The following is a 72089-nucleotide window of genomic DNA, read 5'->3' on the forward strand; positions in this document are numbered from 1 at the left end:
ATTAAACCTGTTGTTCAGTATTTGGGATCTAATACTGTGAAAGGAAACTGTTGGGATTTGCTGTAAGATTATGTCAGGGTTGCCTCAGGAAGATACCCCAATTGGCAGTGCAGTGAGCACCAATCCAGACAATAGCAATCACATGAAGCAACTGCTTCTGCAATGTTTGGCTTATTTTGGGAGGTGAGATAATGTTGAATTAGCATAAAGCTTTCAAAGCTTTTCGATGGTAGACTGAATTTTGCTTGTCTTTCAGTGTCAAGTTCTTGCACAGCACAGAAACGGCTTTCAACAAGGGTGAAATACTGAAGAAATGGTTTTCTCTCCTTATTGCCCTGCTCTGTCTCTTCCAACCCACACCCCAGCACTGCCTCAGTATGAAGGCCTGTGGGCATCCTGTGGAAGTCAAAAGAACCCCTCTCTCAAGACTGTGATTTTTTGTTGTTGAATTGGGTTGGATTTAATTCTGGACGAGTTTGCCTGTTCTAAATGTCTTAATTTGTCCTCTTTGATCAATTGCAGTTCTGGAAATGTTGACAGTGCAAATGGTGAGGAAAATGGAAGTTGTGCTTCTTCAGGATCCAGCGAAATAATTGCTGAGTAAGTTTAATTGCATGCATGACAAAGTGAATCATTATTCAGAATATGACAAAGCGGTAGGAAATAGCTGGGGAACTAGCAGTTTGTGCAATGTTGTACAGCCATCAAATGGTAATGGCCCAGGGACAATGATTTGATAATGTTCGTACCAGCTCTCAAAGAGGGACTTGCCCACGTTCACTCCTAAGTCCTTTTACTGTGTAATACTGCGAAACCTCTCCTTTCGAAAATTGTAGTTCACTTTTGAAGACCTCATTTGAAGCTGCGTCCACCACACTATTAGGCAGAGCTTCCAGTTTCTAATGATGCTACTTTAAAAAAAAATTCCTTTCACCATTGGTTCTTTTTGCTGATCATCTTAAATCAGTGTCCTTTTCTTCTTAAGCCTTCTGTCACACGGAACAGATTGTTCTTATCCATTCTAACCAAATCCCTCATGATTTTGAACACTTTTAAAATCACTTCTTAGTCTTCTCCAAGAGCAGCCCGAGCTTCTTCAACCTCTCCACAGGGCTGTCTAGTTTGTCATCTCTGGCACTATTTTTGTGAATGTTTTGTGCACCCTCTCAAATCCCTTCCTGAACTGTGGTTGGTAAATACCAGAGTTGAGGGCAAATCAAGAGTTTTTTTTAATCATGATTTGTCTGAATGTACTTGTTTTTCATACAATGCTCCAATTTTTAAAGTTCAGAATCCTGATGATATCTTCAACCTGCACTACCACTTCTATAATTATTGTGCACACACATACACACACACGATCGATCAAATATCAGACATGGATCATTTCAGGAAGCACCATATCATAAGATATTTATTTTGGCTACAGAAAAGAGGAAGGAACAATCCAGAATAGTTTTGATTTGGAGGAGGTCCAACTTCAAAAGGAGCAAGAAGGCGTTTGCAGCAAGTAAGTTTGAACACAAGTTTAGGCAAAACTGCAATGAAACAATAGTCTGTCTTACAGCAGGAGGTTGTTTAGTGACAGTGTCAGAATGTTTCCACAAGCAGGAAAGAGTGGCAAATGGTACAAATGATGAGGATTATTGATGACCCCAATGTGTACCGAGTTAATTATAAGTAGTTCAGAAAGGAAGCGTTGAACTAAATGATACTGGCAGCTCATGTTAAAAGGGAATCCGAATGTCGTCCTCCATTGTGAGCAGTGGAAGGGTAGCAAAAGTGGGGCTAATGATCATAAATCCACTGTTTAATCTTCACAGAGGTAAGGGCCTGGCTGAGATACTATTCAGAAGAAGTTGATGTCCAATTCACGACGAAAAGTAAATAGTTGAGACAAGGATGAGCTGAGGTTAGACAGCATTTTAGAAGTGTGAAAATTAAACAACTGCAGATGCTGGAAATCTGAAACGAAAATGGAAATTGCTGGAAAAGCTAAGCAGGTCTGGCAGCATCTGTGGCGAGAAAGCAGAGTTAACATTTTTGAGTAATTTGAACCACTGAGCTTTTACAGCAATTTCTGCTTTGATTACAATGGCTGATTGTCCTTGGTGTTGGTAACTCAGAAGGAAGTGAATTGTAGACAACGGAGGATTCTGAGAAAGAAAAAAATAGCTTGAGGCTGCAGTGGCACTTTGCACAACAACCTAATGCTGTTTGAATACAGGGGTGGTATCAGAGGACTGGAGGATTACAACATGTACTATGTTTATGTTTAAAAGTGTGTGGATAAATCCAGCAACTAGATTCATCTTATTGGTGGGACAGCATCACAGGAACTGTAATCCCAGTCTCAAGCAAGAATACTTGGGGAGCATGTGGGCTAACATTTTATGCTGACTCAGAAATCTTCACCATCTGGTGTGTAACCTGTTTAATAAAACCATCTGATGGAGGCTTGTAATTCTGAATCTTCAATTTTCATGGGTATTTTAATGGATTTAACTGAAGATGAAAGGGTTTGCTTGAGGTGTTTTAAATTGTTCTTCATGTTCAATTGCAGCTGTGAAAGCGTTGAGTCCGAACACTGTCCGAATTCTGATGAAATTCAGAATTTAAGTTCACTGGAGAAGGGAGCGACAGTCAAGAAGTGAGTTTGATCCAAAATGTGACCATGTTATGCTTCATTTGCAATACAGTAATGTGTAAAGGGAATGGCTGGAGAGCTGGTGGCCATAGGTTGGATAATCAGAAATCTCTTCATGAAGGCAGAGATGTTTCCATGCTGTATGACTCTGTAAGACATACCACAGAAACAAAAACACGGATATCATTCCAGATCATGGCACATCGATGAAGAAACAGCTTCTGAGTTCTTTGCCTATTCTCTCCCTAATTCTGAGGAACAAGTAATACAAAGCACAAGCAGCAGTTGCGTGTGAAGGTGTTGAGTTTATCTCAGACTGAAATTTCTGGACTAATAGCAAATGTAAGCTATTGAAGAAGTGGCTTCACTCCTTGCACCTGCTCCTTTCCCCTGTTACCACCAGCCGCCATCACTGCTGGCGAGCTGCTTTGGCCCTCAAGGGCATTTCTGGTAAAATTCCTGAGGAAATTTAAAGAACGTATTCACTATTTTATGCAGTTTTACATTTAGAGTGTGACCTTGTTTCGTAAAGTTGGCTGATCACGGCTTAGGATGCTGAATTTTGAGACTTCATTTTTTATTTTACGGCTGGCAACCAATTGTAGACCTGAACACCATTTTAATTTGCTTTTTCTTTTGTGGTTTATGATCAATTGCAGAAGCATAGACTTCAACAGATCAAGCTTTCTAGAAGAATATAATTTCAGTCCTGCAGAAAAGGAAACACTAATGAAAATGTAAGTTTGATTTGACATGTAGTGAAATTGTATTTTCAATGTGAAATTTAAGAATGTGAGAAGAATTGCTGGAGAGCCAGAAAGACCTGTAAAATAATGTAGAGCCTTTGTCGTGAAGATATAAGGCACCCAGAACAGGATGGCAAACAGCACTCCAACCCATAACAATCACATTCAAGAAGCTAAATAATAACCGAAAGAACCGTGGACACTGCAACTCAGGGACAAAAACAAAGTTGTTGGAAAAGCTCAGCATTTCTGGCAACATCTGTGAAGGTAAGAATTGAGTTAATGTTTCAGGTCTGGGTGACCCTTCCAGTTCTGAGGGAGGGTCACTGGACCCAAAATGTTAACTCCGTTATTGCATTAAAGAAGCTGTTTGCCTTGCATGTCCAATGATTGCATTATTCCTAGAGATTGGCTTGTTAATATCTTTCAGTGTAAATCATCCAAAATTCTTTGTCTTTTGGAATTGTTTGTCCTACATTATCACGCTTTGGGGTTGTTTATCTCAGATTGTCATTAGTCTAGTTTATGATAATGATGCATTATTGCAGGAATGGTTTTCCTCTTCACACCAGTTTATTAGTAGTTATCCTGCAAACTTCCTGTGAATAGTTGAAACCGAATGATACCGCTATCTAGAACAGTCATATACTTGGCAAGTGGTTTGTTTGTGGTGTCCTGACTTTGGTAGCCCTCCCTCTCCGTTCTGCTGTTGTACGTTTTGCACATAATCGATCTTGAATTAATACTTCCTGAATCTGTGAAATCCAAGTGATCTTGTGAAATGATTTTTCATGTTTGAAGTTTGTTAACTAAGTGCTTTCAAAGATATTTGACTGTAGAAAGCATTGCACAAATGCATCTCTAGCAAGACTTCTAGTTATTTTTGAGCTGTACCAGATTGCTGAGGTTGTTTTACTGCTCTGAATAAGATTAGATTAGCTACAGTGTGTAAACAGGCCCTTCGGCCTAACAAGTCCACACTGTCCCTTGAAGCAGCCCACTCAGTCCCATTCCCAGAACACAAAGGGCAATTTAGCACACGGCTGATCCACCCAGCCTGCACATCTTTGGACTGTGGGAGGAAACTGGATCACTTGGAGGAAACTCACTCAGACATGGGGAGAATGTGCAAACTCCTCACAGACAGTCACCCAAGGCTGGAATCAAACCTGGGACCCTGGACCTGTGAGGTGGCAGTGCTAAGCACTGAGCCACCATGCTGCCCTGCATGACACTTTGGCAGCATGGGGTTAAAGATGGGATTATTCTGGTTTGTCTGGCCGTTTGATTAAACTCTGTGCTTTTTATGAAGATGAAAGAACATTTATCCAATGGATTTGAGCGCTGGACTGGACTTGGGGACTTCAAAGTTTGAGATTCTTACCTTTATATATACAGTGATTTACTTTCTTTTGTACATGGTTTGCTTACTCATTTATTTTGTTTTCTTGAGTTGATATTGTTTGTCGTTTTTATAATCAAGAAAGCCAATGCCTGAAGGGCCAAGCGCAGATAAATTACTTGTGAGCAAATACAAAGGCAAATTTTTGCAGTATTGCATTGAGAAAAATGGTCAATTTGAGGGAGTGAGGATTTTCAGGGAATATTTTTACTTCAGATGCAATAGCAAGCGTTCACAACTGTGCTGCACTGAAGTTTGAAAGAAAGCTCAAACAATTTATGAAAAATGCAGCAAAGGAAAAATCCCTCTCGTTAATCAAACAAATAGGACACAATTGGCCAGGCAGCATCAGAGGAGCAGGAAAACTGATGTTTCGGGTCTGGGCCCTCCTCCAGAAATTTTCTGAAGAACGGTCCAGACATGAAATGCCAGCTTTCCTGAGCCCCTAGTCTGCTAGCCTGCTGTGTTCATCCAGCTCCACACCTTGTTATCTCAGACTCCAGCATCAGCAGTACCTACTAACTCAGAACACAGTTGGGACGTCTTGTGCATTGCTATTCACTCTAACCCACCCAGTTGTCTTTTTGGGTAAATGAAACAAAGTTTTAGAAATCTAAGCCACAGGGATCAGTGGTTATCTGGACATTTTTCTCCAACACCTAGCTATTCGTGTTTGAACGAACACAGCTAATTGTGGATACCAAATTGGTCCTGATTAATTTCACAATATTCCTGTACCAATGTCTCAGGAGACATATAGGGATGAAGTGTATGAAGGAACCTAAATTTTCCTGATCCCCGATTGAGGACAGTGTAATCCTCATGAAAGTAATGTGCTGGTTTGGCATGTTATTTGGTATGTTAATCTCCTTTTGAATTCAAGATTTTTGGGTTGAGTAAAGTAGAAAATTATCATTTTTGTTTTCTACAGAATAGTAGTTTCCAACCTGTCAGTTTGACATTGAAGAAAACACAGATATTTAGGGGTTGAGTAAAAGCATGGTCAAAACATGGGTTTAAAGGAACATCTTGAGTGAGGGCAGAAGAGACAGGAATATATCCAGTGAAGTTGTCATCGATGAAACAATTAATCTCAGATGCGCAAGTGGCCAGAATTGAAAAGAAAGACAAAAGTGCACCCGTACATGAGTATTTCAATTCTGGAATACTCCAATCATCTAAGAATACACTTCTCTCCAGTGCCATTGCAATCTAAGATTATGTTGCGCTCGCTTTAGGAAATGATCCTTTTAGATGGTGGAAGGATGATAATGAGTAATTAAATGAAATGATGTTGTACACTGCAGCTGATTAGAGGTTTCAGATTACTCGGTAGGGATGTAGTAACTTGTGAATGAATCTATTGGAAACAGAGACTTTAATTCTAGTGTGACGACAGAAAAGTGTTTTGGGTCAAATTTTGGACTCTGCGCAGTACTAATTAAGTTCTACCATATTGTCAGCAGGGTAGAGGCTCTTTAGCTCAGCAACTTATTTCCCAGCCACGAAGGCTTTCAGTAGGATATGGAATTTTTTGGTTTTGTGATCTTTTGAATTGATTTTTCTTTATATATATTTTTGGAGGGTTACTGTTTGAGTGTTTGTAATGTGATCGAAGCATTTCTGAATGATTCAGGACCAAATGAGCCCAGGCAACTTCCTTAGGTCATGTTTCCCGTGTGTTTCAGTTAGTCACTGTTTCCGAGAGGTAACATAACAAATAACATTTCCACAGCCTTGTCCCTCCATCTCTGCAATTTCCTTGTGTCCACGTTAGACGTTTCTCTTTTTTCCTGTCCACTTTCACTTTTTTGCCTATCCCAGATTCTGTTTGTCCTGTTGTTACCAGCCATGGCTTTAGCTGTTTAGACTCTAAAATCTGAAATGCACGGTATGCTTTTCTCCATTTTTTAAAAAGCTGATTAAAAACTTCACCTTTTATCAAGCTTTTCATAATTCTGCTGACCTCACTGAAAAACAATCCCTTGACATTTCCAAAAATGAGTCACTTCATTTCATAATTTGCCATGTTCACTAGTTAATATCATTCAGCACCTTACCAGTGTGGGCCAGCTGTGTTTTTGAATCATTGCAGAAGAGTACGACCTATGCCAACTGACCTGAAAGCAGATGAAGTCAAAATAGTCCCTCCAGTGTAAACTATTTCTAAGTCGTATATCTTTCTCAAACAACAAGAGGCTATTGCTGCATATGGCACTGTGGCTGCCTAGCACTTCCTACACCAACCACTGTTTAACAGGAATGGAGCTGGTAAAGTCTGAGTCAAGCCCCAATGTCTGTGTGTAATGTTTCACATCATATAATTTCTGTGCTGTAATGATCTATTATGAACGGACTCAAATACGTGATCATCTGTTTCAGTGTAGGGCTGCAGATAAGGAAATTCCAAATTAAAAACTAGAACAGCACTTTCAGCATAAAATATTCCATGTAAATTGGGGATGCTAATCAAACAAATGTTTACTTTTTTGAGTCTTTGGAAAATCAAAGGTTTCTCCTGCCTATTGCATCATAGGCCATAGCTGCAACTCACTCCATCTCCTAATTCACAACCAGACTCATCATTCTGATAATAAAATGTGAGGCTGGATGAACACAGCAGGCCAAGCAGCATCTCAGCAGCACAAAAGCTGATGTTTCGGGTGTTCATCATCCAGCCTCACATTTTATTATCTTGGATTCTCCAGCATCTGCAGTTCCATTATCTCATCATTCTGATGTTTGCTGGCCTTCGTTGTCTCTCGGTTGACCAATGTCTGAACTTTAGATTTTTTTTCAAAAAAACTTTCAATTCTTGTGTTCACATCCTTTCATGTTCTTATTTTGCTTTTGTCTGGAATTATTTTAGGTCCCAAACTTTGCCTGGTACTTTTCTGTTCTGCCAAGTCCAGTGTGCTGTGTACTTATTTTTTTTTTGATCAGCCCACCACCGTTAGTGCTACTTCCTGCAGATGTATAGTTCCTTCCTCGAGACATCACCATCTCTCGCCTTTATGAAACTCATGAAAAGTCAGTATGACCAAATGTTTGGTCACCTGTTTGAATATCTCCTCCTTTGTCGGTTTTTGTCTGGTTAATCTGCTGTGAAGTGCCCTGGGGAGTTTTTCTGTGCAATGGGTTTGATTTCAGTGGTGTGATGACTTCTCTGTGCAGCTGATGTCTTGTTGCAAAAAAGTAACCATTGATTTACCTGTGAAATAATGCTACGTGGCCTCTCGGTATTAGCCAGGCAGTTAAAATAAGTGAATTGAAAGCTGACTATGTTGGAGTATTTGATTATTCATCCGCAACTAGACCCAATTTATCCATGTTACCGAGATATCCAAGTCCTGGCAATGCAACTCCCAGAACAAAGACAAACAAATCATCATTATCCTTGTGTTTTTCTTTGTTCATCTGATTTGTCCCATTTGACTTTTATAAAGAAGATTTTTTGTTAAAGCTCACTTTCTCTTTACTAGCAAACTCTAAACACCAAGAGGACCTGCTGGTGTAATAAGTAAGCTCAGACACATGTGAAATCACTTTATACGTGAGCCTTAAGCTTATCTGTGCAATCGACAAAGAAGAAAACTTGGAAACATGGCCAACTTGCAGTTTCCATCCATGGCCAGCGTAATTCTAACTTGGACAGTCATTTCTTCATCATTGGGTCAAAGTGCCACACAGCCCCCCTCTGATGGCATAGCAGGATTACCACTGCCATGTGCACTGCAGCAGTTCAAGATGGCAGCTCATCTCCTGTGTGAGCACGATGACCCCATATTCCAACTTTAATCTATTGCATTTACATTTGTAGAATTAGAAGCTTTTTTTCCACACGTCTTGCTTCCCCGATGAACAGATATTACCTCTGACTTTATTTCCAGTGCTATACCTGAAATTCTCGAAATCTGGCTGGCGGAGTCTGCCGAAGACTTTCGTCAAGTTCCAACTTACTCTTGTCTCTGGAAGGTACTTTCCTACTTGAACCAGACAGTGCCGGGGTCAGATGCTGAACATCGGGCCCAGAAACTCCTGAGTCGGTTTTTGGCGGAGGAAACAGCGGAGAAAGAGATGTTCAGTAAGATTTATAATTATGTTGCAAAAATGTCGTTTTAATTCAGAGTGCCTCCCGACAAGTTTGTGTGCGGCTTGCCCCTCTGTCTCAGGATTTAGTTCATTTTGGTTTCCTTTGACAAGCTTCAAAATTACTTCCAAATTTTTGGGTAAATGAAGTTCATTAAAATTATTGCTGAGTGATTACCCATGGACTAATTGCATGATGTACAAGACCAAATTCTGCATAGAATTGATACTCTAATATGGTCCAATAAGACCCAGCAGCATGTAATGCGACTTTCTGGACAATTTCCTTTTGAACTGTTGCCGTCAATGACAATTTATTTTATAATCTGATGTAATAATTTTGCAAGTTATTGTGAAACAATAGATTGTGATTCGGAAGATTTCCTAAAGCCAGAAATTGGGATGGGAATCTGTCATTAAATACAATTTCTTTTGCAATTGAGTTGCTCCCAACAAGAGGATGTCAGTGCAATATCATATTAATTTCACCAAATCTCGATTTAGAAGTATGAATATTAGATAACTATTGTGAACCAATGCATGATTTCTAGTCACAAGTTTGTGAGATATTTTAGAGCAGTGTGAACTTTGGGCACAAAATAAATGTCTGTCTTCACTTGCACAGAAGGCTACCGTAGAAGAGCCAGATTCTATGTGGGAGAAGAACACGACCAAACCATCGAACAAGTTGATGAAAAGCTCCTGTCCTACCCATCACGCTTCATTGCGGAGCAGCTGACTTTTATGGATGCTGTGAGTAAACAGGAATCTGGGGCCCAGTCATTCTGAATAAGATGTTTCAGTCAGCAGCAGGCATCTGAATGTCTCTGTGTTGTTTAATGCTATTACTGCTGCACCAGTCGTTATAACTGAATTCCCTTCAAAATGCAGTCTTCCAAGATGTTAAAATGTGTTGTTTGACATGTAACTTCAGTATCTCGCTTGAAATACCTGCAAACTAAAACTTCAGCACTTGTCGTTTGTTTTGAATGAACATCATGTGAAATAAGTGACCCGAGAGAGCACTGAAAATCCTTTGTAACTTAGTGTTGAAACTTTACAAAATGAATAGTATTTCAGGGTAAAAGTTTAATTGTTTCATCATAACAGTCACTGTTTCTTCAGGAGTCCACTGATTTTGTTTGAAGTATCCAGGATGGCAATTTTGTTGTTTTCCCAGAATCTTCTGGAGTGGAATCAGCCACGGGGTATCCCAGTCTCGTCTCCAAGGTGGCTTGATGTCTACCTCTACAAAATGAGACTCGTAGTTGCTGAATCAAAATTTGAGTTATGTCAAAGTCTGGTCATTGGCTTAGGCTTGAAGTGGAAGTTCAGTGGTCTGTATGACAGCATTGGGTGTGACTCTAGAATGTAAGTAAGTCCTCTAGGTCTCAAAAATCCCAAGCATATGTTAGTGTTCAGAACAGGGGTGCAGCGATCTCGTCTGGAAGTGACCACTTTGTCAAAAGTAGGTTTTGGTTATGGGATAAGAGGTAATGGGAACGGCAGATGCTGAAGAACAAAGTGCAGAGCTGGATGAGCACAGCAGGCCAAGCAGCATCTTAGGAGCAACTGTGCTCCGCAGATGCTGCTTGGCCTGCTGTGTTCATCCAGCTCCACTCTTTGTTATCTCAGTTTGTTATGGGATGGCTGCTTTTCTGCACAGAGTTCCAAAGGTAACTGTGTGCTTTCACTGCAGTCTCTGTTGCATATGTGTATGTATATACTGACTGGCACTTAGAGTCTAATCATGTGACATAATGATGACAACAGCCATTTTTGGTGGGAAGCAACCTAGCTGGGTGTCTGTTGAGGAATGTAGCTGCTTTTCTTTTGTTGAACCATCGAGATCTGCAGTGAGGGCTGTGAGTCTTTTTCAAATCAGTGGTTTGACCTGGTGAATATTAAAGCGGTTTTTTTGATCCTCATTGCCAGTTCTTTTTTTACCTTTACTGCGCAGGTCCAGGGGGCTGAAGCGTTAAACAGCAGGAGTTTTATTATGTAGTTTACTGTCGAGGCAGCAGGGTTAGCCGAAGCTGTTCCTTGCCGGAAATGATCGCTGACATCATTGTGACGTGATCAGACTGTTAAAAGTGAGAGCCCACCATGCTTGTATAAACATGCAACAGTTTCCCACTCGATGGTTTCTGAGCATTCCTTTCTACTCCAACCTGTCACAGCCAACTCTGGCTTTGAAAGTGACAAGACTGACAAATTTCTCCATTCTGAATGAGTTTACGGGGATCTGAAGGAGCTATTTGCCGGTTGTGTTAACTTTCACTGTCAGAGCATAATTGTTGATGGGAGTTGCTCATCTTGAAGAGGGAGACAGAAGGACATTATGCAATCTGAATGACCAGTTGACAAGCTTGGACGTTTGGCAATATTCGTGTTCAGCATGAAACCAACAGTGGGGAAGTGTTGACATTGAGGTCTGTTGAACCAACAGAGGGCCGGGCTGCGATTGTGTTCTGTCAACCTGCCTTGGTGCGAGAAGTAGACATGATGCAGGGCCGCTATACTGATGCCCAGCCTGTCTAGCCTGTGGGCCACCAGGGCTGAGCATCTGTAGCAGTGACTATTGCCAGCAGAGCCGTGCATTGATGGTGTGCGTGGAGCCAACAGTCGGAGTTGGGTGGAGATAACCAGTGATTTTAAATCTAACCTACAAATAGGAAGCAGATGACTGAAAATTCGAGGGTTTTGATCTGTCTGAATAGCCTATGTGCCCTTGTGCATCAGTGTGAGTATTATGTAGCCAGTCGTTGACAATATAGCATGCAGTTTTAATGTACAATTGCAAACTAGCAGGACGAATGTACCTATGGATGGACAAATCTTGTTTGTCGTTCATTGCTTAAAACATGGCACGACTGACACCTTTAACCTTTGTTTCCTTTTTATTTTTGATCAGGATCTTTTTCGGAAACTTGTGCCCAGCCAATGTTTAGGGTCCATCTGGTCTCAACGAGGGAAGGAAGAAAAACAGCATCTGGTATCAACCGTCCAGGCCACCATTACACAGTTCAATAATGTTACAAAATGTGTCACCAGCACCATATTAAGACCTCAACAGCTGAAACCACGGCAGACGGCTAAAATCATTGAGAAATGGATTGATGTTGCCCAGGTACACTATTCTTTATTGGTTTTTAGCCTTTGTGACATGTTAAAGTCCACAGTGCATGAAACAACCATGGTGGAAGAGAGCAAGCCATTAACGCTATGTGTTGATATGTCCAAGGTTTGAAAGCCTCTTGAATTGGCGAGCAGAATACTTTTCTGAATAAGAGTTGAATGCTTCATGGAAAATCCTAGCATTCATAATTTCTGTAGTGCTGGCTGCTAATAGTTCTTGCCTCAGTTTACAGTTGAATTGAAATATTAATGTATTTTTTCTAATCAAAAATATTTATGTGGATAAAAAAGGCAAACTGATTTCAGATTTTTACTGGCCCTTCAAAAATGAAGTTACTATTGGGCATTACATAGTGTTGTTTGCCTCCCTTCCAAGCTGCAGTCAGTTTATGAAACAGTGTACATTTTATTCCCAATGTTCTGCATTCTGTGTGCCTACATGATGGCCCTTCAGTAACTTGCCTGGTTGTCTGTTTCTTACGTGTTTGCCAAAGGAATTTGCCTCACATGTTAGTCAGCAATCGGGAAAAGAGTGAGGAAGGGCTGTCAGATCTGATGCCAGGTTTGTACTTGTCGCCAACATGTGGCATTCCCACTCGTACATTTGGAAAGGATCAGGACAGGAACCGAGTAATTAACTAATTAAGTAAACGAAGTAATTTATTCTTATTGATGTTATAATCCAAAATTGCACTGGATTGTGCAACAAAACTGTACTTTCAATGTAGCTTCCCATATACACATGACAACAAAATATTCATTCATTAGGAAGGTTGGGAATGCAGGTTCACAATAATATTGTTACCAGATATTTTAGAGAAGTCTGGTTTGGGTCTTGGCAACACTGCCTGCATCAGTTTTGACTCATTAAAAGTCTTGAGGCATTAATGGGACCTTGATGGGGATTTGAAAGTCTGTCCCCAGTTTCACAATATGGAGCAGTTCAACCGAATGTAGGCTGACACCCAGTAATAGACATGGATGAAAGAGTTCCTGACATAGATACTGGTGCTATCAAAGGCCATTCTGAAGAGGAATCGCCACCTTACAGTGATCACTTGGCTGACTTTTCTAGTTCTGATTTTGAGTTTTTACAATAGTTGACAAGGAGTGGCTTCCATGTTGAAGTTCCCTGCATTACTTCCATTTTACTGCAGCAGCTTTATTTCCCTGAAGCCAGAAGACTCTGTGCTTGAGAACCTACCTGCTGGCCTTAATCAGATAAGGCACTTATGATTATGCCAATTGACGCACCTCCAAAGAAATCCCAAATGGTGTGATCACCCTGCCCCTCCCTGGCCTTATTCGCCAAGCAGAAGTGGCTTTGAGACCTGATAACAAACACTTGCAGGCTTCCTCCTCGTCTCCACCACACCCCAAAGTACTCATTTGGGAGGTTTAATTTGATCCAGTTTTCTCCTACCTCCAACAGGTTGGGGGTGTGGTGGCAAACAGATGAAGGACATTCAGCTGCTAATCTAGGTAAGATTAGTTAACTCAGTATCAATAACGTAGTGATTCATAAAAGTAGACCCAATTTCCTGATTTGTCTGTTTTCCCTCGAATGAGTATCTCACGTGACTGGTCCTGCCCTCCTATTCTGTCAGATAATATAACCTATCATTCATTTATGAGCTAAATGTGATGGATATAACAAAGATGATTACCCCGCCTCGACCCCCCTACCTTCGCCACTTCTACCACTCAGATGTCCATGTCTCAATCCTACTCATTTTAAGCTCTCCTTTGGTGTCAGTAACCATATCTAATCAGTCACAGGCTGGCAGCAAGTGAACTGAAGAGGTTGTCTCAGAGGGATACAAAACGAATATCAAGGTTTGAGTTGCCAAGTATCATGGAATTCTTTCCCTCAAAAAGTTTGTTTGTTAATGCTGTTATTTTATCAGCTAACATTTTTCTGATAGCACCTTTTTAGAAAGTCTGAGGTGTTGGGTAATGGGGAGTCACTGCTTTTTCCACAGAACTCACGCCTTTTTTTCTCTGACAGGAATGTAGGATCTTGCAGAATTTCTCGTCAGTGCATGCAATTACCACTGCATTGCAATCGAATAGTGTGTTCAATTTGAAGAAGACTTGGGCAGCCGTGTCAAAGTAAGTCATTGTTCTAAAAGAGCCATGTAATATTTATTTAATAAATATGAGGGAGGAAATTGCAGGTTTGACCTCCAGGTTTACTTGCACAAGTGATCTTCACATGCTCGGTGCAATAACAGGATTACCAGAGGCACGACAGTGCAATCCTAACAATTGGCTAATTGGCAGAATCTTTCATTCTTTCACGAAGGAGTGAAGAGTTAATTTGTTTAAGTGGAAAAAGAAAACTGTTTGGCAACTTGAAATATTTAACTATCGTGTTCCAAAACTGATCTGCTGTTGGATGTAACGTAACACAGTTTCCTGTGGATATGCTGTGATGGGGTGATATAAGCCAGAGGTTTGTGTGGGATACTAAAATACAAAGACAACAATTATTTTAATCTCCCAAGAAAGCACTCTATAACACTTTGAAGTGCACACCTGTAGTTTATGTTCGTGTGCCTCAGACCATTTGATCATGGTTTTTTTTTGTAGGCAGCTTGGGAATGAAATCTCTCTTGCTGCAATGAGATTCACCAAAACGACTGCACTCAAGAGCTTTTGCGGCACAATGGCAGTATCCCCGTCCCTGGGTTTAAACAATCAGGGTTCAAGTTCTACCTGCCCCAGGGATTGCCAAAACATTTCTGAACAATTTGGTTAAAATAACTATACTTATTGTAAAAATGCTTCATTGCCGTTCACTGTCTGTATTACTTGCTTATTTGTCAGATTCTATGTCGGCTGTTTGTTATCTTGACTCTATTCTGTCAAGAGTAATTTGTCTCATTCTCTTGACTAGGAGCAGTAAGATAACATTTGAAGACCTTTCAAACAATGAAGAAGATAACTTTATAGCAAGTAGAGAGCTGTTAATGGAGGTAAGGTGTTGCACTTGGCCCAGTGTGACTATATTCAGGGCATGATCAATATTTTCAAGTAAAATATCTGCAATGAACTCAGTTGGTGACTGAATGCGTACAGATGCTGTCAATAAACAATGCAACAGGAATATGTGTATTGCAGTCCAGGTGGTCTAGCTTGGCTCAAGTCTTCCAAGATTGTTTTGCTATGATTCTTATAATTGCTGATGATATTGCAGTTAACATTTTCATCAACATCTAATTTGGTTATGCTGCAGTGATGCAGCCTTCATAGATTATCTTTCTCAGTGTTCATTATCTTGGAAATTTGAACTAAAGCAATGTCTATGATGCAGTGATGCAGCCTTCATAGATTATCTTTCTCAGTGTTCATTATCTTGGAAATTTGAGCTGAAGCAATGTCTAAAGTGCGATATGTGCCAATTTCTTTTTCTTTTGCTTTGTACACTTCAAGGGCCTTGTAATTAATAAAGGCCAAGGCAAAACATTAAGAGATTTAACTGGTTCTCATAAGTGTTTTTACTCAATTACCATGTCTTCCTTTTCTTGTTCTCTGCAGTAAGAACTATTTGCTGCGTAGGAATGGAGAGATATTCATATCTCTTTGTTTGTTCAGTATTTCAGACATCAACTATCTAGTTTCAACTAGCTTGGACGAAAACTGACAAGTTTCTAGCCATTCCTCCTCAGTCCTTTTATCATGCTCTTTGTCCACTCATTTTGCTCCTGAATTTGACAAAATAACAAAATAATTGGTTAGATATAAATATTCTGGTGCCACTTTACCAAACTAGTTGTCCAGCTCAGAAAATAGTCAAAGTTTTCTTATTCTCTAAATCATTCTTAGATGGAATTGAAGCATTTTTAAGCTGGTATTTGAAGAGGGAGAAATGCAGTAATCATGCTAGCATGTTGTCAGTTTGACAGACACTCCATTTTTCAAACTGCTCAATGTTCTAGTTGCAGTGAACTATCTTTTTACATTGCTTTCCAGATGTTTGCCCCAGAATTTCTACTGCCCTCCTGTCACACTTTGTTTATTGTGTGTTGTGATTGGTGCACTGTACAGAATTTCAACATATTTTTCTGATCTAGATTGAATCTAAAAGTAGGTTTGCTTTTATAATCAAAAATGTGTGCTCTGCATGATGATTGTTTTTGTGGTGCAAAATTCTGTAAGTATACAGGGGAAAATGTGAGTTCATGACTGGACAGTTGTATAACTTCCATAAAGCTTTCTTCCAGATTATGCAGTGAATTACAGTGCATGGTTTGCTAATCTTTCAGCATCTTACACAAATGTGCTTTGGCAGTGGTGCAGGGCACCGCAATAGTTCTTGCTGTGAGTACAGTAATGTTCAAGACTGAAAAGCTCCAAGTATGAACAGCAGGTTCACAGATGACACAAGAATTGGAGTGGTGGTAAGTAGCAAAATGCCTTAGTTTCTCAGCACACATTGTTCCAGCTGTGGCTCAACTAATGTTATTTACAGTTCCGTCATTACCCCTTTGCTGTTATATTCAGGCAAGTATCCAATATTTTACCAACTTATCCACAGGTCCTCCTGCCTTCAAGAATACGTTTATGCACACACCAAGGTCCTTCTGATCCTCTGTCATCCTGACCCAAAACATCAACTTTCCTGCTCCTCTGATGCTGCCTGGCCTGCTGTGTTCATCCAGCTCCACACCTTATTATCTCATTGAACATATATTCTCCTGACTTATTAGACTCCCAAAATGCTTCACCTCACACTTTTCTGGATTGAATTCTACTTGCCTCTGTTCAGGCCTTATAAGCAGCCCATATGTGTAACCCGAGAGACTAAGGCTTTTTGCTGTTTACAACCGTCCAATTCTTGTGTCATCTGTGAATCGGCTGTTCATACTTGGAGCTTTCGTGTCTTCAACATTAATGTACGAACAGTAAGAACTATTACTTACCTTGTGGTATGCTGCTGGATGAAAGCATCAAGTTGCCAAAAAGCCCTTCAAAAATCGCATTTACTTCCTGCCACAAACCCAATTTTGGCTCCAATTTGCCAATTTGATGTATCTCCTAGGCTCTTAGGTTCTGAACCAACCCACCGTCTGAGACCATTAAATTATTTCTTTGGGTAAGAGAGGTGTCTAATGAAAAGACATTGAGAAGAATTATATTCTTGAGTTTAGAAAAAAGTGACGTTTAAACTTGTTGAGACAAAGTTTTGGAGATCTGGTGAGGTAAATTGTTTTTAACTTCAAGCGAAATTGCACATTACGTAGAAAATTTCCAATCTCCAAATGATGAAGTTACTCAAATATTGAGTTTGGTTTCCAGTTCACAGATCAGGGATCAAATGTTGAACTTGTCTGGCCTTTATAACTCCAACTTTGCATTCCAGAGTATAACAGTCTAAAATTTTGAGTTCTAAGTTTTGATTCTAAATGGATTTAGTTGCATGATCAAGGGAATAAATAAGACATGGAGTAGTATGTTTGGGAAATATGACACTGAATTCACAATGGATTAAACAAATTCACCTCTCTTTTTCTAGGATATCGTTCAGGGAATTGTGCCGTACCTGGGAACTTTCTTAACAAAGTTTTCAGTGCTGGATTCAGCTTTCCCTAATTACCATTCAGTAAGTCTCTTTTACAAGATTTGGATTCCTTATTTGCTGATGAGCGCTATTGTTACAGTTTCATTGCAAACTGCATGTAGATGAGAATCAAAGCAATAAAAAAAACTATTGAGTTTGATTAATCACCCTGATCAGAATAATTTGATGCTTTGTGCTGTGAATCAAACAATTTGTAAACAAAGGAACATTCAATTCACTTTGCAGTTAATTGAATATGGGTTTAGTTTTGCAAAAAGTTGGATAAGTTGCACATCATTTTTATTCTGTACAGGTAAATTTGGTACCTGGATGGGACTGCCTATTGAGCAGTTAAGCAGCTGAGAATGCCACCAGCTTGGCACTGACCTACTTGACTGGAGCAAAGGGCTCTATGTAATGTCCAAAGTTGGACCTGGTGGTATGATAGATCATTTGTGATTGACTTTTGACGATATACTAAAATTGAACCAAGTTTACAGAGCTTGTATTTCACTTCTGATCTTTTAAATTTCATGATCGTGTAGTACCATTTGATCTTTGTACACATTGAACTATTTTTCTTTGTCCTTGTCTATCTCTTACAGAATGGCTTGATCAACTTTGAAAAGAGACATAAAGTTAGTACTGAAAATTGCACTGTGCAAAATGTTTGGAATTGTATGAAAGGGGAAACGCATGCTTTTCAATCTTGTGCTGCTTTATTTGCTTGATGGGGGTGTATGGGGAGTCTACAACTGCATCCTAAATATATACTGTCCTTATTTAGAGTTTGAAGCAAGGTGGGAGAGGTGTAAAGATCAGCATGGAGCAGTTCAGCCAAATGGCCTGCTTTTGCGCTGCTAATGTGCTGCAATTTACCTTTGAGCAGTTACAGCCACGTACAGGATATGCCAGGCGTTATGTGAGTGAGGATGTTGTTCAATTAATCTCAATGACATGGAAGCTATTTCATTATTGAAGAGACTGGGTAAACAATCTCTCCATATTAGTCAGTATTTTCCTTTAGAAGAGAGGCATCATTTCGTCATGGGATGTCAAAAAATTGAGGGATTGCAGCTGTTGGGGTTCTCACTGACTGGGCAGTATTTTTTACTCCATATTTCTGAATTTGGTAATACCAAATTCTCAAACATCCCTGTTGCCATAGTTACTGTTGAGGGTTTCATCAAATCCCTATAGTGTGGAAACAGACCATGCGGACCAACAAGTTCACAGGGCCACTCTGAAGAGCGTCCCACCCAGACCCATTCCCCACATGTAACCCACTGAACCTAAATATCCCTGGGAACGACAGGCAATTTAGCATGGGCAATCCACCCAACCTGCACATCTTTGGACTGTGGGAGGAAACCAGAGTGCCCAAAAGAAACTCACGCAGATTGTATTTTCATCTTTACTGCAACATTCAGCAGGTAACCTGGGAATATTAATTTGAGAGGAATTTGACCTTATGGCAAACAATGAATTTTTGCTTACAGAGCTGTAACTTGAGGTCCCTATGAATAGAATAGGTTCTGATCAGAAGCAGCTGATGCCGAATTTGCCAAACTGGGCCATGTGATGTAAAATGAGCTGGGTGGCAAAATAGGCATCCAACGCTGTGTGACTCCAATTCACCAGCTCGGAATGTAATCTGTCAAATGGCCCGCCATTTGTAGTGGCGGATGTGGATGTAGTGAAGTGTTTCTTTTCACTGACCTGTTGAAAACTGGCTGGCACTTTACAACTTGGCAGTAACATGTTGTCAGAGTTTGACTTAGAGAGGCCTGCCCCTTTTTACATGTCAAATTGTGACAAGATTCAACCAAGAAGCCACTGTGGTTGAAAGAAAATAGTCCAGTAACTTCGAGCTGCTCATGGTCCATTCAATTTCATGGTGGTGCAACTTTGAAAAATTAACTCAACATTTTCACCGTCTGTCTTGGTACCAGTTACTATAGTTCAGCCACTTATTTTGTACTTGGCAGACGTCCTTTTGCGTGGATGATCTTTCATAACATTTCTTGTCTTCACCCGAAATCAGCTTATTGTTCTTAAGTGAATCATTTAAAAAAAAAATCCATCTTTGAAGCACTGTTTTGGGAATTAGTGTCCTGAAACCATCCTGGATAATTTGTACAGAAATATCTTCTTCAAAAATCACGTTCGTGTCATTTATTTCCAAAGCAGAAATATTTTTGTGACATGATGTACTGTGCACTTTGAACAAAGTTCTTGAAGCTGTTCAAAATACCACGGACTAGGATTTAGCAGGAACAATTATAGCAGTTTAAACTTTCTTTAACAGCTCATTATTTATTTGTGTTCTTTCAGGAATATGAGATAATTTTGGGTATCAAATCCCTGCAGTTTGCTTGCTCATCATACACCCTTCGTTCAAATGAGAATTTTCTAGACTTGTTCTTTATGCAACAAGACTTAAGTGAGGATAGCGAGTACGTAACTGGTATTGTAGAAGTGTGCAGGTAAAACAGTTAAGGGTTGTGTGTGAAATCTTCTCCAATTTTAATTGCTGTTTAATGCTAGTGAGCCTGCCAGTTTATTTATTGTCTTCCTTTTCCTTGGTTTCAAAGTTTTGACAATGAATTCTGACCTATGAGGATAAAGCCAGTTGCTCAATGAATCAATTCTGTCGTGTTGCATCAAAATGTGTTCTTTGGGATATAATAGTACAGAGTATACTGCCACGAAGCCAATGATTGCAGGAAAATGCAAAAAACTTGATGAGTGACCAATTTTAGCAACATGTCCAAGAGCTCCTATTGTGGGTGCATCTACAAATCCAGATGTAAATTGTACCAGTTTTGAGAAGTGTTTCTTTTCCTACCAATTTCTTTTCAAATACATAATCCTATTACTAACATAAAATTAACAATAACCCTACACAATTGGCCAGCATTTTAAAGTATCTTTCAATGGTTGCCTAAAAACATCATTCCCTCATCTTGAAATAGCCACAGTATATTTTTCATAATGCAACCAAAAATAATCTCCAACTGAAAAAAAAACCCACTTTTCCATTGCTGGACCAGAGTTGATGAAGGAACCAGATTATAGATCACTGAAACTGATTTTTTGTTTTGACAGAGCAGGCTTTGTAATCATTACATTGTTTGAAAACAGTTTGTTTCTTTGTAAATTGGTGGGTAGAAGTTACTATTTAAAATGCACCTGATGTATCAATTTACATTCCTGCTTTGAAAAGCAAAGCTCACGATTAAGCCCGTCCTCAGGCTATGGTTGACCATGTGCAGCAAGCACCTGGCATTATCGTCAATTCAATCAGTGGCACCGTCAGCATTGGGCCAACTTCAAACATGGTATATATTGTAACAGTAATTACAAAATGTTACCGAAATTCATTTTGCATGGATCATAAGTTATATTTAAAGTCCTTTTGGACTTCTGGGATAGTTTGGTTGATTTTCGGACAGATTGTCTGGAAATATCAGCAACAGAAAGCCTGGTCAAGAAATATACTCATTCATTTTACTATCTCCGAGATGTGGCATGTGGTGTTTTAGTCACCTGAAGTGACTGATTCATGACCACCTTTCATTGCTTGACATTGTCTGTACATTCACATGACAGTGTGGATGAGGCCCAGAGAAACTCCTGTATAACTTTACAACCTATTGTATCACCTTTGGCACTGGAAGTTTGATTCTCATGTTTTCCAGTTAACTTTTTTTCAAGCCCGGTCCTTGTTAATTTTTTCTGTACCTGCTGTAGAAGTTCGACCATTTTGTTCAATTCCACGTGTTCTGCAAAAAGAGGGGGTTAACGTCTTGGTAAAAAATTACCCAAAGGAACCGCAGATGCTGGGAATCAAAAACACAGAGAGAAATTGCTGAAAAAATTCAGCAGGTCTGGCAGCATCTGTGGACAGAAAGCAGAGTTAACTTTCGGGTCTGGTGACACTTCTTCAGAACTCTTATTGTCTTGATCTGCTGTTCATAAAGCAGAAAAGATTGATGTGCCCACAGAAGAGATTTTGTTGCTCATCAGTCAAAGTAATGTTCAGTGTTCTCTTGCCTGAAAACACGTGCCTTTTGCAAACAAAATTATCATTCATGCAATTTCAATTCTATGTAAATGATTCATTTTGCCAAAAATATTCAGAATATTGAACAAAGGCACCTGATTCTTTTTAAATGAATCTTGTCTGAACATGTTTATCTGCTGTCCTGCAGCTCCTCTAAACTCAAGAAACCGCCAAAGCCCAAAAAGAGTGTGTTGAAGCGCCTCAGCTGGTAAGTATCCCATGTTAAGCACGTCAGATATCTCATTATTTCCTTTTTTATCGGGATGATTGGACAGAAAGATAAGTACATCTGTTTCTTGACAAATTGAGTCATTTGATGCGTGGTCATTATTGTTTCATTGGAGTGGGATGTTTTAAGTAACTGGTCGAGTAATTTGAGATGATGCAAGGAGTGGTGGTGTTATTCTCACCTCGTGCATGTGTCTAGTGTAGACTGATTGATAGAGGTTCTTTGCTCTGACCATGATTGTAGAATGTGGACCTGTGATGAGCTTGGTATTGTCTAGCGATTCTCATTTATCCACTGAGAAGTTTCTACACCATGGCTAAATTTGAATTTGTTCATGAGAGACAAGTAAGCAAAAAAGGTGTTACAGTGAATTAAATTTGTATAGTTGTTGGCCTGTATAATGAAAACTAGCAATGTTTAACAATTTTGAGTGAAAAATCAGATTTGTGTTCTACTTTGTGGGTCAGCAGGCAGCAAAAATATCTGTTGTTGAAAAATTATCAGCTATGCTTCTCACATTTGAAACTCCACCTCAAAACTCAAATCTCTTTCCATGTAGAAGTTGACATGAAAGTATGTGTTTGTGTCGTTGTGCATACGTGTGTAAAGACTTCAAAGTTATTGTTTTCAGTAATGTTCCTGAGTTGGAGATATTATCTTATATTTCTGTTCAGTAGGCAAGGACTGACCAGAACTCAGCAAAGTCAGATTTTCCCCCCACCTACCCACGTAGAGTTTCAGAGAGAAAAAACATGCCTTGTTGCTGTGTTGTGCCTTGCAGCGATCTGGAGTGTGACATGTGACAATTGTTATATAGAAACCAAGAAAGAGAAGGGAAACACTTATTCACTTCCTGGGATATCTTCTCTTTACATGAGTGTGGATGTTACATGGATGTGATTTAGGCTTCCGTGGCTTAACTGTGATTGTCGAAGTGCAGGCAATCAACATTGCAGCATTAGTGTGCAATCTCACATTTCAGCAGCCATCTGCTCTTGCTCCCTGTACTATTTAATGCCTAATATACCAACAATCAGGATTTTCAGTGTGGGAATTTTTTATCATGCCATCTGCTGTACTTCTTTTGGGAGTTTTGGAAAATTTTCTATGTTAATCATGCAATATAAATGCAAATTGCTGAATAGAAATCCTAACATTTGCAGTACCAATACACTGAAGGCCAAATTCAGAGTTCACTGTCCTACTTTCCAAAGTGTGTGTACAGTTTTCTACCAATTATCAATGGTGTTACTTTGTTTTACGTTTTATTTTTAACAAACTGCAGCTTTCAGGAAGAAATTATGTACACATTAGCATGTGGCCAGGTTGGAGGAAATTTTCCACCCTGTGGGTATTCAAATCCACATTTTGCCTTTCATAAGGTCTAGGTTGATAGCAGCAGGTTGAATAACATTGCAAAAAGTCCAGATTCTTGTGCCATCTGAATATGCAAACATTATCACTTATTCATATACTCCCTAGCTATTAGACAACGTAACACTGTTCAATCCGAGTGATACAAGCTCTTGGTATTAGTGTGCCACTATTAATTTCTCACAGGTCAAATGTAGCAAACATCAAACTCCTGGTACTCACATCATCAATATACCTTCATGCTAGGTTTTTTTTGACAGTTTGTCTAGAATGCATATCCATATTTTTGTTGTGTCCCCTTTCCCTTGTGCAGCCTGTTTTCAAGGAGAGGTGTTAAAGTACACAGCGCTCCAACTAAAAGCTCTGAGCAGCCAGCATCCCTTCAGAATGAGGATTCAGACGAGAGCATTACCTCAGCCAGACACTTAGAAATGGAAGAGCCAAGCACCTCGCAAAAAGCGCTGGAAAAGGTGAGACAGTGAGGCACTCATCACCTAAAATATGTTGTTCTTGGAGACACTGGTTTGTTTAATAATGTCCAGACACTTTTTTTCTTCTTTCTTTCCTTCCTTTCTTCTGCCTTCCTGCCATCTATTATCCTGACCACACTTTGGCAGTCAAGAGGACACAAGGGTACTCAGTGATACCGTCCCAGCCACTGGAGCTGGATGACTGCCTGGCCAATCTCCTTCTCCTTTTAAGAGCTATTAGCCGAATAGCCATTTTGATGTTTCAGCCAGACTGAAATCCTTAATTTGAATGCCGTTCCATCAAGCATCTTCATAATTGGCTGCTGCCAGCAATTTTCCATCCCAGGTCCCACTTGCCAAAGTTGGGTTACTTGCTTTCAGAACGAAGGCAAGACAGCTGTGCAATTCCCATCAAAATTCAACCGTTGTGCTGGTTACTGAAGCATTTGATTCCAGAAAAGGTATTATTCGCTCATGAAGTGAGAGCTGATTTTTTTTTCAGATGTGGTTTGCTTTGTTTTGTTTAGATATTTTATACAATTTTTTAAAATGTACAAAGGAAGCTGGACATGTTTTTTTAAAGATCGCCATATCAATAACCAAAATATTTCATCTTTAATTCTTAACAGCATGTTTAATTTCTGCACAGTAAATTTTAGTGCATGGGGTACATCTGTCGCAGCTTGAAGCGCACAACCCACAAAAACAGTATTTAGAGTATGTTGGCCAGGTCTTGATCCAGCAATTGCAACAAAGTAATGCAGCTCTCTGCATGAAGTCCTCGTGACTGCACGTTTTGTTTTTCTTCAATATTTGGGCTTTTAGCTGTTGATTAGTGTGTTCTCTGCCAAAGACCATTGTATTCTGGATGATTATCAGAGTTGTGTTATGGTTATTGTTTATAGAATATGTCCAGGACTTGTCCCAGGAATGTTTTCGCAATGCATTCTCCCATGAATTGGGCTAAGTGTTATTAGGTCACATTTGGGTGTTTTGGCGTGGTATTTTTTGTTTTAAAATACTCTCTTCCTTTTTATAGATTCCCCTGTTTAGTGTTGTGACTGCCTCTATATTAATCATAAACTAAGAGCTGCAGTGACTTGGATGATTTCGCTTCCGGTTTCTTTAGTTCTCTGTCTCTGTGTGTCTTGCTGTTGCTATCTCTCTCTTTCTTTCTGCCAGTGGTGCTGTGCCGCACACATTCTGACCTGCACCATGCACTTGTTGGCCCATTCGCAGTCACCCACACTTCATAAATGTGTGTTTTAACTTCAAACATTGTAGTTGTATTCAAGATTTCTGTGCGTAGCAGGGTGAAGTGGGCAAATAAATATTTATGTAAGCATGTTCATATACTGAGTGCAAACTGAAACCCCAAAGGGTTTACCTGACAAACTTAGAATTGAAGCACCAGTTTACATGGTCAAGTGAAATTACCACAATGTTATTGTGCTGAGGGAAACTAATTAGTAATTTATGGGCATGCTAAGTACTGAATTGTTGATGTTGACTGAACAGTAAACACAAACAGGAGTATAATTCCTCAGAAGTGATCTTTCTTGGTAGAGGAAAGAACTGCAAGTAAAAAATTTCACAAGACAGCAACGACCAAGAATTCATGTACAACATCATGTTCTTGCAATTAAGCTGTCCTGCGCAGAATGCCTTCACCTTTGTGGGCAGCAGAAGAGCATATTTTGTGTAATAATAAATATAACTGGAAAGGGGGAAGTTTCTAATATGCAAGATTGACAAACGTCTTCTTAAACAAAATAATTATTCCACAGTCATTAAAATCCGTGGATACTGCCTCCTCTGGAGGTTCATCCAACAGTGGTGCACCAGCAAAACTAAATTATGACAGAGCCAAGTCTGGTAGGCGTGCGGGTTTGGGCAGCTGCTGGTGTGCAACACGTCGGAGGGACAACCGCCAGAATGAGAAAAGCTGCCTCATCCGAGTCCGATTAGAGGAGGACAGAGCACAACAATTCAAAATGATTTTGGTAAGTCCCTGGACTGGTTGCTCTCGTCATGCTCGGTCCAAATAATTGCCATTGCTTTCTGCCAGTATTGCAAGAGGATTTTTTTATCCCAATTATTTGTTGCCATGCAGTCATATTCATTGTGTATTTTCCACATTGCTGAAGTCTTTTTTGGTCAATAGGAATGCTTTGACCATCATTTTGATACTGTTTTGAAATGCACTAGCAATGTTTAGGTTTTCGGCCTGAATACATTTTCCTTGCATTTCTCCTGGCAAGGTGCAGCACTCTGTTGCCCCATTTTGTGGATGAACCGATAACTATTAAATAGGAAATATCACAAATTAACATGTATCATTAACTGTACAATAAATCAGCAAGGAGGTACCAGATCTTCAGTTAGCTGACCACAGGCACTTTGGCCCATCTGGAAACTAATCGAGTAATATTAGCAGAGATATTGAATATTTCTTTCCTGGTTTTGGCTCATATGAAATTTAAAAGGCTGGTACATGGAAGAAAGCACATCAAAAATGGGTTGGAGAAGAACATAGAACATTACAGCACAGTACAGGCCCTTCGGCCTTCGATGTTGTGCCGACCTGTCATACCAATCTGAAGCCCGTCTAACCTACACTATTCCATGTACATCCATATGCTTGTTCAATGTCGACTTAAATGTACTTAAAGTTGGCGAATCTACTACTGTTGCAGGCAAAGTGTTCCAATAGCAAGAGTGCAATCCAAAACAGAATAGTTGCCAACTGGCTAGTTCAGGAAAGCCGAAGGAATATTGGCCAAATTAGAAGGCTGATAGATTGTTTTGTTTGATCATTTATTTTCCTTGACAGGATCAGTCATACTCTGATTGTGCCTCCACAGAGGTCAGTGTGATGCATGGAAATTGCTTCTGGTGTTCAAATATTGTTAACAAACAGCGCCACTTTACTCTGGTAAAGAGAATATTTGTTAGTTTGTCAGTGAGCTGGAGATGGGGCAGAACCAGCCTAAGATCTGAGGTAGAATTTGGATAAGCAAATGGCAAACAGCCTATTTAAATTGGACATCTATGAAATACAGAAAACAAAATTCTCAACCAAAATGACAAAAATGTCTCCTGATGAATGTGCAACAAATTGTTGCCAACTAACGCAGTCATGAGAGGCCAGCTAGAGAATCGTGGAATGTTATCACAAAGCAAAAAAAAAGCTTGACTTATTGTGTCTGTGTTAAATCTCAGTAAGAAGTAGCTAAATTCGCCACCCACCTCCCCCACCACCACCACCACCATTGCCCTTTTTACCCCTGCCCTGCAAATTTTGCTCCATGTAATTATTCAGTCGTCTTATGATAGTAATTTAATCTGCTTTAACCACCTATTCGGATATTGCGATTTGGAAAAAGCAGGATTCTTTTTTGTTTTTGCTTTTTCTCCCCACCTTAGATTTTGACCTTGGTACATAGTGTCAGAAGGACCAGTAAACAGTTTCCCTCATTTACTTTAGTTAGCCTGAGCAAATGACTGTTCTTCATGATTCTATGTTCTAATCCTCACCCAATTTTGTGTCTATACCGCCACTGCCCATTTCATTCCACAGGCTTCAATTTTGCTTGCACACTTGTGTGGCACTTCTTCGAACGTGATTTAGAAAATCCAATTTATCACCAATTAATCACTAAAATCAGTGATTAATCATTTAAAGTGTGAGCATTCAGAGTGGAAAAGGTATTGGTTATTCAAAAAAGATCACTTTAGGGGATGTTAGTTCATGTAAAATAACAAGGTGTCGAGCTGGATGAGCACAGCAGGCCAAGCAGCATCAGAGGAGCAGGAAGGCTGACGTTTCGGGCCTAGACTCTTCTTTAGAAAAATAATGTAGTTAATGTAATCTCTAATTGTGTAATATTTGACTCTGCCACTTATAGAATTGTAGAGACATACGGAACAAAATATCCCTCCAAGCCTTTCCTATTTATGTACTTATTCAAATGTCATTTAAACATTGTAATTGTGTCTACATCTGCCACTTCCTCAGGAATTTAATTCCACTACATTTGTTGGATTTTTCAGATTTGTTATCCATTAATATATTTATTATGATCTTTGCTTTTGACTGGGTGGCAAAAGTAATTTTTTTCACCATGAACTATAGCACAATTAAAGTAGAATTAAGTGTGAGTTTACTCAACCAGAAAACATTGGAGTTCTCCAGAAGAAACAGAAAATTTGCTGGTGTATTTCATCTTCCAGGTCATTGCTCAAACTTGAGCTGAGAAAAGCAATCTCCAAATATAACACAGAATTAAACAAAAGCAGACAATTGCCCCAAAAAATTGGTCTTCTCAATATCCTGCCTATCAAATATTATTCCTGTACAGCCACATTATGATTGAATATTAAATATTTGCACTGTCTTCAAATCACTAATTGCTAAGTGTTTCAAACTGTTAAAGCAATTTTATGAATAATTTATACGAATAAGCATTGCATTAGGAAATGTCAGACTTCACAAACAACATTGAGCCATTTGCTGTCATGACAATAAATGTTAAAAGCAGGCAAACGGTATGGGGGTAACAAAGTGGGAAGCTGGATGAACACAGCAGGCCAAGCAGCATCTTAGGAACACACAATCTGACGTTTCAGGCCTAGACCCTTTTCTGCTAAAGGGTCTAGGCCTGAAACATCAACTTTTGTGCACCAAAGATGCTTCTTGACCTGCTGTGTTCATCCAGCTCCACACTTTGTTATCTTGGATTCTCCAGCATCTGCAGTTCCCATTATCTCTGATACAATTTTAACCTCATTGCGAAGCCTCTTCCAGGGATGCCTAACCTGAAGAAGTTACCCTCCTCCCTCCGGACAAACCTCAGTGGATCTCTTTCCCACTGCAACTCTCTTGTAATCTCTTCAGCCTTGAAACAAAGCTTTTCTGTTGAAGGGTCTGTGCCCGAAACATCAGCTTTTGTGGTCCTGAGATGCGGCTTGTACTGCTGTGTTCATCCAGCTCCACACTTTGTTATCTTGGACTCTCCAACATCTGCAATTCCCATTATCTCAAATGGTAAGGGGGTTTTGGGTGGGAGGGGAAGGAAGTGGATTATTTAAATTATGAATTTCATCACTAGTTACTTGTTTCAAACTGTGTGTATAGGTAAACTTGATCACTGGGCTCTGTTTCCAATCAAATTCCAACCCTTACTGTTCACAGTAACTGTGTTATGGAGCATCGAATGCAGATTTTACAATAACAGTCCTACCAGATATTATTTTATTCATGCAACTTTTACAGCTTTCAGTGTAATGTCCCAATTAGTTTTCTGGGTGAAAGCAGCTATATTTATAAGCCCTTTGGAAATTGAGGCTTTACATATTTCATTTGGTGTGTGTGTGTGTGTATAATGCATTAATGAAAAGTGAATGTTGTTTTAATTAGGTGACTAATCAAGATCGTGTATCTGAAGTTCTCAACAAAGCCATGACCGCGCTCAAATTTGAACCCGAGCGTCCTCAGCAATTTGATCTAGCACAGATCATTGAATCAAATAAAGGTGAGCAGTGGAAATTGCTTCAATTTAAGTTAAATCTGTTTCTGAACAGCATAACCACTGCAAGGGAATTGATATTTTCTCTTGATTTCACCAAAAAGCTGCAGATATCTAAATTTGTATCATTGAACATATCCAAGCATGTTCAGCAGGATTCAACTCTGAGGAATGTAAAGCCAATAAACAACTAATATCTGCACCTAATAAAAGCAAATTATTTCATCAGATTGCCCTAAAGCCAAATCAGAACAAAGAACCGCAAATGCTGGAAATCAGAAACTGCTGGAAAAGCACAGCAGCAGTGGCAGCACATGTAGAGAGAAGTCAGGGTTAGTGTTTGGAGTCCAGTAGCCCCTTTGTAAAACTACTTAAAGCCATATTGAGTGAAGGATGTACAAAGGATTTGGTTGTGGCATTATTCACATTGCTTTGTTCATTCTTATTTTAACTGGTTATTCCAAAATAAATGTTTCCTGTTGCTGAAATTAATCTGTTCTTCCCCTCTTTTTGGCATGTGGCTGAGAGACCAGAAATATGGGTGGGGTCCCTGCTGTCAAGTTGCTAATCTGTCGCAACCCTCCCCCCCACTCCATTTCCTGTTGAAAAGTAGAAACGAGGTCTCATGGGTTTAATTCTGCTGTGGTTTAAAACGTGCCATCCAGGCTGTGTTAAACAGAATGCCTTATGAAAATGAAAGGTCCCAATGCCTTTGCAGCATGCAATCCCTGTCAGTTTTCACAGACAATAAAAATCAATCCCCTGGATGCAAGTTTCACTAACAAAGCTGGTATTTAGTCTGCATCCTTCATTGACCTCAGAAAATGGCCATTCACTGGATCACTAACTCGTGTTTGATTTTGGTGCCCTCAGAGGTGTTAGTTTCAAGATTCTAATCCAATGCTGAAGGAGAGGATAGCTTTTCTCAGTGTTTTCGCATTGATCACACTGCACCTTTTTGTGTTTGATGCTGGTATCAGCAGAAGTGACCATGTAGCTGCTGGATCATTCGTGAATCAATTGGGGTTTTGCATTGTTCTGTACTAAGGAAAATCTGACATCTTGACCTGGGCTACTGTATGCTGACTCTTCAGAGCCTCATATCTGGCCAAATAAATCCACTCAATTGTACAAACTGTCATGAAGAAGGCATGTGCCATTGGACAGCGAGGGGTTTGAAATGGATTTTAGTCTTGACCAACAATGCTCATTCCTGAGAATGGGTCTCAGATATAATGGTTTTCACTTATTGAGTTTACCTGAAGATGGTATAACTCCAAGATTTTCTCTTGTGTTTTGTAATACATTCTGAATCCTTGCAGTACATTTGTTCTGTTCCTCCCAGCCATTGATATTTCCATATCCAGGAAGCAGTTGGACCTGTGCACAATTAATATGATGAAAACACGTGTGAATAATAATGTGCTTTCCCTCTGCTTTTTCAGTGCTCATACTTCCGGCCGATGCCATCCTGTATTACGCAATGAACAAGAAAGTGAATCACGACTTCATCCTGAGATTCACCGAAAGAAGATCTTCATGTCTATGCAAGTTTTAGCTGTAAGGAACATAATGACTCTATTGGATCTAAAATCTCTGCTCAGTATCAAAAACCCTGCAATATATGAATAAATTGCTTTGGCAGTTTTCTACTTTAAATTATTGGACAATTTGGACAGAGTGACTTGACTTCAGACAATTGCTTAACATTAACTTTTGAGTCCAGTGCTTGTTTGTGCTTTTCAAACATCTTGCACATCAGCTATTTTTTCTGGAAGGCTGGAGAATTGAACCCTGCCACCTGTCTTCTATGAACATCACAGTCATGTATCAATTGGTTGGATGAGAAAAAGAATCTCTTACGTATCAATCTTGTTGACCAATTGTGATTGAAGTTGCCTGGGTTCCTCAATGGTTGTTTGGTAAAAAAGCAAACCAGCCATTTGTTCAGCCAATGGCAGGATGATGAATACTTCAACTGAAGTGTTTGGTTTGGCCTTTAAACTCTTAAGCACTCCATTCCTGCCTTCAATACTTTTATTTCTCCAGTGGTTTAAATTAATTTGGAGAGAATGCCATTGATATGCCTTCAACAAAGGGTAACTACAAGAAATAATAGAGTTGTTTATTACTGCCAGTGATATTGCACTTGTTTGAGACATTCATTAACTTTTTACTTAATGTTCAATTTTACAGAAATTTAATATAAAATTATATTATACGGGCTACGTAGTGAGACCAAGCGTGTGAGAGTGAGATTATGTGAGTGAGATTGTGAGAGTACGAGTCAGATCATGTGTGTAAGTGAGTGCCAAGTCAGTGAGAGTGAGTGAAACTGTGTGTGAGTGAGTGTGTGAGACTCTGGGGAGTCAGAGTGTGACGGTATGTATTAGTGAGACCGTGAGTGAGAGTCAGAGTGAGCTGATGGGTAAGAGTGAGACTGTGTGAAGTTAGAGTAAGACCGTGTGTGAGTCAGATTGAATGACAGTCAGTGTGAGACTGTGTGAGTGATACTGAGAGTTTCTGTGTGAGTGGGTGTGAGAGAGTGGGACTGTATGAAGTCAGTGAGACTGTGAGTGAAAGCATGTGCGTGAGTGGGATCATATGTGTGAGTGAGACTGTGAGAGAGAGAGTCAGAGTTAGATTGACAGAGGGCGAGTAGGAATTTTTATGTGAATGAGACGATGCATTTGTGAGAGTGAGACCATGTGTGTGACTAAGAATGTGTGTGTGAGTGAGAGAGTCTGAGTGGGGCTGTGTGTGGGTGGGACTCTGAATAAGATTGTGTGAGAATGTATGAGTGAGTTTGAACAAGACCATGTGTGACAGAGATTGTGAACTCAGAATGAGATTGTGTGTGAGAGAGACTGAAATTGTGGGAAGTCAGGCGATACTGTGCGTGTGAACCTCTGGGTGAGACTGCCTGCGAGTGAGACTGCGCACTCAAAATGAGACTGACTAAGGTGTCAGAGACAGCCTGTGTGAGTGAGACTGAGTTGGTGTGTGAGAGTCAAGATTGAGCATGTGTGTGATTGAGCCTGAGTTTGTGTGTGTGACACAGTGAGTGAGTGTCTGTATGGGAGTGAGTCAAACTACGTGTGTGAGACTGTGTGAAGTGAGAATGAGACTGTGCAAAGTCAGTATGGGACTGTATGTGTGAGACTGAGACCATGTGTGAGTGAAAAAGTCAGAGTGAGGCTGTGTATGAGACTGATGTGTGTGCGTGAGACTGTGAGGTTGTGAGAGTAAAACTGCAAAGTCAGCGTGACACTGTATGAGTGAGTGTGTGAGATTGTGCTGTGATACTGTGTGAGACTGAGTGTGAATGAGACTGTGTGGGAAGTGAGTCAGTCCATGTGTGTGAATGAGTCGATTATTTGTGAGTGAAACAGAGTGTGAGTGAGGCTGTGTGAAGTGTGAGTCAGACTGACTGAGTGTGTGAGTGACTATAACAGGCTGAGTGAGAAATCGTGTGTGTAAGTGTGAGACTGTGAATGAAACTGTCAGAGTGGAAGAGTGAGGGAGTGTGTGTATGAGAGGATATATCTGTAAAGTGCATACCATCTCAGGGAAAAAAAACTAACAAACTAACCATTTATCCAGAACGTTAGGTGGGATGATGAGTACTTCAGCTGGACTGTTTGGCTCGGCCTTTAAAGTCTCCAGCCAACCTTTTGTTTCCAGTGGTTTTAACTAATTCTGGATTAAAAACCCACTGAAATGTTTTTAACTGACTGCAAATGCAAGAAATAACAGCACTGTTTATTATTGCCAGTGGTATTGCACTTGTTTGAGACTTTAATTAATGCTTAGCTTTATAATGAATTTATTTTGAATGGTTATATTGTCAGATGTGCGCGCGTGTGTAAGAGAATATATATTTGTAAAGTGCAAACCATTTTGGGGACAAAAGGTATTTAAAAGATGCACAGGGGACCAGATCACCTCAGACATGAATGCTGTAATACACTTGTTGTTCCTAGTTTATCTGCTTATGTTCCATTACTCAGATCTGTCATTGTTTCAAGTGGGTCTCATTGGTTAACAGCCTAATCCGAAACTCACTCATTGACCTTTTCATCTTCATGCAATCACATCTCACATGCAGGACAGTGTTGGTTATGTATATTCACTTTTCAAATGGATCCAAAACAAAAATCCATTCAAAGTAGCAAAATATCAGAAATTTTTAACAATATTTGAGACTCTGTCAAATTCACATTTGCACTATGTAAAAATTAACACCAGGAACAACAAGCACTTTAACATTTCTGGCATTCCTTTCTTCCACAGGCAACGTTGAAGCCTCCTTCCCGATGTGAATCAGTGAGCTATGGTGAGGAAGGGCTTTAGAGAGCTTACCGCCCTGATTTTTTAGAGGTCGTATGTATTTTATTTCCTTCTCCTCCTGTAAATCGCTTGGTGCTCGATATAGGATTCACTAATTAGACACTTACACATAACCACTTTAAAACTAAAATGGTTCAACATCGAGGCTATGCCAACAATACCAGCCACAGATAGAAGAGGAAATCATCTGAGTTCTTTGTCTAAGTTTCGTTTCTAAAAATAGTGTTCAGTAAATGTTTTCAATGTTCTTACATTTGTTTTAAATTAAAAAACTTAAATTGCAATCTTTTGTTTCATTCTTTTGAAGTAGAAGACAAATTCTGGGCTGATGGAGTATACTTCATATCTAATTAGTGCTGCCTCACTAAATATAATCTCCTATCAGCAATTTGTGTTGACAGCTCACCTCCACGAACCATGTATCTGGGGCAATTGAGTCATAATCCTAGAGAGCAAGGCAGGTACCTTGGCACCACACAGGAAATCTCTATTGGGGGGGGGGGCGGAGCTGATGGAGAAATTGGTTGAACAAATAATGTCTCTACCAGGATTGTTTGCAATATGTGGGAAAGGTGCCTCCATTAAAAATGGCCTCTGATATCCGTCTACTCACTTGCATCACTGACCCCATGCCATTTGTAAAATGCAAGCTTCAGTGCAAAGGCCACATTGGCCTTGATGCACTTACAAAGAATTTCTGTGCAAGACTGTTGTATAATGGTGTTTGCAGTGACTGTCACATCAGTGCTGTGGGGCAACTCGTGCTGGCACAAGCATTGGTGGTACAGATAAAAGAGATAGCTCCAGGAATAGTGGGTGTACTGTTGTAGTTTTCCTCATCTTTGGATTCTGGGGAAGTATCTGGAAAACTGCCAATGTGACACCCCTATTCAAAAAGAGAGGGAGGCAAAAGGCAGGTAACTTTAGGCCAAACATTTAATGTTGAAAAGGTGTTGGGATCAATCATTAAGGAAATAATAACAGTGCATTTGGAAAGCAATAATCTAATTAAACAGTCATCACGACTCCATGAAAGAGAAATCATTTCTGACTATTAGTTTTTTGAAGAATGCTGAACCAGAGCAGTTAGGGAGGAACCAGTACATGTGTTATATTTGGAATTTGAGCAGGCGTTCATCAAGGTACCTCACAAAAGGTTAAGCCTAACAATAAAAACCATGGTGTTGGAGGTGATAAGTTGACATGGATGGAGAATTGGCTAACAGCCAGGAAGCAGTGAGCAGGAATTAGAGGTTCTTTTTCAGCTTGTTGACCTGTGACCAGTGGAGTTTCACAGGGATCAGTACTGGGGACGGCAACTGTTTAAAACAAATATAAATAACTTGGAGCAATGAAGTGTAAGTACCTGGGTCGAATTTGCAGAAAACATAAAAATAAGTAGAAAGGTGGGTTGCGAGAGAGATACAAACAGTTCACAATGAAATATTGATATCTGAGTAGACAGAAAGCAAATGGAGCATAATGTGGGAAAATGCAAAGTTGTTCATTTTGGAAAGAAGAATAAGAGTTGTTTTATTCAAATGAAAAAAAAACAGCAGAAATCTGCAACAAAGGTAATTGAGTTCCTTGTGCACAAAACACAGGAAGCTAGCACACAGATGCAGCAGGTGAAGACAAATCGAATATTGGCCCTTATTTTAAGGGGTTGTAATGTAAGACGAGGGAGGTGTGCTGGTGGGACACATTTGGACGATGTCAGCAGTTTTTCCTCCCTTATTTAAAAGATATCATTTTACTGGAGGCAGCACAAAGAAGGGTCACTAGATGATCTCCAATGTGTTGGGATGACCTTATGAGCAAAGGCTAAACAGATTGGGTCAATACTGTCTGGAATTTTAAAAAAAACGAGGATGTGATTTTGTTGAATTGTACAGGATTCTTAAGAGGCTTGACAGGGTGAATGTTGAAAGGATATTCCTTTCATGGGAGACGATAGGACCAGAGGGCGTAGTCCCCAAATATAAGGTGCCATGTTAGAATTGAATCTGAGAAGTAGCTTTATTGTCACACATACTCAAATGCCACATATTGGGCCATTTTAGGTACAGAGGTACCCAGGTTAAGATTCTTAAGTACAAATTCTTGATCAGGAAGACAATTAGAAAAATAAAGAAAGAAAAGTTCCAGGATTATAGATCAGAGGAATAAGTGAGAACACTAAATAAAAAAAATCACCATGATAGATCATAGGAATAAATTTTAAAATATAAATGTAAAGTTAGAATGTCAGTCCTTTTAACCCAGTTCGCGCTGGCACCGAGCCTCCAGTCTGAGTTTTGACACCTGACCATGCCAGGCTTCACTTTGAGCCTCTCAAGGCCGGGAGACTGCTCTGGAATCACCTCAAGGCCAGAAGTCCATGCTGAGAGCATGTCAGCCAACAGCTCACCTTGCCGGACCCACACTGAGGCATGACATTCAGGACATTACTGAAAAGAAAGACGCAAAAAAAGGAGGGAAGAAACAGAAAAGAAATGGACAGAGTGGACAGGTCCTACTCCTCAGCCTAAGCCTGAGGTGAGGAGGACTTTGTTCTCCGGTTTAAGAGTCTCTGGTACTCATGGAGTCATTGAGCTGTGCAGCACTGAAACAGAGCGTTTTGTCCAATTGTCCATGCCAACCAAATATCCTGAACTGATCCAGTCCGATTTGTCAACATTTGGCCCATATCCCTCTAAACCTTCCTATTTATATACCCATCCAGATTCCTTTTAACTGTCATTGTACCCACTTCCACAACTTCTTCTGGCAGCTTGTTCGATACATGCAACATCCTCTGCGTGAAAACATTACCCCTTAGGTCTTTTTCACATCTTTCTCCTCTCAGCTTAAACGTATGTGCTGTAGTTTTCAACTGCCCTCCCCTGGGAAAAAAAGACCTTGGCTATTCACCCACCCCATGCCTATCATGATTTTTAAAAAAAATTCTCTCCCCTCAGTCTTTGACATTCCATGGAAAATAGCCCCAGCCCCTCCTGATAGCTCAAACCCTCTAAACTTGGCAACATCCTTGTAATGAATCCTCGTAATGACAGGTATATGAATCGTGTCAAGATTCACAACGTTCCTGTTGCAGAGAGATCAGAATTGGATGCAGTATTCCAAAAGTAGGCTAACCAATGTCCTATACAGCTGCAGCGTGACCTTCCAACTCCTCTGCTCAATGCACTGAGCAATAAAGGCAAGCACACCAAACACCCTCTTCACTATCCTATCTACCTGCGACTGTTCTTTCAAAGAACAATGCACCTGCACCCCAGTGTCTCTTTGTTCTGCAACACTCCCCAGGATCTTACTGCTAAGTTTATAAGCCCTGCTGTAATTTGACTTTCCAAAATGCAGACCCTCACCTTTATCTAAATTGAACTCCATTTGCCACTCCTTGGCCCACTGGCCCAGCTGATCAATGTCCTGTTGTACTCTCAGGTAACCTTCTTCACTGTCCACTACACCTCCAATTTCAGTGTCGTCTACATTTCTACTATCCATACTTCCTGTGTTCACATCCAAACCATTTACATAAATGACAGAAAGCAGTGGAGCCAGCATTAATCCTTGTAGCACACCACTGGTCACAGGCCTTCAGTCCAAAAAGGAACTTTCTATCACCCTCTGTCTCCTACTTTTGAGCCAATTTTGTGCCCAACAGCAGCCTGCCCATGCAGTACCTTGTTGAATGCCTGACTGAAGTTCATATAAACAACATCCACTGCTCCGCCCTCAACAATCTTCTTCATTACTTCTTAAATAAAATACTCAAACAAGTTATTGAGAGACAATTCCGCACGCACAAAGCCATGTTCACTATCTGTAGTCAGTGCTTGCCTTTCCAAATACCTGTAAATCCTGTCCCTCAGGATCCCCTCCAACAACTTAGCCACCACTGGAGTCAGGCTCACCAGCCTATAGTTCCCTGGCTTTTTCTTACCACCTTTCTGAAATAATGGCACCGCGTTAGACAACCCCCAGTCTGCTGGCACCTTGCACATGGTTTTTGATGATTCAAATACCTCAGCAAACGGCCCAATAATTTCCCCGAGCTTCCCACAAAGCTCTGCGTTACACCTGATCAGGTTCCCGGGACTTACCCACCTTTATGTATTTTAAAACCTCCAACACCTCCTCTGTAATATGGACTGTTTTCAAGACAGCACTATTTATTTCCCCAAGTTCTCTAGCTTTTACGTCCTTCTCCAGGGGAAATACTGCTGCAAAATATCCATTTAATATCTCGCCCATCTCCTGCGTTTTTACGCACAGACGGCCTTGTTGATCTTTAAAGGGCTCTATTTTCTCCCTCGTCACTGTTTTGCCCTTATTATTGTTATAGAATCTCTTTGGATGCTCCTTAGGTGCACTTGCCAAAAGTATTTCATGTCCCTTTTTTGCACTCTTGATTCCCCTCCTAAATATATACTTATTATCCTTATACTCGTCCAGGGATTAACTCAATCCCAGCTGTATAAACCCAATATATGCTTCATTTTCTCTTAACCAGACCCTCAATTTCTCTATTCATCCGGCATTCCCGGCACCTACTAGCCCTGCCCTTCACATTACCGTCAACAAACTGTCTCTGGACTCTCGTTATCTCTTTTTCTAACAGGAGCCCTGATTCCCAATCTTGACCTGCTAATAATCTCTCCCAGTCAAATTTTGAAAATAAAAACCCCGAAGAAACTGCGGATGCTTAAATTGGGAACAAAAGCTGAAATTGCGGGAAACGTCTGGCAGAATCTGTGGAGAGAAATCAGTGTTTGCGTTTTGAATTGAGTGACACTCCCTCAGAGCTCAGGAAGGATCACTCGACCTGAAACGTTAACTCTGATTTCTGTCAATAGATGCTGCAACATCCACTGAGCTTTACCAGCAATTTCTGTTTTCATAACTTTTGGAAGTTCCTGCCTAATACCATGAAAATTGTTTCTTTTTCCAATTTAACTTTTTGATCAATCTGTCCTTTTCCATAACTATTTTAAAACTGATAGAATTACAATCATTTTCTCCAAAGTACTCTCTTCATGTCACCCCAATCATTTCACCTGCCTTATTCGCAATAGGTCAAGTTTTGCTTCTTCTGTTGTATGTACACCCACATACTGAATAAGAAAGTTTTCTTTCACACACTTAACAAATTCCTTCCTATCCCACCTCTTAACACTATGGCAGTCCCAGTCTATGTTTGGAAAGCTAAAATCCCCTACCATTACAACCCTACTATTCTCACAGATATCTGAGATCTCAACACATATTTTCTTCTCAATTTCCTGTTGACTACTGCGGGTGCCTATGGTACAATCCCAACAAGATAGTCACCCCTTTCTTATTTCATCGTTCAACCCAAATCATTTCCTTGGGCAAACTCCCAGGAATCCTCCCTAAGTCCTGGCTAAGTACAGCCATAATGTTATCCCAAACCAAAATCACCAGCCCCCCTCCTCTCTTTCCTCCCCTTAAGTCCCTCGTATTGTTCACAAACAAAACTCTTTAATCCTGGCGTCAAATTTAAGCCCTTTAATAAATTCCCAATATGTGCCAATATTTAACCCCAATCCGGAGGTCTAATTTTGAGTATTAACCTATTTAATCCGTTTTTATAAAATCTTACTGATGCTTCCTCTGGTGCTCCCGCTCCTTCTCTGAAAGAGGAAAAAAAAACACCGCTGCCCGCTATCGGTAAGTAATTTTAAAAATAAACTGCTTTACCTTAGCTGCAGTCTTCCGAGTCCGTCTTGCCTCCGCTGCTGCTCGCACTCAAAATGGCCGTTGGCGTCGAAGGGTGAGTATTTATACTCACTGCTTTCCTTCCCGGCTGCCCCTCTGGTCCTCGTCACTTCCTCTGGTGCTCCCGCTCCTTCTCTGAAAGAGGAAAAAAAAACACCGCTGCCCGCTATCGGTAAGTAATTTTAAAAATAAACTGCTTTACCATAGCTGCAGTCTTCCGGGTCCGTCTTGCCTCCGCTGCTGCTCGCACTCAAAAAAATCAAGATGGTCACCCCTTTCTTATTTCATAGTTCAACCCAAATAATTTCCTTGGGCAAACTCCCAGAAATCCTCCCTAAGTACAGCCATAATGTTATCCCAAACCAAAATCACCATTCCCCCTCCTCTCTTTCCTCCCCTTAAGTCCCTCGTATTGTCCACAAACAAAACTGTTTCATCCTGCTGTCAAATTTAAGCCCTTTAATAAATTCCCAATATGTGCCAATATTTAACCCCAATCCGGAGGTCTAATTTTGAGTATTAACCTATTTAATCCTTTTTATAAAATCTTACTGATGCTTTCTGAAAGTCTAAACATATTACTTGCATGAGGGAAGCAGCAGGGACCTGAGGGGCAATATTTTCACACAGAGGGTGGATTGCATGTGGAATGAACTGCCAGAGGAAGTGGTACAGACAACTACAGCTGAATTCTGCTTCTACATTTATAAGACATTTGGACAGTTACCCAAAGAGGAAAGCTTCAGAGGGGGATAAAGGCAAATGAGGTTAGTACAATTTGGGAAACTTGGTCGGCACGGACAAGTTGGACTGAAGGGTCTATTTCTGTGCTGTATAACTCTGTGACTCTAATAAATGAATGTTTATGTTACTACGTTTCATTATTGGAACTAGTAGATTTTCATGCAAGCCTGAAGTGAAAATATTAAATGCAAACTTGCTTTCAGTAATGTATGTTTCCCATGGCCTGATTTAGATGTTTGCAAAAATCTGAGCTCAGACATCCCACACTAAAAGATTTAACTTGGCTGCAGTGGCAAATGTGATGTGTCCTGTTCTGCAGGGAAACCAGGTAATTGCTTACGTTGTGAAGGTGACCCATGGCAGCTGATATGGGGGATTTTCTCAATAGTTCCAACATGAGCGTATATTGATATAATCTCCGCTGCATCACGCTTGGCAGTCATCAGCATAGTTTCAGAACACAAATGGCAGGTTCATTAACGTAAATTGTGGTATTTATCAAATCAGATGATCACAATATGTTTGATAATGCTACTCAACCAGTTTCTGCTCATTACTGAATTACTCAGCAACGCTCCCTGTCCGTACCACTTTAATATTTTTATATAAAGTAGAAATTATTCTTCAAGGTTAGTGGTGGAATTCCGCAGCTTATAACTTCTGCATACTGACCTCTGTTTAGAGCATTAGCTAAATCCCTGGTCATGACGCTTTGCTCACAAGATTTTTTTATCAAAATGTTGTTTGATGCTCATTGCTTTTTCCCTTTTCTAAAAAGGAATTTTGCATGTTTATTTTTGCAGTGACTGAGCTCTGAGGTGGTGAGGCTGTTTTATCGGAAAATGCATCTAGGACCAAAGCAGGGTGAAGGAAATGTTAGCTGAAATGTTTGCTGAAATGTTAGCTTTGTGTCTTCACAGATGTTGCCTGAGTATTTCCAGCACTTTCTATTTTCCCCACATTCTGATTTCCTGCTTCTGCAGTGTTTTGCTTTAACTTCATTTAGGTTGAGTTAGCCTGTGAAAGACATGATTAACTTTTACATATTACAAAAAAATACTGTCCCAGTAGGATCAAACAGCTTGGAAAACATTAGTCTTTCAACAGCAGACCCTTAACTATAGAAACAGCCATTCCTCATCACCATTAAATTTCTGTTGGAATATGCAATTCGCAACAAGCAGAATATTCAGTTCTTCACACAGGGTTGGTTTGACCCTTATGGTGATTATGTGTAGTGAATGAAGAATTGAAAACCAAAAGTAATTTGGAAGAGGATTGCATTGTAGCAGCACATATTGTACATTTCCGCAGAGGTAGCTAAAACAGTGGGAGCAGCAAACAACATATTTTCTGATGAAGGCTTGAAACGTAAATAGGATTCGATGCAGCTAAGTCAGGCTCCACATGGTTTGTCTCTGTCCTGTCCACAGTTAGTTGCTATTGTAATATACTGCATGGAAAAAAAAAAATAGTCCAGGAGTCTGCAGCATGTTCTAAACAGTTCAGTTTCCTGGATGACCTCCTGATGTTTACCTTTTGAATCCCAAATTGGTCCTGTGGGAATTGTGGTACTGTCAACTAGACTGAGAACTGGAAAATACATCTTTTCAGTTTCTAACAGAATGTAGGAACACGAGTCGGCTATTCAGACCCCTAAGGCTGCTCTGCCATTCAATTAGAGCATGTTTCATCGTCTACAGTAAAGCTCCATTATCCCTTGATGCCATCAGTGTACAAACATCTTTCCATTTTTGTCTTGAGTGTGCTTAATGTTTGAGCTTCCATAACACACTGCGATATAGAATTCTAAAAATTCAGCAAGCTTTGAGTGAAGAAATTCTTCATACCTTGGTCTGAAATGGCCCATACCTTATTCTGAGATTATATCCTCTGCCTTTAGCCTTGCCAGCGAGGAGAAGAAACATTTTATCTACAAGCATGCTGACACTCTCCATGAGAATAAAATATGAGGCTGGATGAACACAGCAGGCCAAGCAGCATCTCAGGAGCACAAAAGCTGACGTTTCGGGCCTGGACCCTTCATCAGAGAGGGGGATGGGGTGAGGGTTCTGGAATAAATAGGGAGAGAGGGGGAGGCGGACCGAAGATGGAGAGAAAAGAAGATAGGTGGAGAGAGTATAGGTGGGGAGGTAGGGAGGGGATATGTCAGTCCAGGGAAGACGGACAGGTCAAGGAGGTGGGATGAGGTTAGTGGGTGGATGGGGGTGGAAGAACAGGTTAGGGAGGCAGGGACAGGTTGGACTGGTTTTGGGATGCAGTGGGTAGAGGGGAGGGCTGGGCTGGTTGTGTGGTGCAGTGGGGGGGAGGGGACGAACTGGGCTGGTTTAGGGATGCAGTAGGGGGAAGGGGAGATTTTGAAACTGGTGAAGTCCACATTGATACCATATGGCTGCAGGGTTCCCAGGCGGAATATGAGTTGCTGTTCCTGCAACCTTCGGGTGGCATCATTGTGGCACTGCAGGAGGCCCATGATGGACATGTCATCTAAAGAATGGGAGGGGGAGTGGAAATGGTTTGCGACTGGGAGGTGCAGTCGTTTGTTGCGAACTGAGCGGAGGTGTTCTGCAAAGCGGTCTCCAAGCCTCCGCTTGGTTTCCCCAATGTAGAGGAGGCCACACCGGGTACAGTGAATGCAGTATACCACATTGGCAGATGTGCAGGTGAACCTCTGATTAATGTGGAATGTCATCTTGGGGCCTGGGATAGGGGTGAGAGAGGAAGGACTAGTGTAGCATTTCCTGCTGTTGCAGGGGAAGGTGCCGGGTGTGGTGGGGTTGGAGGGCAGTGTGGAGCGAACAAGGGAATCACGGACAGAGTGGTCTCTCCGGAAAGCAGACAGGGGTGGGGATGGAAAAAGGTCTTGGGTGGTGGGATCGGATTGTAGATGGCGGAAGTGTCGGAGGATGATGCGTTGTATCCGGAGGTTGGTGGGGTGGTGTGTGAGAATGAGGGGGATCCTCTTGGGGCGGTTGTGGCGGGGGCGGGGTGTGAGGGATGTGTTACGGAAAATGCGGGAGATGCGGTCAAGGGCGTTCTCGATCACTGTGGGGGGAAAGTTGTGGTCCTTGAAGAACTTGGACATCTGGGATGTGCGGGAGTGGAATGTCTTGTCGTGGGAGCAGATGCGGCGGAGGCGGAGCAATTGGGAATAGGGGATGGAATTTTTGCAGGAGGGTGGGTGGGAGGAGGTGTATTCTAGGTAGCTGTGCGAGTCGGTGGGCTTGAAATGGACATCAGTTACAAGCTGGTTGCCTGAGATGGAGACTGAGAGGTCCAGGAAGGTGAGGGATGTGCTGGAGATGGCCCAGGTGAACTGAAGGTTGGGGTGGAAGGTGTTGGTGAAGTGGATGAACTGTTCGAGCTCCTCTGGGGAGCAAGAGGCGGCGCCGATACAGTCATCAATGTACCAGAGGAAGAGGTGGGGTTTGGGGCCTGTGTAGGTGCGGAAGAGGGACTGTTCCACGTAACCTACAAAGAGGCAGGCACAGCTGGGGCCCATGCGGGTGCCCATGGCCACCCCCTTAGTCTGTAGGAAGTGGGAGGAGTCAAAAGAGAAGTTGTTGAGGATGAGAACTCTCCATGAGATTTGTGTTTGTTTCAATGAGATCTCCAAGCATTCATCGAAACACGAGAGAATATTTAGTTTTTGTCATTCATGGGATGAGGGCATCGCTGGTGAGACCAGCATTTATTGCCCATCCCAAATTGCCCAGAGGACAATAAAGAGTCAATCACATTGCTGTGGGTCTGGAGTCACGTGAAGACCAGACCAGGTAACGATGGCAGTTTCCTTCCCCAAAGGACGTGAGTGAGCCAGAATCATTTTCCCATCAATTAACAATGGATTCGTAGACATCATTAGATCCTTGATTCAAGATTTTTATCGAAATCAAGTTCCACCATGTGCCATGCATATGGTAGGATTTGAACTGGGCTCCCCAGAACATTACCTGGGTCTCTGGATTACCAGTTCAGCAATAACACCCACTGGCCCTCACCTCCCCCAGGGAGATCAGCTTCCTCAATCTATCCTCATAAGACACAAACACCATCACAAGAATTAGTCTGCTGATCCTTCACTGCACTGTCTCTACTTATCCTTTGTTGGAGAGGGAGCCCAAAACTGTGCACAGTACAGTCTCACCAATGCCCGAAACAGTTGCAGCAAGATGCCTCCAGTCCTGTGCTTAAATCCCATTGTGATGAGGGCCAATGGTTTATCTTCCCAACAGCTTGCTGTACCTGCTTCTAACTGGGAGGCTCAAGATAGCCAGGTCCTTATAGACAGCAACACTTCTCAACCTTTCACTATTTAAGAAAGACTCTGTCTTTCATTTTCCCTCATTCCAAAGTGGAAAATTTCACATTACATTCCAATTGCTGTGTTCTTACCAAGTCACATAAACTGTCCAAATCCCATTGAGGTTACCTTCTCAACTTCACTTCGAAGCATTAATATAAAAGTAATCCAACTTCAAATGGCTATATGTATATACTACACCGTGGCTCTTTGTGACAGATATAAGTAAATCTGTGTTGGTTTCATGTAACCTTTCGATGCCATATACCAGAGCCAGTCCTAAGAAGATCAGTGTTCTGTCTATTTGATGCTGATACAGATGGAATCACACTTAGAGCCACTAGGAAAGCCACAACTGTCCAACTTTTCAGTTCAACAACCCCAGCCTGTTTCAATCTCTTTGGGAATGGCACCACCTCATTAAAAAAATGACATCAGACTATTAAAATATTGTACGGGTAAAGTCTTGCAATGAAAATTTGGCAGACTGAAACAGTTAATGGTCTTTAGCGTTGGCTGGTCAGAGAAAGCTTCAAGTGAACTAGGTAACTCAATACAGTATGGAAGTAGGCTATTCAGCCCATAAACTCGACACTGACATTCCGAAGATCCCAGACCCACCTGCATTTCACAGGGCCACATCACTTAACTGGCACATCTTAGGGAGGAAACCAGAGCACCCGGAGAAAGCCCACACAGACAAGAGGAGAATGTCGAAACTCCACACGGTCACCTGAGGCTGGAATCAAATCCCAGCCCTTTTCCTGCACCGCATTGATATCCACTTACTTCTTGATAAGCTAGTTCACATGTTCAGGAATGTTATAACACAGATTTGGAGCAGGTGGGATTTGAACAAAGTGCTCCAGGCTCAGAATTAGGGACACTACCAACGTGGTTTCATATTCTGATCGACAACGTAAATAGTTTAAGGCACAGAAATAAAACAAAGTCTTCCACCTGAAGGACTTGGGCACTTTTGGATTAATCATGAGCTTGTGAAAATGTAAAGTTTCTCAGTGACTTTGCGTATGCAATGCCACCGTTTAATCCTTGGAAATTGACCTCAGGTGGTATGTCAGAGCTAGTTTCATGCATGCATTTCAAAATTGCAATGCAGTCCAAACAATGTTTTGCCTGTAAATGTTCCAAAGCCGAAATTGATGGTATCCATTTGTTGCGATGTAATCGCAGGAGGAGAACTCTTGCAGTTTGTAAGGGAGGGGAAACTGCAAATGAGAAATTTTCAGAATAAAAATGATCAGTTCATTAAAAAAATACATTTAAACCTAATTTGACAGGGAAGCCAAAAATTCCAGCTGTAAACTTAATACCAACACTAAGAAGTTGCAGGCTGGATTGTAAAGCTAATGCAGATCTAAGTTTGTGAACAGTCACACCAATATTTCTTTCAAAGGTAGCAATGTTATTTCAAGGAGCCTCTACGAAAGAAAAAAACAAAAAAAAAACTGCAGATGCTGTGAATCAGAAACACAAACAGAGATTGCAGAAAAGCTCAGCAGGTTTGGCAGCATTCATGAAGAGAAATCAGAATGAGTGTTTCGGATTGAGTGACCCTTCCTCAAAATTGGAGATGCTGTCTGCTTTAAGACCATAAGACATAAGAGCAGAAATTTGGCCATTTGGCCCATCTGCTTTGCCATTCAATCATGGATGATAATTTCCTCAACCCCAATCTCCCGCTTTCTCCCTTTAACCCTTGTTCCGCTCAATAATCAAGAGCCTATCTCAGTCTTAAATGTACTCAACGAATTGGCCTCCACAATTCTGTGGCAGTGAATTCCGTAGATTCAACACTCTCTGGATGAAAGAATTTCTCCAAATCTCGATTTTTAAAAGACCTTCCCTTTACTCTAAGGCTGTGCCCTCGGGTCCTCGTCTCTCCTACAACTGGAAGCATCTTCCTATCATCCACTCTGTCCAGACCATTCAGTTTTGTGTAACTTTCAATTAGATTCCCCCTAAACTCCTTTGAGTATAGTCCCAGAGTCTACAAACGTTCCTCATATGTTAAGCTTTCCATTCCTGGGACCGTTCTTCTGAAACACCTCTGAAACCGCGCAAGGATCAGTGCATCCTTCCTGAGATATGGGGCCCAAAACTGCACACAGTACTCCAAATATAGCCTGATCAGAGAGTCTTTAAAAGGCTCATTAGTAAATTCCTGTTTTCATATTCAATTCTTCTCAAAAGAAATGTCAACATTGCATAAGCCTTCCTGACGACTATCTTGACCTGGAAATTTACCTTGAGAGAATCCTGGTCAAGAACTCTCAAGTCTCTTTGCACGCCAGGCTTCTGAACTTTCGCCCCATTTGGAAAATAGTCCATGCTTTTATTCTTCTTGCCAAAGTGTGTGGTCTCACACTTTCCCATGTTGTACTCCATCTGCCACTTTTTGCCCACTTTCCTAACCTGTCTAAATCCTGCCCCAGCCTCCCCATCTCCTCAATACTACCTGTCCCTCCACCTATCTTTGTATTGTCTGCAAACTTATCCAGAAAGCCCACAGTTCCTTCATCTGGATCAGTAATGTAGAAGGAGAAATGTTGTGGTCCCAGCACTGACCTTTGCAGAACACGACTTGTCACCAGCTGTCATCCTGGGAAAGGCCCTTTTATCCCCACACTCTGCTTTCTGCCTGACAGCCAATTTTGAATCCATGCTAGCACCTTGCCTCTAACACCATGGGCCATTATCTTACTCAGCAGCTTCCTGCGTAGCACCTTGTCAAAGGTCTTCTTGAAGTCCAGGGAGATAAGATCCATTGGCTCCCCTTGGTTACCCTGCTTGTTACTTCCTCAAAGAAATCCAGCAGACTTGTCAGGCATGGCGTCCCCTTGATGAAACCACGCTGACTTTGCCCTACTTTACCAGACACTTACAAATATTCAGAAATCTCATTCTTCACAATGGACTCCAAAATCTTACCCACAACCAAGGTTAGGTTAATCACCCTGAAATTTCCCGTATTTTGCCTTACTACTTTTTTAAACAGGGGTGTCATGTTAACAATTTTCCAGTCCTCTGGGACCCTCCTTGAGTCTAGCGATTCCTGAATGGTCACCACTTATGCTTCAACTATCTGTTCAGCTATCTCCTTTAGACATCTGGGGCGTTGTCCCTCTGGTCCAGGTAATTTATCCACCTTCAGTCCAATCAGTTTTACGAACACCTTTTCCTTGTTGTTGGACACCGTACACAGCTCCGTCCCCGACTCTCTTGAATTTTTGGGAGATTACTCGCGTCTTCCACCATGAAGACTGATGCAAAGTAATTATCAGTTCCTCAGCCATTTCCTTGTTTTTCCCACTACTATCTCTCCAGCATAATTTTCCAGTGGTTTAATGCCCACTTTTGCCTCTCCTTTGCCCTTTATATATTTAAAGAAACTCATACAGTCTTCATTTATATTATTGGCTAGCTTATTCTCATATTTAATCTTCTCCCCCCTTATTTCTTTTTTTGTTGCCCTCTGTTGGTCTTTGTAAGCTTCCCAATCCTCTGGTTTCCCACTGCCCTTCGCCGCATTACATGCTTTCTCTTTTGCTTTTATGCTATCCCTGACTTCCTCTGTCAGCCATGGCTGTCTCATCCTCCCTGTACCATGCTTCCTTATCCTCGGGATGAATTTTTGCTGTGTCTTCTGAATTACTCCCAGAAACTCCTACCATTGCTGTTTCAATGTCTGTCCTGCTAGGCTCCTCCTCCAGTCAATTCTGCCCAGCTCCTCCCTCATACCTCTGTTGTCGCCTTTAGTCAGCTGTAATACCGTTATTCTGATCATATCTTCTCCCTCTAAAATTGCAGAGAAAATTTTGTCATCTTTTGATCACTACCTCCTGAGGGTTCCTTCACCTCAAGCTCCCTTGTCAAGTCTGCCTCATTGCACAAAACTAAATCCAGTATTAACAAAATGTGAAGCTGGATGAACACAGCAGATCAAGCAGCACAAAAGCTGACGTTTCGGGCCTAGACCCTTCATCAGAGAGGGAATCCTCTCTGCTGCTTGACCTGCTGTGTTCATCCAGCTTCACATTTTGTTATCTTGGATTCTCCAGCATCTGCAGTTCCCATTATCACTAAATCGAGTATTGCCTGTTCCCTTGTGGGCTCCACCATGAGCTGCTCCAAAAAGCCATCTTGAAGACATTCCACAAACTCCTTTTCTTGAAATCCTCCACCAACATGATTTCCCCAGTCCACCTGCATATTGAAATCCCTCAAGATCACAGGGACTTTGCCTGTCATACACACCTTTTCTATCTCCTGGTGTATCTTTCACCCCAGCTCCTGACTACTGTTTGGTGGCCTATACACAATTCCGACTATGCGCTTTTTTAAAAACTTTGCAGTTAATTGTTCAGTTAATTTGAATCAAAAGATTGTGGGTCAAGTCCTACTGCTGAGATTGAGCACATCATCTGATCTGATGCTTCAGTGCAGTACTGAGGTGGTGCAGCGCTTACGGAATTCCAGTTTTTAAAATGAAATTTAGACTCAAGCCTTGACTGAGATGGATTTAAAAGATCCCATGTCACTACTTAAAGATTGGTAAAGGCTCCTTAATGTCCTGGCCAGCATTAATCCTTCAATCAACATCAAATGAGCAAGTTCTCTGGTCACTATTTTGTTGCTGTCGTGGGAGCTTGCTGCACACAAAGTGTTTATTGTGTTCATTATTTTCTTACTACAACTACGTAATAAATATGCTTCATTCATGATAAAGCACTTTGAGTTGTCGTGAGAGGTGTTATAAATAAATGTTTGTGTTTCAAGCTCCCAGTGCGCCTCCAGTGAAGTGTCGGTGTTCTGACCCAGTTGCTATTTATGTGTCTTGGTTTGCTGGGGTGGATGCCATCCCAAAACCCACAAACAGAACTGCATCAAAACATTGTTCATGCAAGCTGTAACACACTGCAGCACCATGGAAATATGCAAAGCCGAGGAAGAACACCTTTACCTTTGGAAACAACAGTTACCCGAAAAACATGCTCCGTCAATACCTTCACAACAGGAAGACACGACATGTCCAGAGGCATTAGTCACCCTTCTCTACATTAAGGATGTATCTGAAATGACCACCAGATTACTCCACCCCCTGGGGCTCATGGTAGCCCCCAAACATACAGCGACTGACGAGAATAAAGGATCCAACAACCACAAAGAACAGAACCAACATTATTTAAAAGCTACTTGCAACAACTGCCAAAAATATTACATAGGGCAAACCAGAAGGAAATGAGCCATCAGGATGCATCAGCACCAACTAGCGACTAAGAGACATGACCAAATCTCACTCATTTCGATGCACATGGGCAAAGAGGAACCAATTCGACTGGGACAGCATAGCCCTCCTAGGACAAGCCAAGTAAAGCCCTTCGTGAGATTTCCTGGAGGCCTGGCACTCAAACCAGAACTCCCTTAACAAACATGCAAAGCTGGACCCCATGGACCAACAATGAAGAAACAAATCTGAAAGGGATGCCACCCACCTCCAAAAAAACCAAGACACACAAATAACAACCAGGACAGAACAGCAACACTTCACTGGAGGCGCACTGATGATGTTACCCTGCAGGGTGATGAAACATGTGCGAACAAAAGTACCAGCTCAACTATCAAGTCAACATCAGTTCCTCTTTTTCCGAGTGACTCAAATGGGACAACATTGTGGTGCATTTCACCACAAAGCCTCAGGAAAGTTTTTGAATGATTGGTGATCCAGTGGTGTGCTGCCTGTCTCTTGGCTAATTCTGCAGACGGTATTGCTGGGGGCTGTGAAAAACTCAGCAAATCTCAAAGGCAAAATTTCCTCACAAGGCAGTTGAATGCATTATTATTCTAGAAATAATAATTTTCTTTTCTCTCCATCTGCAGCTTTTGATCCCAGAATAGGCTGCCAATTTGTTTACTGGCAATTTTTTTTTTAAACTAAGCTACATGTAAGATGCAGGTATTTATAAAGAGAATAAAGGCTCAAGATTCCACATTTGTTGAATGAACTGCCATAAATTTTACTGTACAACCTATTTTACATCTCCATCTCAACCACCATTAGCACTCCCTCTGTCTGTTGCTTTCAGCACTCTCACCATCTGTTCCACTTGTTCCTTCTCTCCCACTGTTAACGGCATAACACCCATTGCTTTCTAGCCCCTTTCAATTTGAAGACAAATCATACCAGATTTGAAGTGTTCACTGTTACTCTCTCTCCACGTGTATTGAGAGATCTACTGAGCTTTACCATGATTTGGATCTTTAAAGTGTTTGCCTACTGTATGAGCAGTAAACAGAACATCTTGTGGTCGCCCTCTGTTAGCCATTTCATTTCCTAAAACTCCAGAGCACAACTTTTCTCTGTTCCAGGTGATATTTCACATTGTTCCAAAAGGTGATGGCATGAACACACTTTCATGGAGCAGTCGTGCCTAAATTCTCGGGTGGGCAATGGAGAATGGTGTCAAAAAGCTCGCTGACAGAAACCTTCCATGAAACTAACACGAAGCCGTTAATTTTGAGAGATGCAGCCTGGTGGAACAGATAACATGTGATCTGTTAACATAAAATACAGCATGCAGCAGTCCTTTCCTTTACACTCTGTAAATTAGACAGCCGCATTTGCAAGGTGTCATATCCACATTAACATCCCAGATCTGAGATCACAGAGACATGGTGGACTGTAAGTAGTGGATAAGATGACAAGTGTCAAAATTATTGTTATGACTTGAGGAGGAGGACAATACCAGGATTGGACATGTTATCAAGACTGGAGCAATTTGCAAAGACGGGAAGGGGAGTCAGAATTGGCAGAGGTTTTAAAATACACAGAGGGATTTTAGCGAGGACTGAAGGAGCCAGAGATACCTAATGTTCAAGGAGTTTGAAGGATTCAATGCACTGATGACGATGAGTTGCAACAAAGGATCTGTAGACTTGCTGTATGACTGACTGTTGGAGAGAGAACACGGAATGGAAACATCCCAGGGTTCAATGCCACAGTCTTGAGAGAGGTCCGCTTTTAACTCTGCTGCTCTTATCCTCACTAAGACAGCACAGGCCTGGATTGAGAATTATGGACTTCCTATGCAGTCCGCGGAAGGTTCAGTACAACAGAGCTGAAAGTAGGGTGGTGAAGTTTGAGAAGATTTGCAGCTCAGGTTGTGGATGATGTTTTAGACTTGCTCGCTGAGACAGTGTGTTTGATTGCAGATATTTCATCACCCTGCTAGGTAACGTTGTCAGTGTGCCTCCAGTGAAGGGCTGGTGTTCTGTCCCACTTGTTATTTATGTGCCTCGGTTTGCTGGGGTGGTTGGCATCACTTCCGGTTTTGTTTCCTAGTGGTTTGTATATTGGGTCCAGATCAATGTATTTGTTGATGGATTTCCGGTTGGAATACCAGGCCTCCAGGAATTCCCTAGAATGTCTCTGTTTGCTTTGTACTATTGTGGATGTGTTGTCCCAGTCAAATTGGTGCCCTTCTTTGTCCGTGTGTACTGAAATCAGTGAGAACTGGTCATGTCTCTTGGTGGATAGTTGGTATTTGTGCATCCTTATTGTCAGTTTTCTTCCAGTTTGGCCTGCATAATGTTTCTCACTGTCCTTGCATTGTATTTTGTATTGGTTTTGGGTGTGGGATCCCAGACATTTGTCAAGAGCAGTCGTAGGTGGTTGTTGGTTTGCGGGCGAGCCTGATACCTCAGGATCTGAATAGTCTTGTGGTCACCGCTGAGAGGTCTCTGATATGCGGTAGGGTGACTGGTGTGTCTGGCTGTATTGTGCCTTATTGTTGTGGTCTGTCCTGTGGGTAACAGTGGATTGAGCCTTTTGGGTACCCATTTCCTTTAAAAACTCTGTGTAAGTGCTCCACGTCTGCTATGAGCAGTTCCAGGTTGCTGCAGTGTGTTGTGGCTTGTTTGGATTATGTCCTGATGTATCTCCATTTATGGAGATTGGTGGATAGTTGCTGGTGTGATAAAGTATCTGGTCCGTATGGGCTGTACACAATGATCTGGAGTTCCCTGTTGCTCTTACATTCCACCGTAGCAGAGGAAGGGTTATTGTCCTCTTTTATGAATTTTATTCTCGTGAGGATGTTGTTTATCTGTCAGTGGGTTTCTTCTGGTCTTCTAGATGTGATCATCAAGGTGTCATCTACCACAGGGGACCCAGAGTTTGGGTTAGATAGTGGGGAGCGTTTTCCATTCTCATTTTTGCATTACCACTTCTGCAAGCAGTCCTGATATCGGGGATCCCATTGGTGTTCCATTGATTTGTTTGAATATATGGAGGTGAGACACATATCCAGCATTTTCAGGGTGCTGTCCTTGTTGATTCTGTTAGTTTGGAGCACCTGCCACCCTGGTTCATCCAGCACAGTGGCCATTGTCTCTTTGGCTGAGCACCGCAGACATCTGGACAATCCCCGTCTCCATCCTTGGCCTCTGCTGCCACATCTCTGGAGTAGAAAATTCTGCTGGCTCAGGATCTCATTGTAGCGGCAATCATTAGATCCACACTGTGACAGTTACTGTATGAAGAGACACTGGTTGATATCACCAGGAAGGTGTCAGGATCACCCAATGGTCAGGAAGAGGAGTTTTGATTCATGGTGCAATGGTATCAGTATTCAGGGATACACGAGCTGCGAGTGGGACAGGCAATGGCCGTGTGTTCCTCTCACTAGACTATTAATCCATAAATTAATGGCAATGTCTGAAATATCCATCTGGTTCCATGATATCCTTCAGGGAAGGACATCTGCTCTGCTCACCCGGTCCGGCCGACATGTGACTTCAGACCCAGAACAACATGCCTGACACCCAACTCCCTCTGAAATGGCCCAGCAAGGCACTCAGTTCAAAGGCAGCTTGGGTGGCAAATAAGTGCTGGCCAGTTTGAAACACCCACATCCCGAATGAATAAATAATCACGGAACGGTGTAAAACGTTCAACAAAAGGACATTCCATTGGAACAGACAAAACCTCAGCAAGAAATTCCCATTCTCTCTCACTCAGGGAACCAAGTATCTGATTCAAAGAAAACCAAAGAAAGAAACAAAGAAAAAAAAATTCTGAAGTGAAGGAATGCGTTTCAGCAAATGACAACGGGCCATCGCATGTGGAAGTAGGTGTTAAAGGGACTGCAGATGGGCTCCTTGCAAGAGGAAACATTGTTGGGGCTCAATGAGATGACAGGACCAGGGGGAGTTGAAGGAGCTGGAGGTGGTGAGAGCGTTAGAGAGTGGCAAGGACTTGAATGATGTTACAAAACCAGTACGAATTGCTGCAATGCTTGCAGAGGGTGGGAAGGGAAATATACCCTATTATTTCTTCATTCGTGGAATGAGGGTGTCACTGGAAGGACCAGCATTTAGTGCCCATTGATAATTGCATTGGGCAATTGCTAAGGGACAGTTACGAGTCAACAACTTTGTTGTGGGTCTGGAGTCACATTTTGGTCAGACGTGGTCAGTTTTCCTTCCCTTAGGGACATTCGCGAAGGAGTTGGGATTTTGTTTTTCAACTGATAATCAACAATGGACACATCATTACAGATTATTTTTATTGAATTCTAATTCCACTATCTGCCACAGTGGCATTCAAAAGGAAAAAGAAAACAGTGGATTGACAATCTCCTCAGTTCAGGGGAATGACTCGGAGCTGGCTGGCCATAGGCAGTGTACTGAGCAAGGGTAAATAAAGGTGATTTGATGATAGGATACCGGCCTCTGTGCAGTTATCTCATATGTACACAGAAAAAGCAGTTTGCAACACAGGATTGGCCAACTGCAGGTCACAGGTTGGAAACAACTCCTCACACAGGACTGAGCAAGTGCAGTTTGCACACATGCAATTGTGAGCAATCACAGTCCACAGAACATTTAAAAAAAATACTCGTTCCACTCAGGAAACTGACTGTTTGCTCTCATTGCACACGTTAGCAATTGCTGGAAGAACACAGATTGAAAACAATCACAACTGAACAAGAGGAGGCCTGGCCACTCTCAATCTGCAAGAAAGTAAAGCACAGTTCTCTGTACAGAACTGGCCGTTCATCATTGACAGGACAAAACATAAATGTTCCCAAACACTGAACCGATATTTTGCAATGAAAAGGAGTTTTAAAAACAACAGCAGCCCACAGAATACATGCTGTCCATCTGCACTGCACAGGTCAGCATTGTCTTGGAATTCCCTTCACTTGTCTGGGTGAATGCAGCTCCAACAATATTCAATAAGCTTGACACCATCCAGCACAAAGCAGCCTCATGTTTGGAACGAAATTAACTCACTTCACTCGTAACGCACCGTGACAGCAGTGCCCACAATCTACGAGGATCATCAGCAGCAGCATTTCACAACACCATAAACAACCTGGAAGAAAAACAGCAGCAGGTGTATGACACCAGCAGCATTTACAAAGGTCCCATCCAAGCCACACACCTTCCTAACAGAACTGTGGCTGTCTTGCACCCAAAGGATTACAGTGGGTCAAGTAAGGCAGCTCACAAAAAAAAAGTTACTGGAAAAGGTCAACATCTGTGAAGAGAAACCAAGGTTTACATTGCTTAGAACCACCGCCACCTTCTTCAGCAATAAAAGATGGGAAGTAAATAATGGCCACATCACATGCATGAACATGCGATGAAACTCAGGGACAATTCATGTCCCTTCAACATCTTTGTATTCTCTATGCAACTCACAATCCTATCTATGTTTATGCCATCAACAAACATGGAAAAATTTTATTTGATCTGTGCATCTAACTGGTCGATAGATACTGTGAATAGCTGGAGCCCAAACATGAACCCTTCCTCTAACTCACAAGGTACAGCCTGCAAACTCACAAATCAACAAATTTATAAGCACGTGCTTTACCATCTGTTAAACAATTTTCAACACATGCCAGCACATCACCTCCAAGTCCATGTGGTCCAAATTTGTTAATTTGCTTTTTCAGTGGGAACCTTTAATATGCATCTGAAAAAGCAAGTAAAGTTTCCTCCTACACTCATTTTTTAGGAGATAGATATAATAATTCTAAGTTTGGATGTTATTATGGAAATTGACAATTTAGTACCGAAGTTAAGTGTCTAAATTTGAGGAATGCAGCTTATTATTAGATTACCTCTACCACTAGGCATTATCACTTTCATTAGACAGGACCTGGCACATCTAGATGGGGGGAGGAACTACTTGCATTTGAGTCTATATTTGGAAAGTGGGACTGTTATAAAGTGATACAATGAGAATGCATGATAAAATAACAAGGTGTAGAGCTCGATGAACACAGCAGGCCAGGGATCATCATAGGAACAGGAAAGCTGACGTTTCAAGTCTGGAACCTTCTTCAGAAAAGGGGGAAGAGGAAGGGGAATTCTGAAATAAATTGGGGGGAGGTGGTGGTGGAAGGTGGCTAAAAAAGCAGATTAGTGGAGAGAAGATGGACAGGCCATGGAGGCAGATCTGGAGCCAGTCAAGGTGAGTGCCGGCAGGGAGTTGAGATGGGGACGGTCAGTTGAGGGAAGATGGACAGGTCACAGAGGCGTGGATGCGGCTGGTAGGTAGGAGGTGGGAGTGGGGAGTGGTCAGTGAGGTTGGAGGAGCAGAAAGTTGGGAGAAAGGACGGAGAGGTGAAGGAAGAGGGGACAAGCTTTGCTGGTTTTGGGATGAGGTCAGAGGTGGGGAGATTTTTAAGCTTGCAAAGTCCACACTGAGACCATCGGGCTGCGGGGTTCCCAAGCAAAATATGAGGTACTGTTCCTGCCGCCTTCAGGTGGCATTGTTGTGGCTCAGGATGACGAGGATCTCCAACATGTTCCGATTAATAAGGAGCAAGAATTAAATGCTTTTCAGGCATACTGGTGGATAAATTACCAGCGCCCATTGAAATTTATCCCAGGCTACTATAAGAGGCAAGAAAGGAGATTGCAGAGGTCTTACAGATATATTTAATCGCTTAGTGGCCACATGTGTAGTGCTGAATGACTGGAGGATAGTTAATGTGTTTAATTTGTTCAAGATGGAGAGCAAAGATTGGCCAGGTAATTGGAGAAGAGATAGCCTGATATCGGTCGCAGCAAAATTACTGGAAGAAATTCTGAGGGAAAGGACAAATCAACACTTGCAAAGGAAGGAATCATTGGGCTAATCAGCAGAGATTTGGTCAAGAGAGATCCTGTCTGATGAATTCAGTTGAGTTCTTTCAAATTGTGTCAAAAATTATTGATAGGGTCAGTGCAAATGAAATGGTTTGCATGAAAATCAGTGAAGCCTTTGACAATGTTGAACATGGAAGGCTGATTCAAAAGGTAGGAACCCATGAGATTGAGACAAGTCAGCAAAAATAGATCCTAAACTGGTGGAGAGTATTTTTTTGTGATTGACAGCCTTTGACCATCAGCAGACTGCAGGGATCGCTGCAAGGCCCATTACTGTTTATTCTGTACATTAATGTCTTGGTTGTGAAAGTAGATGTTATCATCAGTAGGTTTGTAGATGACAAAAGTTGGACGCGCTGTCCATCGTGAGGTGGATGGTCTCAGACGATGGTCTGATATTGATCAGCTGATAAACTGAGCAGCGCAATGGCAGATGGAACTTATTTCTAATAAGTTTGAAGTAATACACTGTGCGAGTTATGGCAAGTGGAGGACATACATAAATGAACAGTTGGTACAGGCAGAGTACTGAGAAACAAAAGGACCTTGGTACACAAGTCCATAGATCCCTCAAGGCATCAGCACAGATAGACAGGGTGGTAAAGACACATGAACTGGGGCCACGTCCTCACAAGGTGAATTAGTAGAGGTACCCAAAAGGATCTATCCAGCTTAGCAGGGGTGTTGGACCCGAAACGGCAGAGACTGGCAAAGACGTTGAAGACAGCAATTTAAATAGACAAGGCAGGCAACAGCATGGCAAGAAATGAAGTAAAAGTGATTAATTGAACTGTACTTATTTCCATGCAATGGACCTGACAGGAAAGGCAGATAAACTCACAGCATGGATGAGGACATGGGATTGGGACAGCAAACATATTACAGAAAAAAAAAGTGAAGGGAAAAAAAGGACAAGCAGCTCAATGTACCAGGGTACAGACACCACAGGAAGGTTCGAAGGAGAGGCAAGTTAGGAGGGCAAGAGGTATTTTTGAATTGGAGAAACATGACGGCAGCGTTTAGGGAGAATATTCTTGGGGTTTGCCCAGCAAAACTATTTTTGTGGAACTGAGAAGTAAGAGTGGGCGATTGCTTTGATATAATTGGACAACCCAACAATTGGTGAGAAATTGAAGAGCAAACATGTTCCGAGGTCTGAGCTATCTGTCAGAACATTCGGGGTGTAATGGTAGGGGATTATAATTTTCCAAACCAAGACTGATACCACACAGTGTTATGCATTTTCAATGGGAGGAATTTGTTAAGTGAGTTTAAAAATAACTCCCTCAAACAATACGTAGATAGCCCAACTGAAGAAGGGGCAAAATCTGACCTCCACGTGCGAAAAAAAGTCGGGCAAGGGACTGATGTGGTATTGACGCAGCACTTTGGCAAAGAGATCACAATTTTATTAGTTTGAAAATTGCTATGGAAAAAGATTGGCCTGGTCCACAAAATAAAGTTATAAAGGAGGTCAAGAGCAATTATGATGGTATTTGACAGGAATTTTCAAAAGACAGTTGGGGAGGCTATTTGCAGGAGCATCTGGCAAGTTGGAAGCTTTCAAAAGCAGGAGGTCAGAGCCGGCATATTCCTGTTAGTGTGATGGACGATGCAGAAAGAAGTAGGAAACTCTGAATGACTCATGATATAGAGGCTCTGATCAAGAAAAATGGGACACTGCTGGATTAAATGAATCCCTTGAGGACTATGGGAGTGTAGGAATAAACTTTATGAAGGAAATCAGGAGAGCAAAGATGGGGCATGAGATAACTTTGGCCAATAAGGTTAAGGAGAATCCAGAGAGATTCAATAAGGATTTTAAGGGCAAAAGAGCGACTGGGCAGAAAATGGTGACTCATACAGATCAAAGAGGCCACCAATATGGGCAACCACAGGAGATGGGTGAGATGCTAAACAGTATTTCATATCAGTACTCGGTGGGGAAAAACCAGTAAATTCAAGTAAATAAAGAGCAATATCCTGAAAAGAGCCTACACGACAGAACAGTGATGTTGGATGTCTTAAAAAGCTTGATCAAGTGTACCTGATGTCTTTTGGGGAACCAGGGACGAATCTGTTGGACCCCGAGCAGAGATATTTCACTCAAGCACAGGAGGTTGTGGGGTGACCTTTTACAAGTTAATTAATGCCTGAGGAGCATCAATAAGATGAATAGCCAACATCTCTCCCCCAGGGTAGGGGCATCCAAAGCTAGAGGCCATAGGTTTGAGGTGAGAGGGGAAAGGTTTAAGGAGACATGAGAGGTAACATTTGCCACACAGTGAATGGTGCATATATGGAATGAGCTGCCAGAGAAAGCTACAACATTGAAAAGATAATGGGGCAGGTACATAGACAGCAAAGTTTTGAAAGGATATGGGCCAAACTCAGGCAAATGTGACTTATTCCGTTCAGGAAACCTGGGCCTAATGGATGAATTGGGTCACATAGTCTGTTTCTGTGCTGCAAAATTCTGACTCCAATTACTGGAGAAAGAGACGACTAAGACGAGACAAGTTGCAGACATTCAAGCAAGTTATAGAGATAGGGATGGTAGTCAGGATTGGAGTATATTTCAAATATATGGAGGGACCATCGAGAGGGGAGGTGGTTACAGAAATAGGAGCAGTTAGAGGAGTTGGAACAGTTGAAGACTCTGGTCCACAAGAGTCTACATTTGGCCACATAGACACAGTCATGGGGGAGGAACACAGAGCAGAAAGATCAGAGGCAGCATTACCAACCTCTTGTTGGAGATTTGCTTTCACTTTTACGTTGATCCTCACAAAGACAGCACAGGCCTGCAATGATAACTGTGAACTTCCTATGCTATCTTCGGAAGGCATAGTGCAAAAATGCATAAAGTAGGCCTCCCATGACAGTAGTGAATGAGTTTGGCTCAGTAATTAGGGAAAGAAGTCTGCCATTCTCACTTGGTCAGGTCAGACTCACAGGCATGTGGCAGACTCTCAACTACCTTCTGGCTTGCTGTGCCATTTCATTCAGTTCAAAGCAGTTTAGGCTGGGTAATAAGTGCTCTCCAGGCAGAGACACGCACATCTCATGAGTGAATAAATAATAACTGGAACCACTGTCCTGGTCAATCAAGTCAGCAGGTTTATGGACAGGCCTGTAAACTGACAGAGAGGATGTTGAGACTGGGGTCAGGTGAAAGGAGATTGCCAGACCAAAGCAAAAGCTGAAGAATTATAGCAGCACAGTGATGTTGGTGAAGACAAGCAGATCGGGACAGGAAGCAACTGGGTTTCACTAAAACTGTACATTTGTGAACCGGTATGTGTCGGGGAATTTTGGTAAAACGTACCTTACAATGTTCCTTTCGGGAAAGGCAAGGTATATGCAATAAGACAGTGTCATTCGAAGAGGAGCTCGGAGATTGTTTTTGTCAGTGTTCCTTTGAATAACACGTTGTGCAACAGGCTGGGGACATAACTGTCCCAGATCGACCGTTGTATCATGAGGCTGAGTAAATGAGTAATGTCACACTGAGAGATCCTCAGTGAAATTATGAAAAAGTGGAATGCAAAGGAAGTATGAAGTTTTGAAGTGATCATACAAATTACAAACAAAAAGAAACAAGGCCAATTACATGAGTTTGGGGAGGGGCGGGGGGAGAACTGGCCAAGTTAAACAGTGTAAAGAGACTGTAATGTATGGCCGCAATGAACAGAGAAAAACATTTGAAGGAACAGTGTAAAATATTTTTTAAAAAAAGATATTCCACTGAAACAGGCAAAACCTCAGCAAGAAATTCCTATGTGCATGTCACTCGGAGTAAATGAGCAGATGCAATTAATACAGGCTGAGAAGACAACCAAAAAATACCCTAAAATTCTGAAGAGGAACAATGTGGATCAAAAAAAATGACAGCAGACTACCAAAGTATAGAAGTCGGTGTTAAACAGATTGTAAGGGGTCTCTTCGCAGGAGGAACGTGGTAGGAAGTGGAATCATTGTTGGGGTTCCGTGAGATGACAGGATCAAGGAGTGTTGAAGGTAGTGAGAGTGTTGCAGGGTTTGGCAAGGGCCTGAACAACGTCCCAAACCCAGTACGAATTGCTGCACTGTTTGCAAAGGGTGTGGAGGGAAATATACCCTTTTATTTTTTCATTCCTGGGACTCGGCTACCACTGGATGGGCCAGTATTCAGTGCCTATTGCACTTTAAGTTAAGAGTCAGCCATTTTGTTGTGGGTCTGCAGTCGCATGTCGGCCAGGCCTGTTCAGATGCTGTTCCCCAAAGGGCATTCGTGATTGAGTGGAGATTATCTTTTCTTTAAAAAAAGAGATGATCAACAACGGATATACCATTTGTGATTATTTTTATTGACTTCTAATTCCACAATCCGCCCAGGTCCCCAGAACATTATCTATGTCTCTGGATGAACAGCCCAGTGGTATTATCACTAGACTGTGGCCGACCCCATAATGCAGTTGGTAGAAGTGATATGGAGTGTTACAGAACATGGAGACCATTACAACTGCAAAGCACATTGTGTAATCCATAACAGGCTTCAAAAATGGAAACTGTCAAAGCGGTATGAGATATACCAGAGACCAACAGGGCAGGTGGCGATTAAACAGGTTCGATATTGTGAGGAGATGTCACAACAGGAGGATGTTAGGGCTTCTGTCATTTACAGACATAAGGAAAGCTGTAGGGACAGGATGAAGTCACAGTACTAAGGGTGTGTGTTAGTTATTTGAGGAAGAGGTGCCAACACAAATGCAAAAATGGAACATTCACCGAGCACACAAAGACCACACATACGAATAATCACAATAAAGATCAGCTCCACATTCATGTCAGTTGTGTGTGATCTTACTACTCAAAACTCCACAGCATAAAACCTGCTCTCCACACAACACTGACTATTTACAATTCATTTGATGAAAATTAGATCATAAATAACTGGCCATTTGAAGTCCACAGGATAAATAAAAGCTCCCCACAGATCACTGACAATTTGTAATTCACAACATATGAACCAGCAGTCCACACAGAATTACCGAGATGCAAGCGTGAAAGGATGGGGAGGCTTTAAAGAGGACAGAAGAAGAGCTTAACGAGACGTTAAATGGGTGAGAGCGTATGAGTGAAAAGAACAGGGTGGACAGACTTGAATTGTTTCTGCTTGAGGGTCAGTGGCTGAGCGGGCAACTTGTTGAAATACATAAAACTGAGAAGTAAGGATAGTGAATAATCGGAGTCTCTTCCCTCAGGTGAAAAATATCAAATACAACGGTCATAACTTTAGGCTGAGAGGGGCAAGTTTAAAGCAGGCATGAGAGTTTTTACAGAGGTGAGTGAGTGCCTGGAACAGATTGCCAGGGTATTTGGTCAAAGCAGAGACGAGAGCAATGTTTAAGAGGCATTTGGGCAGATACATCAATGGGCAGGGAAGAGCGGGATATGGATTCTGTGCAGCCAGATAGCATCAGTTTCGAATAGTATCATGGTCATTGCAGAAATGATGGGCTGAAGGACCTGCTCTGGTCCATGACTGTTGTATGCCCTATGCCCTAACAGGTGAAATTAAATCTTTAAAATTAAACGAAGAACTGCGAAATCTGAAGATCTGAAACAGAACAGAAATTGGTGCACAAAGTACGTAGGTTGGCAGTGTCTGTGGAGAGAATTGAGCTCTACAGAAATGAGAGAGACACAAAGATGCACACACGCACAGACATGTCTAGCCATTAAAAAAAGACAAAGAATAAACTCAGTTCCCCGCAGAGAAATTAAAACCAGCTCTGCACACACAACTGATCAGAGTCCACAAGGTCAATTGCAGCCTTCAGACAGAAATGACCACAGTCCGCAGAATAAAATCAAGCTCTACACACAGAACTGACCAGTTACAATGTGTAGGATTAATCAATGCCATACACAAAACTACCTGCTTACAGTCCGCAAGATAAATAAAAGCTTCCCAGACAGTATTGACCATTCTCAGGCCACCAGTTGAGAACCAGCTTAATTGATCCACCTAACCATTCAAAATCCAGGGATTAAACCCAAACCCTAGACACAATTAGCCAAACACAATTTGTTGGTGTGAACCCACTCCCCACTTCTGCCGTGTTGGGGAAAACAAATAAAAGAAGAAATAAGAAAAAAAGATAGCAAAAAGAAAACAGCGCTTTTGTAATCTCCTGAGTGCTGGAGAATGACTGAGAGCTGGCTGGGCAGAGGCAAAGTTCTGTGTAGGAGGAGTAAATAAAGGGTGACTTAGTGATGGCATACCGGCCTCGGTGCAGTTATATAGAACAGAGAACATAACAGCACAGTACAGGTCCTTCGGACCTCGATGTTGTGCCGGCCTGTCATACCAATCTCAAATCCATCTAACCTACACTATTCCATGTACGTCCATATGCTTGTCCAATGACGACTTAAATGTACCTAAAGTTGGCGAATCTACTACCGTTGCAGGCAAAGCGTTCCATTCCCTTACTACTCTGAGTAAAGAAACTACCTCTGACATCTGTCCGGTATCTTTCACCCCTCAATTTAAAGCTATGCCCCCTCATGCTCGCCGTTACCATTCTAGGAAAAAGGCTCTCCCTATCCACGCTATCTAACCCTCTGATTATTTTATGTTTCAATTAGGTCACCTCTCAACCTTCTCTCTAATGAAAACAGCCTCAAGCCCCTCAGCCTTTCCTCCTAAGACCTTCCCTCCAGACCAGGCAACATCCTCGTAAATCTGCTCTGCACCCTTTCCAAAGCTTCTGCATCCTTTTTATAATGCGGTGACCAGAACTGTACACAATACTCCAAGCGTGGCCGCACCAGAGTTTTGTACAGCTTCACCATAACCTCTTGGTTCTGGAACTTGATCCCTCTATTAATAAAAGCCAAAACACAGTATGCCTTCTTAACAGCCCTGTCAACCTGGGTGGCAACTTTCAAGGATCTGTGTACACGGACACCGAGATCTCTCTGCTCATCTACACAACTAAGAATCTTACCATTAGCCCAGTACTTTGCCTTCCGGTTACTCCAAAGTGCATCACCTCACACCTGTCTGCATTAAACTCCATTTGCCACCTCTCAGCCCAGCTCTGCCGCTTATATATGTCGCTCTGCAACCTACAGCATCTTTCGTCACTATCCACAACTCCACCAACCTTAGTGTCGTCTGCAAATTTACTAACCCATCCTTCTACGCCCTTATCCAGGTCATTTCTAAAAATGACAAACAGCAGTGGACCCAACACCGACCCTTGCGGTACACCACTAGTAACTGGTCTACAGGATGAACATTTCCCATCAACTACCACCCTCTGCCTTCTTTCAGCAAGCCAATTTCCAATCCAAACTGCTATATCTCCCACAATTCCATTCCTCCGCATTTTGTACAATAGCCTATTGTGGGGAACCTTATCGAACGCTTTGCTGAAATCCATATACACCACATCAACCGGTTTGGTCACCTTCTCAAAGAACTCAATAAGGTTTGTGAGGCATGAACTTCCCTTCACAAAACTGTGCTGACTATCCCTAATCAATTTATTCTTTTCTAGGTGATTATAAATCCTATCCCTTATAACGTTATCCTACACTTTACCAACAACTGAGGTAAGGCTCACTGGTCTATAATTACCAGGGTTGTCTCTACTCCCCTTCTTGAACAGGGGAACCACATTTGCTATCCTCCAGTCGTCTGGCACTATTCCTATAGACAACGACGAGTTAAAGATCAATGCCAAAGGCTCGGATACGCACAAAAGCAGTTTACAACACAGGACTGACCAATGGCAGCCCACAGGTTGGAAACAAGTCCTCACGCAGGACTGACCATATGCAGTCTGCAGACACACAAGAGCGAAAAATCAGTGTACAGGACTAAAAAAAAACTTGCTCCGCTCAGGAAATGAACTGTTCGCTCTCCAAATACTTCTTTCAAAAAAAAGTAACACTTCACACTTGAACAACTGCTGGCAGTCCACAGAATGAAAACAATCACAACTGAACAAGCAGAGACCTGGGCAATCACAATCAACAAGAAAATAACAGACTGCTCCATATACAGAACTGGCCATTCATCATTCACAGGATAAAATAAATCTTCCCAAACACAGGACTGATATTTTGCAATGAAAAGGAATTTTAGAAACAACAACATTTCATAGAATGTACGCTGCCCATCTACAGTGCACAGGTCAATGTCAAAGAATATTCTCCCCCTGCCTGGGTGAATGCAGCTCCAACAATACTCAATGAGCTTGACACTATCCGGCGCAAAGCAGCCTCATGTTTGGAATGATACTCAATTCACTCGTAACACACCGTGACAGCAGTGGCTACAATCTACAAGGTTCAGTAGCTGCAGCTTTTCACAAGACCACAAACAACCTGGAAGAAAAACAACAGGTGTATGACATGAGCAGTATTTCCAAGGGCTCCTCCAGGCCATGCTCCTTCCTCCCAGCCCTGTGGCTGTCCGCACTCCCAACACATTGCAGTGGGTCAATCAAGGCAGCTCACAAATAAAAACAGAAGTTGCTGGAAAAGCTCAACGTGTGAAAAGAAACCAAAAAGTTAACATTGCTCAGAACCACCACCACCTTCTCCAGGCAATTAAAGATGGGAAGTAAATGTTGGCCAAGCCACTTATGTCCACATCACATGCATGAATGTGTGCCAAAACTCAGACAATTCATGTCCCCCTTCATCCTCTTTGCATTCTCTGCACAGCTCACAATCCCATCTATGGTTTGGCCATCAAACAACACAAACATTAGTTTTGATCTGGACATCTCATTGGTCGAGAGATTATGAATAGCTGGAACCCAAACATGGATCCTTCCTCAAATTCACAAAGTACAACCTGCAAATTCACAAAACAACAATTTATGAGCATGTACTTTTCTGTCTGTTAAACAATTCTCAACGCATGCCAGCACATCACTTCCAAGTCCATGTGGTCAAATTTGCTGATTTGCTTCTTCAGTGGGACCCTGTTAAGATGCATCTGAAAAGTCATATAAAGTTTCCTCCTACCTCCAATTTTTTGGGGATAGAGATAATAACTCGAAGTTTGAATGTCATTATGGAAAGTGACAAGGATAGTGCGGAAGTGTCTAAATTTAAGGAAAGCCACCTATCATTACACCACTTCTATCACTCGACATTATCACACATGAGGCAGGAGCTGGCACATATAGACTGGGGGAGGAACTGCTTGCAGTGATTCTATTTTTGGAAAGTGAGACTATTTTCAAGAGATACAATGAGAATCCAGAGTCACTGTGTTCCATGAATGAATGACATGAGGATGAATGAGCATGAATGACAAAGGCAGCGATATCATGAGTTTCGTAAAGAAAATACAGCACAATGAAAAAGGGTAAAGCCCTTCAAAATTATACAGTTTGCAAAAGGAGGTCCTTAAAATTGCAGAGCAAACCATGGCCATGAAATGTCTTTGGCAGGTACTGTTCAGGTAAAAAGCCACAAGGTATTTTATACGTATACTTAGAGTAAGAGAATTACCAAGGAGACTGGAGCCTGTTAGAAAGCAAAGGGGCAAATTGTCAGTCAGAAGAAGTAGGTGAGGTCTTGAATGAACACTTCTCATCTATGCTCACAAAGGAGAAACATGTTGTAGCCGTGGATTTCAGTTAGGATGCGGAGGATCTAGAATGTGTTCAGACAAAAGTTGGGGGTGTTGTCCATAGTGAGGTGAATGGTCTCTGACTACAGTCTGATATTGATCAACTGTTAAACTGAGCACAGTAATGGTAGATGGACATTACTTCTAAGAAGCACGAGGTAATACACTGTGGGAGGTATGCTCAGTGAAGGACATACATAATGGGCAGTAGGTACACACAGAATACTGAAAAACAAAAAAGGACCTTGGCACAAAAGTCCAGAGATCACTGAAGGTGTCAGCACAGATAGACGGTGGGGGGGGGGGGGGGGGGGGGGGGGCAGGGGGTGACAGCACCTGTACGGGTGGCGGGGGGGGGATCACATGTTCTGGCAAGGTGAATAGTTTGAGGCATTGTAAGTATTTAAACCAGTCTGTCAGGGGTGTGGGACCCTAAACAGCAGTGAGGCAAAACAGAGGCAGGCACAGAAGTTCAACACAACAATTTAAATAGACAAGGTAGGGAAGAGCAGGGCAGGATATGAGGAAAAATTTATGAATTAACTGCATTTATAATCAACACAATGGACCTGACAGGTAAGGCAGATCAACTAAGGGCATGGATGGGGGCATGGGACTGGGATATCAAACATATTACAGAAACACAGCTGAGGGAAAGAAAGGACAAGCAGCTCAATGCTACAGGGGACAGGCGCTACAGGAAGGATAGAAGAGGAGGCAAGATAGGAGGAATCAGGAAAACATGATGGCTGTGCTTAGAGAATATTCCTGGGGTTTGCCCAGTGTAGCTATACCAGCAAAACAGAAATATTAGAACGGGTGGTCGCTTTGGTGCAATTGTCCTACAGGCCCCCAACAGTCGGTGAGAAATTGAGGAGCAAATATGTTGAGAGATCTTAGATAATTGTGAGAATAAGAAGGGTGTAATGGTCGGGGATTCTGAATTTTCCAAACCCAGACTGGTACTGCCAAAGTGTGAAGCGCTTCGATGGGAGGAATTTGTTAAGCGTGTTCAAGAAAACTCTCTCAAACAATATGTAGATGGCCCGATTGGAGAAGGGACAAAACCTGACCTGCACGTGTGAAACACGGTCGGGCAAGGACTGTGGTGTTATTAGGGAACACTTTGGAAACTGACCACAATTTTATCAATTTGAAAATAGCTATGGAAAACGATTGGCCTGGTCCACAAGCTAAAGTTATAAGCTGAGGTTTGACCAATCTTGATGGTATTTGATAGGAATTTTCAAAAGATGATTGGGGAGGCTGTTGACAGATAAAAAGGACATCTGGCAAGTTGGAAGCGTTTAAAAAGTGAGATAAAACGAGAGATCAGGGCCAGCATGTTCTTGTTCGTGTGATGGACAATGCTGACAGAAATAGGAAACACTGGATGACTGGTGATAGAGGCGCTCTGGTCAAGAAAGAGGGGACACAACTGGATCAACGCATCCCTTGAGGAGTATGTAAGTTTAGAAATACACTTTATGAAGGAAATCCGGAGGGCAAAAACAGGACACAAGATAACAATGTTGTGCCAACCTGTTATCCAACCAAGATCAATCTACCCTGCATACCCTACATTTTACAATCCTCCATGTGCCTATCCAAGAGTCGCCGAACAGTCTCTAAATTATCTGACTCCATGACCATTGCCAGCAGCGCATTGTACACGCCCACCACACACTGTGTGAAGAATCTACCTCTGACCTCTCCCCTATACCTTCCTCCAAACACCTTAAAATCATGCCCCGTCATAATAGTCATTTCTGCCTTGGGAAAAAAGTCTCTGACTATCCATTCTCTCTCTTGCCTCTCATCATCTTGCACACTTCTATCAAGTCACCTCTCATCCTTCTTCACGCTAATGAAAAAAGCCCTAGCTCCATCAATCCTTCCTCAGGAGACCTGGCCCCCAGTCCAGGCAGAATGCCGAATTCTCTTCTGCACCCTCTCTGAAGCTTCTACACCTTTCAACTGATGAGGTGACCGGAACTGAACACCATATTCCAAGTGTGGTCTAACCAGAGTTTTATCGACCTGCAGCATAATGTCACGGCTCTTAAGCTCAATGAAAGCCAACAATCTATGTGCCACCTTTACAACCTTATCAACTTGGGTAGCCACTTTGGGGGATCTATGGACATGGACCCCAAGATCCCTCCATGCCCCCACACTGCCGAGAATCCTGCCATTTGGCCTGTATTGTGCACTCTGCATTCAAAATCGACCTTAAAAATGAATCACTTTGTACTTTTCTGGATTGAATCCCATCTGCTCCTTCTTTGTCCAGCTCTGCATCCTGTCAATGTCCTGTTGCAACCTCCAACAGCCCTCGATGCTGTCCACAACTCCATCAACCTTTGTGTCATCGACAGACTGACTAACCCACCCTTCCACTTCCTCACCCAAGTCATTCATAAAGTGCACAGGTCCCAGAACAGATATGGAGAAGCAAGGTGTTTGAGATTCTAAACAGTTTCTCATCAGTACTTACTGTGCAGAAAGAAACAAAGAAACCTACAGCACAGGAACAGGCCCTTCAGCCCTCCAAGCCTGCGCCGATCAAGATCCTCTGTCTAACCTGTCATCTACTTTCTAACGGTCTGTGTCCATTTGCTCCCTGCCCATCCATGTACCTGTCCAAATATATCTTAAAAGGCGCTAACGTGTCTGCGTCTACCACCTCCGCTGGCAACACGTTCCAGGCACCCACCACCCTCTGCCTTATCTAGACAGAAGGACTAGTAAATTCAGGGAAAGAAAGAACGATGTCTTGAAAACAGTCCACACGACAGAAGAGTGCTGTTGGAGGTCAAGAAAAGCTTGATGAGGTGTATCTGAGGACGTTTAGGAAACCCGGGGCTGGATTTGTGGGAATCCGAGCACAGATATGTCCCTCAAGCAGAGGAGGCTGTGGAGTGACATTTTAGAGGTTCATGAATGCCTGAACAGCATATAAAAGGTGAATAGACAAGGTCTTTGCTCCCAGGGTAGGGGAGCCCAAAAGTACAGAGTATCGGCTTGAGGTGAGAGGGGCCAGTTTTAAAACTGACCCGAGGGGTAACGTTTTCCCACAGAGAATGGTGCAAACATGGAATGAGGTGCCAGAGGAAGTGGTGGAGGTAAGTACAATTACAACAGTGAAAAGACATTGGGGCAGGTACACAGACAGGAAAGGTTTGTAAGGATGCAGGCTCAACGCAGGCAAATGTGACTTGTTCAGTTCGGGAAACCCGGTCAGCACGAACAAGTTGGTCCAAACGGACTCTTTCCGTGCTTCACAACTCGATGACTCCAGTTACTGGAGGAGGAGACTCCCGAGATAAGGCATATTGCACAGACTGAAGCAATTTACAGAGGTCAGGATGGTGGTCAGGTTTGGAATATGTTTCAAATTTATGGAGGGATTGCAGAGAGGAGAGGTGGTGACAGAAATAGGAGTTAGAATGATTGAAGACACTGGTCCACAAGACATGACACAGACACAGTCATGGAGGGAAAGCACAGAACAGGAAGATCAGAGACAGCATTACTGCCCTATCGTGGGAGATTTGCTTTCACTTCTGTTGGGCTGATCCTCACAAAGACAGCACAGGCCTGGATTGATAACTGTGAACTTCCTCTGTCGTCTTCGGAAGGTACAGTATCACAAAGCTGAAAGTAGGCCTCCCATGATGACGAGTGATTGAGTCTGACTGTAATTAGGGGAGAAAATCTGCCACCCTCACTTGGTCAGGCCTACATGTGACTTCAGACCCACAGGAATGTGGTTGACTCACAACTACCCACTGAAATGGCACAGCAAGCCATTCAGTTCAAGGGTAGCTCGGGGTGGGTAATAAATGCTGGCCAGCCAGAGACACCCACATTTCATGAGTGAATAAATAATAACTGGAACCGTGCTGGGACCAGTGTCCTGACCAATCATGTTATAATGTTTATGGACAGGGCTTTAAACTGACAGAGAGGATGCAGGGATAGGGTTCAGGGGAAAGGAGATGTCCAAATCCAAACAGAAAAGGTGATTGGAACAGCACGGTGATGTGGCTGAAGACAAGCAGAAAGGGACAGGAAGCACAGAGCTTCACAGAAACTATACATCAGTTTGTGACAGGAAATTGTAATATAAAGTACATGATAATTATACTTTTTAGAATGTTCAAAGTATGTGCAATAAAATGGTGGCATTCAAAGAGGAGCTTGGAGAATATTTTTGTCAGTGTTTCTTTGAATAACATGTTGTGCAACTGGCTAGGGATGGAACTATCCCAGGTCGACTGTTGTGTGATGAAGCTGAATAAATGAGTCATGCGCACAGAGATCCAAAGGGAAATTATGAAAAAAAAGTGGAATTCAAAGGTATAATGAAGTTTTAATGTGACCAGACAAAGAACAAGCAATTAGAAACAGAAACAAAGCCAACTGTATGACATTGAGAGGGGAAGTGACCAGTGTAGACAGAGTAAACTAACTGAAATGCAAATGAACAGTGGAAAACATTTGAACGAACATTGTAAAATATCCAACAAAAAGGGCATTCCATTGACAAAAGCTTAGCAAGAAATTCCTAGCTGTGTCTCACTCGGGGTGTAAAGGAATATATTCAATTGAAAGAGCCCTGGAAGACGACAAAAAAAAGAACAAAATCAGAACAAAGAGACTGTTCAGCAAAAGAGGGCTACCAAAGTACGGACGCAGGTATTAAAGGGATTTCCTAGCAGAGGAATATAGTAGGAACATGAAACATTGTCGGGATTTATTGAGATGATAGGAACAGGGAAAGTTGAAGGTGCTGGAGGTGATGAGTGTGTTACGGAAAGTGGCAAGGGCCTGAACGATGTTACGAATCCAGGAGAAATTGCAGATCTGGAGGTGTCTGTAGAGATAGGGAGGGAAATATGTACTTTTATTTAAATCATTCATGGCATGAGGATGTCACCAGCTGGTCCAGCAATCATAGCCAATCACTAACTACCAAAGCACAGCTCAGAGTCAGCCATATTGCTGTGGGTCTGAAATCACATGTCGGCTAGAGCAGCTAAGAATGTCAGATGTCCTTCACTAAAGGACACAAGTGAACCAGTTAAGTTTTTCCTGATAATTAAGAATGCTTTTGTGGTGGCCTCATGAATATCCTGTACAGCCACAGCATGACATCCCAATCTCCTATTCCCAATGCTCTGGCCAATGAAAGCAAGCATGCCAAATGTCACCTTCATCACCCCATCTATCTGTGACACCGCTTTCAGGGAACTATGTATCTGCACCCCTAAGTCTCCCTGCTTGACAACACCATCTAGGGCCTGAACATTAGCTGTTTGTGTTCTGCACTGGTTTGTTTTTGCAAGATTAAACACTTCACATTTATCCACATCAATCTCCATCTGCTATTCCTCATCCCATCAACCTGATAGATCATGATCTCACTGAATTCTTAGATAACCTCCTTCACTGTCCATGATACCACCAATTTTACTGTCACCCACAAACTTACTAAACATGACTCCTATATTCTCATTCAAATCATCAATATAAATGACACACAACATAACCGAACCTGGTGGCACACGCATAGGCCTCCAGGAAGAACAACAAATCTCTGCCAGCACCCACTATCAAGCCAATCTTGTACACAACTGGCAAGCTTTCATCGGATGCCATGTGATCTAAACTTGCTGAGAACCAAGTACCACTCTGCCTTCATCTATCTCCTGGCTACCTCCTCAAAGCAAAATCAATCAACTTTCTGAGCCACGATTTTCCACACACAAAGCCGTGCTGTCGAGCCCTAATCAATCCTTGCCTTTCCAAATGCATGAAGATCCAGTCTCTCAGGATC

General features: G+C 41.8%; 1 protein-coding gene across 2 annotated transcripts; it reads left to right on the top strand.

The window, feature by feature from the left end:
- The first annotated feature begins 25457 nt into the window (after positions 1 to 25457).
- Positions 25458 to 33631, top strand: LOC132210122 (ral guanine nucleotide dissociation stimulator-like 1). 2 transcript variants are annotated; one of them, XM_059649550.1, is made up of 4 exons: positions 25458 to 25727; positions 29144 to 29258; positions 30698 to 30812; positions 33546 to 33631. In XM_059649550.1, the coding sequence occupies exons 1-3, from the start codon at positions 25719 to 25721 to the stop codon at positions 30808 to 30810; spliced, it is 237 nt and encodes a 78-aa protein (XP_059505533.1). In that variant the 5' UTR covers positions 25458 to 25718; the 3' UTR covers positions 30811 to 30812; positions 33546 to 33631. The 2 variants fall into 2 exon arrangements, 1 of the variants encoding a protein (XP_059505533.1); XR_009446319.1 differs by lacking the exon at positions 29144 to 29258.
- Positions 33632 to 72089: the final 38458 nt, after the last annotated feature.

This window comes from Stegostoma tigrinum, chromosome 11 (genome assembly GCF_030684315.1).
Source record: "Stegostoma tigrinum isolate sSteTig4 chromosome 11, sSteTig4.hap1, whole genome shotgun sequence".
Classification (NCBI taxonomy): Eukaryota; Metazoa; Chordata; class Chondrichthyes; order Orectolobiformes; family Stegostomatidae; genus Stegostoma; species Stegostoma tigrinum.

Coding starts and splice junctions, on each gene's coding strand:
- LOC132210122 (XM_059649550.1), top strand. Junction 29,259..30,697: donor GATCATTGAATCAAATAAAG/GTGAGCAGTGGA, acceptor CTGCTTTTTCAG/TGCTCATACTTCCGGCCGAT.